The 72,089-nt window shown below is 39.7% G+C and overlaps 1 protein-coding gene and 1 pseudogene across 1 annotated transcript; one reads left to right on the top strand and one right to left on the bottom strand.

The window, feature by feature from the left end:
- The first annotated feature begins 26,122 nt into the window (after window positions 1-26,122).
- On the top strand, window positions 26,123-64,047 carry LOC138845443 (uncharacterized). Its single transcript, XM_089324981.1, has 5 exons — window positions 26,123-26,566; window positions 59,035-59,161; window positions 59,396-59,488; window positions 61,971-62,031; window positions 62,203-64,047. The coding sequence occupies exons 1-5, from the start codon at window positions 26,546-26,548 to the stop codon at window positions 63,101-63,103; spliced, it is 1,203 nt and encodes a 400-aa protein (XP_089181107.1). The 5' UTR covers window positions 26,123-26,545; the 3' UTR covers window positions 63,104-64,047.
- On the bottom strand, window positions 39,782-55,056 carry LOC149119393 (helicase POLQ-like pseudogene; annotated as a pseudogene).
- Window positions 64,048-72,089: the final 8,042 nt, after the last annotated feature.

Below are 72,089 nucleotides of genomic sequence, written 5' to 3'. Positions count from 1 at the left end.
TTTCATTTATTCATTCTAAAATGTTTATAATAGACTTACTAAGAACAATATATGGGTGCCAGCACTGTGGTCTACTAGGCTAAGCCTCCGCTTGCAGTGCCAGCATCTCATAGGATGCTGGTTTTTGTCCTAATTGCTCCTCTTTTGATCCAACCTATGACCAGAGAAAGCAGTAGAAGATGGCAAGGTCTTGGGCCCCTGCACTCCCATGGGATACTTAGAGGAAGTCCCCGGCTTTGGATCAGCCATGGTGACTATTTGGGGATTGAACCAGAAAATGGAAGACCTTTCTCTCTGTCTCTTCCTCTGTCTGTGGCTCTACCTCTCAAATAAATAAAATCTTTAAAAAAAAACCAGCAAAATGTGTTTTTATGAAATGCAGCAGATTCAATGATCACATAAGTATTCAATTTTATATTATAGAAGAAGTTCACAAAGAATTGTTCTGCATTCTATGAAATGTAAAACAAACTGAAATTATACAAAACCCAAACTAGTTTTTATGTGGAAATAAATTTAATGTATTTACCTACTCACCTTTTCCAACTCAAAATTTATTTAGGTTTTAAATCAAGCATGCTTTCTCAAAGAAATGCTAGTGTCAGAAAAATTATAATAGTTTATTGCTCACATTTAGAAAATAAAGGAAAAATGAAAATTTAAATTATATTCCCAAGAATAGGCAATATAAGATAATGTTTGAACCTAAATAGCTTAATCTCCAAGTAAGGTATATGATAAATGCTGTCAAGTTAATTACATTACTATGTCATAAATATCAATGTGATGTTTTTACATTTTCCTTATAAAGGAATTATTATCTCTGTCCTTTTAGATCAGGGATCTTCAGGATTTAGTTCATTTACTTGTTTCACATTTATAATTGATAAACATGGGGTGAATTAACACAAACTGAATTCATTCTGATGCTAAAAGTCAATTATCCACTTTTATTTCAATTCACATTGCCCAAATAAAATTTAAAAAACATCTAGCTGTTTGAATATACACAAGTAGTACACACTGAATTCCTATTCTAAATTGCTGAGATATAGTAATTTCTTATATTTTTTCTATGCCTTGCTTAAAGTTTATTGAAGACATTTGAAAGTTAAGTTATTGAAAAGCTTACATATATATTTAACTTACATAATATTTACCTGCCTATATTAATTATTTTACATAAAAAATTTGCAAGCTGAAAACAATTTGGAGAACATTGTTTGTGTGTAGAGACAATTTGTTTCAAAGTCATTAATATTATTAATTTATTTTATATAGAATTATATGTACTTTAAAAATATCTTTGATTAGTAATAATTTATTTGAAACCTCACACTTATATAAATAAAATTATTATAAGATTGTGCAGGGAGGGCTGCTTTACAATTTTATTATCTTTGTTTGATTTTTGCATTAAAATATTAGGTGTGATAATTGGTCTGAACTCATCAAATCCAAGTATGTTTATATCATCAGATTCCCAAGGGTCACAAATTTCTGTCAAATCATCCATAGATATAATTATAGATGTGGATATTAATTAGAAATATAGATGTTGGTAAATCCACCACCTCTGTAATTTACTATAGAAGCAGCCATTGGAGGGTGAACCAATGGAAAAGGAAGACCTTTCTCTCTGTCTCTCTCACTGTCCACTCTGCCTGTCAAAAAAAAAAAAAAAGAAACACAATCAAATATTTTTCTTTGAAGTGAAGAAAAAAATCATACATGGTTGGGGAGCCATTAATTCTGGTAGGTAGTAAATTGCAGTTAACCAGTGAGAATGAATGAAAATACTTAAAAATCAATAATGCTATAAATTTAAAAGGCAAACCAAGAAGTGAAAATTTCTTCTTTGTTTTTTTTCTCAAAAATGTAGATTATAAATACATTCTTAAGATGTATTTTTCTTTATACACTCTCTCACTTCTTATTCTCAAGATAATAAACTATCACATTTTTATTGGGAAGTAGAGAAAAATATTTCACTCAGAATATTAACATGCACAATTTTTTGAATTAATAGTTTTGCTGAAAAAAAATTGTAATAGCTGAGCTTACATTTTTAAGCATAACTATGTTTTCTGTATAATGACTTATGGCAAAGATACTATTTTATAGATAGTGGGATGTTTGTGGCAAATGGTCCTAGGGATTGTATTCATTTTGTTTCCACTAGAGCAAAAAACTTTCCCATGGGGTATCTAAACTTAGAATGAGTTTGGTATCACAACATAATTGATAATGTCTGTAGGAAAAATAAAGGATTGTTTTCCTAGACTTCAAATCACAAAACAACAGTCCAGTTGACTTGTGTTTGTCAGCGGTATATCTCTGTGTTTTATAAAACATGCAATCTAAGAAAAATAGATATTTGTACAAAAGCTCACATTTGTATCATCTTTTGCTTTTTTTGTTTTCTTTAGCACTGTGAGTCTGAAATTCTTCTAAAGCAAAAGCTTACTAAATATAAGTTCATATATGTTGCCCACAGGAGTAAATATCTTTTTCTTTTAATAAAGACTGTTGTTTTATTTTTCCCAGAAGCATTTTATTAAGGTATACAAGCTTCATGCACTTCATAAATACAACTTTGGGAACATAGAAATCAATTTCTAATAGAGCAAAATTGTTTCACTACACATGCACAGAACCTTTTGAGGATAGGCAGGTCCCAATGTTTACTAGGGAGTATTGCCTTATTCTGTTGCAGAGAGGAGCTGTCTTCCTCAACCCACAATGCTGCTTGGTTTAATTAAGGCTACTGCATTTTCAACAAGCAAATCAGGAAGGATTTCATCTATATGCCACCTCACTTTCTAGGTGTACTTGAGCCACATGCTGGGTGGGGAGGTTGCAATTTCTTTTGATAGATTTAAGTGCTAGGCAGATAAGTCAATTCTAATTTGTCCGATTCTTTCCTAGTGTGATTTAATTCAATGGAGTTATGAAAATGTTTATCAAAAGAATTTTGGAACTAAAATATTGACTGAGTTAAAAATATTGACAACCAACCATGGTAGTCAAAGAGCATACCCTATGAGTGTTCTTCATATAGAACATGAAATATTATTCTTATTTATAAGCTAAAATTATATTAAAGTACATAAAAAAGGGTTCCTGATTGTGACCAAATTTAGTTCTAATTTTTCAGCTTCCTCTGTCTCACTATGCTGGAGCAGAGATTGGAGGCATATAATGTCATTTAACTTGCTTGATTTTATTTTGCCAGTATGGCAGCTTTTTGTTTGATAAATTGAGGTAGGCCTGCTTGTTCAAACAGTCACTTCTTATGAACTGCTGGTCACACATGGGAAGGCAAATTTCTTCTCCCCTGTGTGGGTTTACCGTGTCTGGACAGTTCATCAGAATACACAAAATATCTTTCACAATCTTTCCACCTACATCAAAAAGGCTTTTCTCCTTTATGTGTTCTCATGGGGGCCATCATATGAGATATATAGTAGAAATATATAGTAGAGATATAAAGTAGATCTTGCTACATCCTGGGAGGCTACATATGGGGCTTCTTATTCTGGATCAGTGAATTTGAGTAGTGACTTTGACTACTTAAGGGGAGACACAGGAGCAGGGAAAGTGGAGGAGATCTTGGTATCATTTGCTCTCATCATTGGCAGCTTTGGGCTCTACATAATGCCCTGGGCTACACCAACCATGACAACCTCTTTGAGCACCTGAGAGCTGCATGTAGAGATAGAAATATGGACTTGTTGTGGGGACATGGACTGACTGAGACCTACAGACACCTGTCTCTGAGGCGGGCATAGAAACCTTATGAAGGGCAGCACCCACTTTCTCATCAACATCTGCCACTGTTTTGCTCACATCTCAGTCTGTGTGATGACTCAGCTGCACAGGTATTTTTTCTTGCAGTCTCAGTATTCAGGTGGACTCTTTGAAAGAGGTTAGCTTGGTGTTGGAGATGATAGCTGCTTTTTCTGGGGAGGATCTGTGGTTCAAAAGTAGACATCAGCTGTACAATGCAGCACACATGGCTTGAATGTTTTGGAATTTGGAGTGAGACACTGGGCTCTTTTCTTCCTCTGAATGGTGCAGAAGTGAGAAGCTTGAATATCTCTTGGAATGATTTTTAGTATTTGGTAGATGGCTTGGGCATGATTAACTTTACATTTGAGAGGGTACAAAGTCAGAGGGGCTGTAATGTGGAGGCAGCAAAACGTGGGGATGAAAATCAGCTGGGAAACAGGCTCTCTTCTGATGTATAAAATACTTATATAGGGAACTGTTTTCAAGGTATTTCTTAAAATAGGACTCCCAGTTGCAAGTCATTAAGTGCTCTAACAGCACTATCTCTGCAGTTTCATTCCAGCAATACAAACTCTCTTCTGACTTTTCAGAAATTCTTTCCTCCATTGCTTGTTGGAGAGAAGCACCAAAGTTGAGCATGGTTGGCTGCCTGGTAACTTCTGGTGAGCTGACTTCCTGTTGGGCTGTGGGCTGCCTGGTTTCATAGGTGCTTCCTGAGTTATTGTTTGCCATTCCACCTACAGCTACACTGAGTGACATCTGCTCTCTCATTCTGGTAGCTGCTTCACTGTCCTGTGCTGTGGGTGAAGGCAGAGCCTGTGGCCAGCCAACCAGTGTCAAAGGTATGTGAAGTACTGGCCAATGAGTTGGTGCAGCTATGCATGGTCTTCAGCTACTAGGCAATGGGAATCTGTTATCAGTGGAGCATGTACATAGACTCAAGAGTCACATATCTGGGCTGGCCCTGTGGCTTAGCAGTTAAAGCTGTTGCCTGTAGTGCCAGCATCCCATATGGGTGCTGGTTCAAGACCTGTTGCTCCACTTCCTACCCAGCTCTCAGCTATGGACTGGGAAAGCAGTAAAAGATGGCCCAAATCCTTGGGTCTCTGCACCCACATGAGAGATCTGGAAGAAGCTCCAGGCTCCTGGCTTCAGATTGGCCCAGCTCTGGGTGTTGTGGCCACTTGGGGAGTGAACCAATGAATAAAAGACTTCTCTCTCTCTCTTGCTCTCTCTCTCTCTCTTTCTCTCTCTGCCTCTGCTTCTCTGTAACTCTGCCTTTCAAATAAATAAATAAATCCTAAAAAATAAATAAGCCACATGTTCCATCAGCCTTGCCCAGGGGAACTTCCACAGTCACCTGATCCAGCAATACCCTGGCCCTTGCCCACTGCTCTCCACTTGTCCCCAACCCTGGGCTAGGGAACTCTGGTGTGGGCAGGCCCAGCATCAATGGTGAGCTGGGGTCTTGCAGACTCTCAGCCCCATATGTGGAAGGAACATAGCTAGATCCTATACTTCCACTCACAGTTTAGCTTTCAAGATGTGTGTACCTATGATTTGCTTTCTAATGAAGATAATGTGAAGCAGGCATTTTCGCCTAGTAGTTAAGATCAGCTGTTCAATTCCCACTCTCACCACTGCTATTCAATATAGTTCTGGAAGTTTTAGGCAGAGCTATTAGGCAAGAAAAAGAAATTAAAGGATACAAATTGGGAAGGAAGAACTCAAACTATCCCTCTTTGCAGATGTTATGATTCTTTATTTAGGGGATCAAAAGAACTCTACTAAGAGGCTATTGGAACTCATAGAAGAGTTTGGCAAAGTAGCAGGATATAAAATCAATGCACAAAAATCAAAAGCCTTTGTATACACAGACAATGCCATGGCTGAAGAAGAACTTCTAAGATCAATCCCACTCACAATAGCTATGAAAACTATCAAATACCTTGCAATAAACTTAACCAAGGACATTAAAGATCTCTACAATGAAAATTACAAAACCTTAAAGAAAGAAATAGAAATCCAAATGGCCAACAGACACATGAAAAAATGTTCAAGATCACTAGCAATCAGGGAAGTGCAAATCAAAACCACAATGAGGTTTCACCTCACCCTGGTTAGAATGGCTCTCATTCAGAAATCTACCAACAATAGATACTGGAAAGGTTTGGGGGAAAAAGGGACACTAACCCACTGTTGGTGGAATGCAAACTGGTTAAGCCACTATGGAAGTCAGTCTGGAGATTCCTCAGAAACCTGAAGATAACCCTACCATACAACCCAGCCATCCCACTCCTTGGAATTTACCCAAAGGAAATGCAATTGGCAAACAAACAAGCTGTCTGCCCATTAATGTTTATTGCAGCTCAATTCACAATAGCTAAGACCTGGAACCAACCCAAATGCCCATCAACGGTAAACTGGATAAAGAAATTATGGGACATGTACTCTATAGAATACTATACAGCAGTAAAAAAAAAATGAAATCCAGTCATTTGCAACAAGATGGAGGAATTTGGAAAACATTATGCTGAGTGAATTAAACCAGTCCCAGATGGACAAATATCATATGTTCTCCCTGATCAGTGACAACTAACTGAGCACCAAAGGGGAAACCTGTTGAAGTGAAATGGACACTATGAGAAACAGTGACTTGATCAGCTCTTGTCCCGACTGTTGATGTACAATGTAATACTGTATCCATTTTAGTATTTTTCTTTATTCTACCACTATTGGTTGAACTCTGTAATTAACACACAATTATTCTTAGGTGTTTAAATTTTAACTGAAAAGTGATCCCTGTTAAATATAAGAGTGGGAATAGGAGAGGGAGGAGATGTACAATTTGGAACATGCTAAATCGGACTTGCCCCAAATGGTGGAGTTAGAAACATGCCAGGGGATTCCAATTCAATCCCATCAAGGTGGCATGTACCAATGCCATCTCACTAGTCCAAGTGATCAATTTCAGTTCACAATTGATCACACTGATAGATCTAAGAGTCAAAGGGATCACACAAACAAGACTAGTGTCTGCTAATACTAACTGATAGAATCAAAAAGGGAGAGAATGATCCATCATGGGAAGCGGGATACACAGCAGACTCATAGAATGGCAGATGTCCTAAACAGCACTCTGGCCTCAGAATCAGCCCTTAAGGCACGCGGATCTGGCTGAAGAGCTCATGAGAGTATTTTAGGCATGGAAAGCCAAGACACTCTGGCAAAAAAAAAAAAAAAAGAAAGAAAGAAAGATCTCTGCGAGTGAGATCCCAGTAGCAAGATCAGGTCATCAAAGAAGGAGGTACTTTCTCTGCAGGGAGGAGAGAACTTCCACTTTGACTATGACCCTGTTGAAAAAAGATCAAAGTCAGTGAACTCAAAAGGCTTCCATAGCCTTGGCAACTCATGACTAGAGCCTGGAGAGATTACTGACGCCATAAACAAGAGTGTCAAATTGTTAAGTCAACAACAGGAGTCACTGTGTACTTACTTCTCAGTGGGATCTTTCCTTAATGTGTTGTCTATTGTGAAGTAATGCTATAACTAGTACTCAAACAGATTTTACACTTAGTGTTTCTGTGTGGGTGCAAACTGATGAAATCTTTACTTAATATATACTAAATCAATCTTCTGTATATAAATATAATTGAAAATGAATCTTGATGTGAATGGAATGGGAGAGGGAGCAGGAGATGGGAGTGGTGCGAGTGGGAGGGTAGTTATGGGGAGGAGAAAGCCATTGTAATCCATAAATTGTATTTTGGAAATTTATATTAACTAAATAAAAAAAGAGACAATATAGGATGTGAGAAGATGGTTAGTGAACAAGCAGGGCTGGTTGGATGTTTGTTGAGTGAAGACCAAATGACCTTCTGCATAACTGTCCAGCCCTAATAAATAAGCAAGGAAGACTGCCCTGAATACATAAGGTCTCCAGAGCATTCACAGAAAATACATATTATGAAAAAAATGCATGCATTTCAAACATTTTTGCACCAAAATAAGCTTACCTTTTTTTAAATTTTTCTAGGAAATTTTTGAAGTTCTCTCATATGAATTTTTCATCAGACTGGATTTTTCTCTAAGCTGAATCTCTTAAGGTACAGAATATATCAAATAGGTTTCATAAATGATGAAGCAGCTCAACTACTCACCACCATTTATAAGACTGTTTTAGAACCAAATCCACTTGTAAAATAGTGAGTGCCTTGGTTTCAGAAGCAAAAGTTGAAAAACACTATAATAATAGAAAAAAAAATCAGCTGTTCTTTCCAGAGGGGCCTGCTGTTGGGACCAAGTTCATGCTTTTGACTATCTCTGCCCAGCATATATGGTGGCAAGAGTTGTGAGCTTATCTTACCTTAACAAATCCCCCTACCTCTGTAGATACACACCTAAGGCTCACTTCAGCTCTGGTGGAAAACTATCATGAGGTCAGTCCCCCACCATGCAGGTGCTGTTCTACCACAGATATGTCAAGAAGGTAGTTTGAAGGCAAGAAGCCAGCCTAGGGGAGGCTAATCTGGTGGCCTTGATGGTGTTTGGGGCCCTCACTGCTACCCTGGTCTCAGCCACCATGTTGTTCAGGATGAGTTGACCGTATGGAAGCAGATGATCATTTGGATGATCAGGGGTTAACATCCTACAGGAAATGCTGATCCCCTTTACCCTCAGTCCTGCAGACAGCACAGATCTGTCCTCATAGGTCCTCCACGGTTCTGTGCTGGAGGAGGCATTGCAAAGTTGCCTCCCACAGTGGATGAGGTGTATAATTCCTGATGTGTTCAAAACACTTCAAGGATTTAGGGAGAATCATTAGGAATTTGATAATTTGCTATTGATATAGTTACTGAACTATCATGGTAATCAGTTAAGTATAAAATTTCTGATTTCATCCAGTGCCAGCATCATTTTTCATTACATTTTATTTTTATTTCCAAAAAGATGCAAACATGACATTTTGATATAATGTTTTTTTTCAGCATTAATCCATTCATTCATAAAACTTTTAATTCAAACGCAACAAATTGAGGCATTTAAGAATAAATATTCAGGGCCGGTGCTGTGGCACAGTAGGTTAATCCTCCACCTGTGACACCAGCATCCCATATGGGCTCCAGTTCTAGTCCTGGATGCTCCTCTTCCAATACAGCTCTCTGCTGTGGCCTGGGAAAGCAGTAGAAGATGGCCCAAGTGCTTGGGCCCCTGCACCCGTGTGAGAGACCAGGAAGAAGCTCCTAACTCCTGGCTTCAGATCGGCGCTGTTTCGGCCATTGTGGCCATTTGGGGAGTGAACCAATGGAAGGAAGACCTTTCTCTCTCTCTTTCACTGTCTGTAACTCTACCTGTCAAATAAATAATATAAAATTTTTTAAAAAAAGAATAAATATTCAAAGCTATATGATTCCAGAAGAAAAAAATCAGCATCTGAAATCATTTCAGCCTATCTGTGAATTTTCGTACATAATATCTCAATAAATTAGATGTTAACATCAAGGAAGCTGGCACTGTAGCATAGCAGGAAAAGCCACCACCTGCAGGGCTGGCATCCCATATTGGCACTGGTTGGAGACCCAGCTAGCTGCTCTACTTCTGATCCAGCTCTCTGCTATGGCCTAGGAAAGCAGTACAAGACAGCCCAAGTCCTTAGGCCACTGCACCTGAGTGAGAGACCTGGAAGAATCTCTTGGCCCCTGGCTTTGGACCAGTGCAGCTCTGACCATTGTGGCCATCTGTAGAGTAAATCAACAGATAGAAGACCTCTTTCTCTGTCTCTGTCCCTCTGTAATTCCGCCTTTCAAATAATAAATAAATAAACATTTTTATAAAATCAAGAAACCTCTTGCAAAGCTGTCACTTTGCCAGGATGTGTAATTAATTCATTTTATAATTTTAAAAATAAAACATAAATTACATTGCTTAATAGAAAATGCCTCAAGAAATCCATCTTGTAAATAAAGAACTTAATGTGAAAGTCAATGTTATTGGATGAATGCAGGGCATCCGTCACCTGACTCTCTCTATATCTCAAGTGAGAGACACCAGTTATTGCAAAAGGAAAGAATTACTTATGTGGCCAAAATAATCCACTGCACTGTACAATGCCAGCCCTTCACCCAGACTATTTAAATTACAATATTGGCCAGAGGAGTCAGGTCAGAATATTTCCAAGGCTTCCAAGTTGAAATATAACATGTAGCCAGGGTTGAGAACTCAGGTCCTGGTCCTCTGTCTCATGCTGTTTTTTACCTCCACATTCAGTTAGCATAGTATTGCAGTAACAAGAACAATTAAAGAAACCACAATCTTGAAAGAACTAGAACTAGCACTCAGCAGTATCAGTCAAAGGCCCAAAATGTTGGGTTTGTTGTTGTTGTTGTTGAGTCTTTCTTTGCTAGTGTTCTGCAATGTTCATCCTGCCTCCTGTCCTTTCCCCTCTAGCCTCTTTAGAGCTCCTCAAAGTCTGAGTATTTGCAAAACCACTCAAATCACATTAATGTAAGTTAACATATGATTGCACTACTTGAAAATTATACAAATATACGGGCATAAATTAAATTTCCATCAGTAAGTTTATGGAAAACATGCATTTTTCCAATAAGTTCCTGAAGACTCATATCCTAAAAAAATATTACCTATACTATTAATATTACCAAAGTGTAATTCCTTGTTTCATTCAATACAATAAATATTTTTTGTTTTATATATGAAATGAAGAATTTGCACAATAACAAAATTGAGCTTTCGGTACCACATTTCTTATTAAGTTATTTTAAATAAATATCTGTACTTCATTTAAAAATTATTTCCTTTGAGGCTGGCCACATGGCATAGTTGTTAAAGCTGTTGTCTGCAGCTCTGGCATCCCATATGGGTGCTGATTTGAGATCCAGCTGCTCCACATCTGATCCAGCTTCTTGTTAATATGCCTAGGAAAGCAAGGAAGGATGGTCCAAGTACTTGGGAGACCTGGAAGGAGCTCCTGGCTCCTGGCTTTGGTCTGGTCCAGCCCTGGATATTGGAGCCATTTGGGGAGTGATCCAGGGAAGATCGATCTCTCTCTCTCTCCCTCAATCTGCCCTTCAAATAAATAAAAAGAATCTTTAAAAAATAAAAAAAATCCTCTAATTGAGAGGCAGAATAACAGAGAGAGAGTTATGTTTTGAAACTCTAAGGACTGGGATAGGTAAAAAGTAGGAGCCTGGAATTCCATCTGGGTTTTGGACACAGATGGCAAGGGCCTAGGCATATCTGCTGCCTCTTAAGCTGCATCATGAGAAAGCTGGATCAGAAAAAGAGCAGCTGAAACTCAAGACAGCACTACAACATGGGATTCAGTGTTCCCAAGTGGTGGCTTTACCTGCTGTGACATGTTTTACCCTTTTATATTCTTTTAGAATCAAAAATATACATCCCTTCCTTTTAGATTCCATTAAATTTACTGCTAGTGATAAGTCATGCATGGATATACAGGTAAATAAATTGATATTGTTCAGAAAGTTAGAAATCAGGCCGGTGCCGCGGCTCACTAGGCTAATCCTCCACCTAGCGGTGCCGGCACACCGGGTTCTAGTCCCAGTTGCCCCTCTTCCAGGCCAGCTCTCTGCTGTTGCCAGGGAGTGCAGTGGAGGATGGCCCAGGTGTTTGGGCCCTGCACCCCATGGGAGACCAGGAAAAGCACCTGGCTCCTGGCTCCTGCCATCGGATCAGCGCGGTGCGCCAGCCACAGCACGCCGGCTGCAGTGGCCATTGGAGGGTGAACCAATGGCAAAGGAAGACCTTTCTCTCTGTCTCTCTCACTGTCCACTCTGCCTGTCAAAAAAAAAGAAAGAAAGTTAGAAATCAAACTGCTTGCTACATAGATTTCATTTGAAAGATATAAATAATATAGTGTGAACTTATTTTGCCTGACAATTTTATTTATGGTAGAAAGTAAGCCCTACAAATGTATCAAAGATGATATTAATGCTAACCAAAATATGTTATTTCTATCTTAGAATCTAATTATTCCATTCTCCATTTTTTTTTTTTGGACAGGCAGAGTTAGACAGTGAGAGAGAGACAGAGAGAAAAGTCTTCCTTCCATTGGTTCATGCCCCAAATGGCTGCTACAGCTAGTGCACTGCACCGATCCGAAGCCAGGAGCCAGGTGCTTCCTCCTGGTCTCCCATGCAGGTGCAGGGCCCAAGCACTTAGTCCATCCTCCACTGCCCTCCCGGGCCACAGCGGAGAGCTGGACTGGAAGAGGAGCAACCAGGACTAGAACCCGGGTTGCCAGCACCACAGGCAGAGGATTAGCTTAGTGAGCCGGCCCCGTTCTCCATTTTTCTGACAAGTCACTATTCATGAATGTAGTGAGTCTCAGCAGGGGCGAGTGTTGCAATACCTCAGGGATACTGAAAACCTGGCAGTGACTGAGGAAACTGGCAGCACTAGATTCTCATTATCAGGCAGTGTTTCAGGACATTGCTGCTGTCACCAGTTATGCAAACTGAGTACCTTGAAGCAACACATTGATTTTCTTACAGTTCTGTAGGAGTCCAATAGAGAGCTCATGTGTTTAACATCGATGTGAGCATGACTGTTGCTGTTGATTTCTGAACAATGTTGCAGTGGATTCGTTTCTGAGCGGAGCAGCGTGGTGGGGGCAAGAGGCATGGAGTCACCACACAGACCCCGGGAGTCAGGTGAAAGCAGGCTTGAGGCGAGCAGCCCGCAGTCTCGTTTATTTCAGTTGGAACTACATCTTATATAGCCCAGACCAGCCAATCTGGTCAAGGGGTGGTCTATGTCCCAACCAATCACTGCCTGTTGCCAGGCAGTTTAAAAAGCCATCCAATTGCAGCCTGCTGCCAGGCAGTTTCAAATTCATCCAATCACAGCCTGTTATCAGGCAGTTTCCAAAGCCATCCAATCACAGCCTGTTGCCAGGCAGGCTCCATTGCCAGGTGGGTTTCAAAGCCATTCCTGAGTAACTGACACTCACTTGCCAGTGGCCACCTTGGCATGGCCTTCTCATTCCACCACACATGACTACCTTTCTTCTCAGAGTTTCTGAGAGTGTCTAGGGGGAGTATCTATTCCCTTGCTTTTCCCAGCTCCCAGAAGATTCCTATATTATCTTGTTAGAGAGCATTTAATCTATTTTTTAAATATATTATTTGTTTACTTAAAAATCAGATTTATAGAGAGGCAGGGGCAGAGAGAGAGAGGGGCCTTCCATCTGCTGGTTCACTCCCCAATTGGCTACAATGGCCGAATTACACTGATCCAAAGCCAGGAGCCAGGAGCTTCTTCTAGGCTTACCACACAAATGTAGGGGCCCAAGCACTTGGGCCATTTTCTACTGCTTTCCCAGGCCATAACAGAGAGCTGGATTGGAAGTGGAGCAGCCAGGACTCGAACTGGTGCCCATATGGGATGCCGGTACTGCAGGTAGCAGCTTTACCTGCTACAGCTCCACCATTTTTGAAGGTAGAAAAATGATAACTTTCATTGTCCTTCTGTAGTCACAGAAGGGAAAGCCGTTAATGACACCCATAATTGGATTTGGTCCACCTACTTTATCCAGGCTAACCTCCTTTCTCCAAGGACTTCATGCAATCACATTTGCACTCTTTTTTTATGATTTATTTATTTACTTGAAAGAGTTACACAGAGAGAAGAGAGGCAGAGAGAGAGAGAGCGTGCAAGAGAGTTCTTCTATCCAATGGTTCACTCCCCAATTGGCTGCAACGGCCGGAACTGAGCCAGGAGCTTCTTCAAGGTCTCCCACATGGGTGCAGGGGCCCAAGGACTTGGGGGCCATCTTGTACTGCTTTCCAAGGCTATAGCAGAGAGCTGGATCTTCTGGGTCTTGAACCGACACCCATATGGGATGCCAGTGCTTCAGGCCAGAGTGTTAACTCACTGTGCCACAGCAATGGGCCCTGCACTCTGTTTTGCCATGTACATTAACAGGTTTGGGGGATTTGGACATCTTTGGGGGGGACTGTCTGTTACATGTGCGAGGAAGAATTCTCCCACTTATTCAATAGCTCCTCCATTGAGGAACACTGCATTGCAGGCAGAATGTAGTGCCTCCAAGCCAAACTGATAATCATCAAGTTTTTTTTTTTTTAAATCTGCACTCAATTCACTTACATAGCACTCGGGATTTCTTCACTATCTTTATTCACTTATTTTGTAGTTTCTGCCTGGAAGAAGCTAAAATGGCAACATTACAAGATGAATCATCATGACATTGGAGATGCTAGGACATAGATCTAGTGCTCTGAGCAGGCACATGATGTCTTCCATTTTCAATCCCTGAAGAGGTCTGCTGCTGCTGTAGTCTATCATCCATGATGCCCACTTGAGGTCATATTTATGGGTGCCTCCTAACTAACCATCTTTTTCTTTCCTTTCTCCTACCTATTTTTTAAATGTATATACAAGGCAGAGGCTGGTGCTGTGACACAGAAGGTTAATCCTCCACTTATGGTGCTGGCATCCCATGTGGGCACAGGTTCTAGTCCCGGTTGCTCCACTTCTGATCCAGCTCTCTGCTATGACCTTGGAAAGCAGTAGAAGTTGGCCCAAGTACTTGGGCCCCTGCACCTGTGTGAGAGACCCAGAAGAATCTCCTGGCTCCTGGCTTTGGATTGGCTCAGCACCTGCCATTGTGCCCATTTGAGGAGTGAACCAGCAGATGGAAGACCTTTCTCTTTGTCTGTCCCTCTCACTATCTGTAACTCTACCTCTCAAATAAATACAATCTTTAAAAAGAAGTATATATACAAACTAATAATAAGATTAGAAAAATAAATACAATCTTTAAAAAGAAGTATATATACAAACTAATAATAAGATTAGAAAAAAAGAGCACAACATATGAGACAGCTTGAAGATATAAAAAAGGTATCTTTTTCATTACTTACTTTGGTGATGAATTTGCACTTAATTCAGGAAACCTAACATGATTGCAATGTTCTCATCAGAAATTTCCTTAGTATCAGTGGCTTTCAGGATATTATCTACATACTGAAATGTAGTTCTTTGTATTTTTAAAGATTTATTCATTTATTTGAAAGAGTTACACAGAGAGAAAAGGAGAGGGAGAGAGAGAGAGAGAGAAATCTTCCATCTGCTGGTTCACTCCCCAATTGGCTGCAATGTTCAGAAATGTGCTGATTTGAGGCTGGGAGCTCAGAGCTTCTTCTGGGTCTCCCACATGGGTGCAGGGGCCCAAGGACCTGGGCCATCTTCTATTCTTTTCCAGGCCATAGCAGAGAGCTGGTTCAGAAAAGGAGCAGCCGGGACTCGAACCGGTGCCCATATGAGATGCCGGCACTGCAGGCAGTGGCTTTACCCATTATTCCACAGCATCAGCCCCAGTTCTGTGTATTTTACTTCTCTTAATGAAAAACCTAGGATTTCTTTGAAGATAGTAATTGTCAAACACTTTGGGTAAGACAGTCCAGCAGTACTATTGCTTCTGGTGGGAGTCTAGGTCCTCCCACTCTATAGCAAATTTCCTTTGGGATTCAGAATGTAAAAGGATGAACAAAAGTTTTCTTGTTAAATACAACATTGTATAGAACTCACTATCCTTGGGTAGATTTGCCAAAAAAGTGTAGGAATTAGGTACAAAAAGATGTATGTCAAGACCATATTGCTGAAATTCCAAAGATCTTGGATAGATCTTTCTTCTTGAATTTATGGATTATTTTAAAAGATTTTTTTATTTATCTGAGACAGAAAGTGACAGAGAAAGGAAGAGATCTTCCATCCTTTGTTTCACCCCTCCCCCCATTGGCCATGATCATTTGGGGTTGTCCCAGGCCAAACCCAAGAGTAAGGAATTCAATCTTGGTCTTCTCACATGGGTGCAAGGATACAAGTACTTGCGCCATCTACCACTGCTTTCCCAAGCACACTAGCAGGAAGCTGGATCAGAGGTAGAACAGCTGGGACTTGAACTAGCACTCCTAAATGAGGTCTAGTATTGCAGGTGGCAGTTTAACCCACTGTACTGCAATGCCAGCCAAGTTCTTGGATTTAAAAAAGCCTTTGAAATTAATTTTTATTTGTGATAGATCTTCCATCTGCTGATTTACTCTCCAAATCCATACAATAGTGCAGTCTAGGCTAGTGCAAAGCTAGGAGCTGGGAACTCATCTTAGTCTCCTATATGAGTGGAAAGCACCTGACTACTTGAGCTATTACCTGCTGCCTCTCAGGAATCTGGAATTAGAAACAAAGCTGGAACTTGAACCCAGACACTCCCATATAGCTTGTAGGTACCCCAAGCAGCCTATTAACCACTATGCTAAAAGCCTCCCCTGTATTTTTATTTTATTTTTAATGATTTATTTTATTATTTATTTGAAAGGTGGAATTACAGAAAGGCAGAGAGAGAAGTCTTCCATCTGCTGGTTCACTCCCCAAGTGGCCATAACAGCTGGGGCTGGGCCAATCTGGAGCCAGGAGCTTCTTTCAGGTCTCCCACATGGGTACATTTACTGCTTTCTCAGGACATAGCAGAGAGCTGGATTGGAAGTGGAAGACATGTGACTCAACCAGCACCCATATGGGATTCCAGCACTGCAAGAGGCGGTTTTAATGGCTACACCACAGCGCCGTTCCCAATCCATCTTTTTTAATTCTACTCTTACTGGAATGGAGCTGGCTACTCGTCACACAGCTTGTGCTCATACTTCCAAGTTAATTCTGCTCAGGATGCTTGGAGGAATCTCTTCCTGTTCAGAGACCAGTATATTCACAAAATAGACATGAACTGAAACCCTTAAGTTTTAGGGACTTGAATCTCAGTGCTATCCTAGTCCCAGTTTATTGAGTCCCCTAACTTAGATGATGTCTCTTTCTTAAAGAGAGCAGGAGCTTCCGGTGTATGCAGAAGGATGGCATTCATGTTTTTACCCTTATTTCCCTGGTAAAGACCTCCAGAAACCTGTTAGTCTCTCATTTTCCTGATAGTCTTTTTATATTATTTGTTTTATCACAGAGATATTCCTTTAGGGTATTTAACACTGCTAACATGGCACCAGTACTGAGCATAACTTTACCTTTGCTACCCACTAAATTTACATCGGATCCTCAGAGAAGGTGAGAATCTAGTGGTCTGGAGCCAACTGGAGAGTCCCAAAGCCCTGTCACATCTCTTTTCATTCAAAAGAAGTTGGCATGACTCAGTCCTACCTGATTCCTCACCTATTTGGGTGAGCATTTCAGTTCCCACTGTCTTTGTTTGCAATAAGCACCTGATTATCTCTCAACTTTTTAGTAGCCTTCCTTGTGATCCTTTGGTGGAGGCCATGGTCACTCACCCCGGCATCTCTTCTGTCTCTGTTATCTTCAATAGAATGGGGGCCACAGATAACAGGGCAGCATTCTTCTGTATTATCTTTTTGCCTTCTTTTTCTTCAGTCACACCTCAGTTGCTAAACACTAAAGAGCACCTCAACTGAGTGGGGTTATCATCAATCATTGAGGCTTTCTCCAGATGTGTGGGATACTCTGAGATACAAAATACATATAAACATTGTGGCCAGTGCTGTGGTGCAATGGATAAAGCCATCACTTACTACACCAGCATCCCATATTGAAGTACTTGGTAGTCTTGGCTGTTCCACTTCTCTTCCAGATCCCTACTAATGTGTCTGAATCAACGGAATCTGCCCCAAGCACCCATGTAGGAGACCTAGATCAGTTCCAGATTCCTGGCTTCAGGCTGCTGTAGCCTTGATTATTGCAGCTGTCTGGAGAGTGATCAGAATATGGAAGATCTCTAACTCTGTTACTCTGCCTTTAAGATAAATAAATAAGTCTCTTTAAAAAGCCACTGCACTTTCCTGGACCTCAGATGCCTTCTCTGCATATGGTCTGAGGTGGTCCTTCAGGCTCTGTAAAAAGGTGAGGAGATTCTCTAGGGTGCAGCTGGACCTCTCTCAGCTGAGGCCAGTTGATGGGTGGGTGGGTGAGCAGCGACATTGCCTTCTGGTAGAGGACCCTAAAGTGTCCCAATTTTTCTTATTCCTTGGGTTTTATTTGGATCCCATTTAGAGTATGTCCCTGGCATGGCCTCCTTATTGAGTCTCTTAACTCCTAATTCCAGCTGGTATTTACCATCCACTTCATCTTTGGCTTTCAACAAAGCAGCCAATTTCTCTAAGCAAGGAAGAGAGGAGTCACCAGACTAGGAATATGTGTCCAGGTTGGATTGTGTGGGGAGAAAATTCCTTTGTTAGGTTTATAAATTTCTCTGGCTCTGTGCTTCACCCTAGATTGTGTATCTTTAAATTACATACTCAGTTATGGAGAGCATGACATCACCATTAATAAGTCTCCCTTCCACACCAGGCATCTGCCTCAGAGAGGGCAGTCCAGGATTATAGCTGGTTTCTAGTCAATTGACTTTTCCTCATACATTCATATTTTGATTTAAAATAATCACCAGTGACTTTTCCCTGGGTCTCTTTATTAGCAAATCTTAAAATATAAGTTATTTCTAAATAAATAATTCTGTCAAATATTCTTATGGGTTTCTTACTTTAACCAAAAGAAAACCCATGATTATCTTTGGGATCATCATTTTTTCAAGTGTCTTTGACATCTCAAAGTTCCTGGCTCTTTAAAGTAATCCAACATTTTTTCATAGTGTCTTTGGCAACAACAATGTTGGCACAGCCAAACACTCCACCTATCCATGATCCTCTCCTTTGATTATATGTTATCTTGACATTCTCATGCATTTATTCAGTTGCTTCAACTTCTTTTATTATCTCTATGAAGTAAATGTCAAAAAACTCATTTTAGATTTGCATTTTAAGATTAGTATTAAGATGTGTATTAGAGGCCATAAAAGGAAGTATGATGGCACATAAAAATCCCCATGAAAAACAGAAATGAGATACAAGTTTAAGGGAAATAATTTAACCTAGTATTTTGGAAATTTGCATCCCATAACAAAATGCCTCCATTCAAATCTCGTCTCGGATACCAATGTCAGATTCCTGACCATGTGCACCCTTGGAAGCAACAGGTGATGATTCAAGTTCTTTTTTAGCCAGGCTTAATCCAGCTGTTGTGGTGTTTGGGAAGTGAACAAGCAACTGGGATATTTGTCCCTCTTTCTCTTTTAAAAATATTATATATATGTATATATATATATATAATTTTATGTCATAAATAGTCCTTTCTCAATACGCACTTCATGGACTTTTTGAAGAATCCTCATATTAATTGATTTCAAAATTATGTTACACCACAATAAAATGTTCTTTTTGTTATTTAAAAGGCAGAGAGGTACAGATGTAGGACCAGGTAGAAATCTCCCACTCACTAGCTCAATGTGTAAATAACCAAAAATAACCAGGATTGGGCCAGACCAAAGAAGGAGCCTAAAATTCCACCCAGGTCTTCTATAGGGGTAGTAGGAGCTCAAACAATTCATCAACTGTGGCCTTTCAGAGTGCATTACCAAGGACTGGATCAGAAGCAGAATAGCTGAATATGATCTGGCATTCTGATAAGGGTTGCAGGCATCCCACATGATGGCTTAACCTGCTGTGTTCTAACATCTGCCCTTTTCTTTCAAGAATTTGGACATTTTGTCAAAATATATATAATATTTCACATCATTAGATCAAATATGAAAGTGCTTTACTGTATATTTTCATGAAGACTTTTTTTTTGGCAGGCAGAGTGGACAGTGAGAGAGAAAGACAGAGAGAAAGGTCTTCCTTTGCCATTGGTTCACCCTCCAATGGCCACCATGGCTGGTGCACTGCGGCTGGCGCACTGTGCTGATCTGAAGGCAGGAGCCAGGTGCTTCTCCTGGTCTCCCATGCAGGTGCAGGGCCCAAGGACTTGGGCCATCCTCCACTGCACTCCTGGGCCACAGCAGAGAACTGGCCTGGAAGAGGGGCAACTGGGACAGAATCTGGTGCCCCGACCGGGACTAGAATCCGGTGTGCCGGCACCGCTAGGTGGAGGATTTGCCTATTGAGCTGTGGCACCGGCCATGAAGACTCCTAAATCAAATGTTAAACCTCAATATTACACTCAAACACATACACATTGTCAAAATTCACATAATACAGTGTTCTGCTAACAGCTCGTCTTCTAAACACACACCACTGCTTCCTCAGATCCAACAATAAACAACTCTATCCCAATAATCCTTCTACATTTCAATGCCCAGCACACATGTATGACAGTTTTGCAAAATTGTGCCACACAGTAATGAGGTTTATGTTTCCTTATTTCAGACCATGCTTTCCTCATAGTCATGTCATTTGTGTACAATATTAGGTTTTGTTTTTTAAAATCTGAAGAGACTGAATATGCATTTACACTGAAATTTTGTGTGACTTTAACATGTTCATTTCCATATCCATGAACCAAAGCAATCACTATATTTTTTAAGATTTATTTGTTTATTTGAAAGTCAGAGTTACACAGAGAGAGGAGAGGCAGGGAGAGAAAGACAGAGAGGTCTCCCATCCAATGGTTTACTCCCCAATTGGCCACAAAGACTGGAGCTGTGCCTATCTGAAGCCAGGAGCCAGGAGTTTCTTTCAGGTCTCCCACATAGGTGCAAGAGCTGAAAGACTTGGACCATTTCTTACTACTTTCCCAAGCCATAGCAGAGAGCTGGATTGGAAGTGGAGCAGCTGGGTCTTGAACCGGCGCCCATGTGGGATGCCAGCACTTCAGGCCAGGGCATTAACCTGCTGTGCCACAGTGACGGCCTCCCAAAGCAATTACTCTTGACAAGTTTACATGAAGCACATAGTTATTTCAAACCTGATGTAATCTTTATTCTACTTCAGAGCAGTTCAGGAGTGACTAAGGATGAGGTGAATGTTTCAAGCCAGGTAACTGTAGGCAACACATGGCAGGCAAGAAAGGCATATTATTATACCCTCTATTAGCTCTAAGGCACAGTGCAGGACAATAAGAGGATTTATTTAATTGGTAGCCATGGGCTCTCACTCTATGTCCTTTCACTAAATCATTTTAATTTAAATAATAATATCATTTTAGATACTCAAGCAGAAATAGAGTCCATAATCCAAATCATGATGAGAACTGATGGAGGAAATTAAGCAAGATGTTCACACACAATGTAAACTACTATTATAAATACCAGGAAGGAAAACTTAGAGTGTAAAAGAAAAATAATAGCATTAACAATAACAAAAATGAGAAAAAGGGGACATGTCATCTCTATCTATAGAAAGAGAAAGAGAAAGAAAACAAGGATGACAATGAAGTAAAGAATAAGAAGTGAACTATAAATTCAGGGCCATGTATGCAACTATGTGTGGCAAAATTATGAAAACCTATAAAAGAAAATAAAGAAAATCTAAATAAATGGAATAGATGCTTTCTTAATGACTGACAGACAGAATATTATGAAGATATTCCTTCTTCCCATTTGGACCAACAGATTCAGTACAATCTAATAAAAATCATAGCAGGCTATTCTGGAGAAAATGACAAACATTTGTCCAAACTTCAGAAGTCTAGACAATACTGAGAAGTGTAGAGAAACCTTGAGGAATCTACATTTCTTCATTTCATGGCTTTTTGTGAGCCTACATGATACTAGACAAAGATTAGACATATGGATAAGTGGAAAGGCATAAATACTTATGTTTAACTGATCTTCGCCAAAGGAACAGAGTCAGTCCCTAGAGAATATTAGAATATGTAGTCTTTCCAATAAATGGAGATGGTGCAAATGGGTGACCATGTGAATAAAAAAAAGATGAATGCTTTGTGCATAACATATAAACTCATTCAGCACGATGTAGAGACTCCCATGTAGAGTGGAAAAAATACTAAATCCAGTAGAAAACACATGAGAAAATTTCTGTTATGTAACGCACTGAATGTATTATCCATAAAAATGTCATGTGATGTCTGTTAAATTAAAAATGCCCTCTCAAAAATACCATTGAAAAAATGGAAGCTAGATCTCACACTAGGACATATTTCAAAATACTTGCTTACAGGAATTGAATGCAAAGTTTATTAAGGGCTTGTAAAACTCAGCAATAAGGCAATAAATTCTCCAATTTAAAACACCAAATTAATAAAGAATAATCTTCATATTGAATACACACAGATGCAAAATAGGCACACAGAATATACTGAACATTAGAAAATATGAGATAAAAGACTGAATTGTGAATTAAAATGCAAATTAAAAAGCAATTAGACAAATACATTAAAATGGTTATAAAGAGCAAAAAACGTGGTAGTGCCAAAATTTGTGAATATGGAATATTAAAAAAATTCATTCATTATCAGTCAGAACACATAATGGCAATTTACAAGACATCTGGTGATGATATTGTAAAACATCCAACAGTATCACCTTGCAACACAGCAAATATGTCCTTCTGGGTTTGGCTTTGTGGTGCGGTGGGTTAAGCCACCACAAGTGATGCCGGCATCCAATATTGGGCTGAGCCTTTTGTTGTGGCTGCTCCACTTTTGATCTAGCTCCCTGCTAATTGCCTGGGGAAAGCAATGGAAAATGACCCAAGTACTTGGGCTCCTGTTACTCATATGGGAAACCCAGAAGAAGCTTCTGGCTCCTGGCTTCAGCCTGGCCTAAACCTATCAGTTGCAGTCATTTGGTGAGTGAACCAGTGATGGGAGATCTCTGTCTTTCACTGTAATTCTCCTTTCAAATAAATAAATCTTTAAAAGAATGTTGTCCCTGGGGCCAGCACTGTTACACAGCAGGTTAATTCATTGCATACAGCACTGGCATCTCATATAGGTGCTGGTTAGGAGTCCTGGAAGTTCCATTTCCAATCCACCTCTTTGCTAATGTGCCTGAGAAAGCAGCAGAGGATGTTACACATTCTTGGGCCCCTGCATCCATGTGGGAGACCTGGGAGAACCTCCTGGCTCCTGGCTTTGGCCTGTCCAAGTTCCAGCCATTTGGAGAGTGAACCAGCAGAGGGAAGATCTCTCTCTTTCTCTTTCCTTATATGTAACTCTGTCTTTAAAATACATAAATAAAATCTTTAAAAAAGATGTCCCTATAAAGTTCCTCAGTTGGTGTGAAAACATACCCACGTACAATTGAGCAAAAAATGCATGCAACAATTTTATTTATAATAGCTCTCACTCATATGAAATCATGATGTACTTCAGCAAATGAACAGATGACCAAACTGTCAAAGAAAGTGGGAGCACTTGATGTACAACAGTGGATAAGGACACAGAAGGCCCTTGTGGTGTTGTCTGAGATACATAAGAAAAGGCATGGATTGGTGTCAACAAGATAGTAAGAGCGTTTTCTGAAATATTTAAAGGCAAAATTTATGAAAAAGAGTCCAGTTTCATACCCAGACTTACAGAGCATTCTAAATAATTGAGGAAGAAAAAGTTCTCAACTTCCCAGGTTTACCCACAGTGGCAATAAGTAGGAACTAAGTTTGAAATTCTTTTCTGAATCCAACATTCCATAGATGATATGGTCATATCAACATGAAATAAAAAGGTAGAAATGGAAGGGGAGAGGGAGTGGGAAAGGGGAGGGTAGTGGGTGGGAGGGACGGTATATGGGGGAAGCCATTGTAATCCATAAATCATACTTTGGAAATTTATATTCATTAAATAAAAGTTAAAAAAATAAAATTAAATTAAGAGGTACGAATAAGGCATGAAGTTTAGCAACATCACTAATGTAATTATTATATGAATGAGTTCATTAATTATAACAAATTGACTATACTAAAGAAGCTAAGAATAGGAAAAACAGCACAAGGGGTGTATGACCATGCTCTGTAACACCAGAAAATATTCATAAAATGCAAAAACAATCCTAAATAAAAAAATAAATAAAAAGGTAGAATAAAATATTACTTTTTATAAAGGCAGATACACTATTTTGAGAAAAACATTTTATTTAACCAAATATGAAAACATAATAGATATGTAACAAGTAAAATATACCACAAAATGCAAAAGTAATTAGCATTCAAAAATAAATCATGTGGATGAAAAACACAAGAAAATAACATGATCATCTGGATTAAATGTTAAAATGTATTTAATAAAATTAAGCATCCAGCAAAAAAAAAAAAAAAACTGTTAGCAGAAGAGAAAAAAAGAACAATTCTTAGGGCCACCAACATGGCACAGCAGATTAAGCAGTTGTCTGCAGTGCTAGCATCCCATATGGATGCGGCTGCTCTGCTTCTGATCCAGCTCCCTGCTAATGCACCTGGGAAAGCAGCAGAGAATGACCAAAGTATTTGGGCTCCTGCACCCACTTGGGAGACCTAGAAGCTCTTGGCTACTGGCTTCAGCCTGTCCCAGTCCATGTTGCTACAGCCATTTGGGGCAGTGAACTAGAAGATGGAAAATCAATATTTCTCTCTTTCTATACCTCTTTCAAATAAATAAATAAATAAATGTTAAATAACAAAAGTAGCTATTCTCTTATTATGGTTAAAATGGTCTACAATAGATCTATAACAAACAGTATAATAAACACAGAACATTTAAAGATGCTTTCTTGGGATCCCACACACCTGGCAAGGCTGTGTCCTCTCACTATCTCTCCTTAATATTGTTTTGAAGTTGTAATAAATGAAACTAAACAAGAAACAGATAAGTGACCTTTTTTTTGAGAGTTATTTTATTTGAAAGGCAGAGTTACAGAGAAGCAGAGGCAGAAAGGGAGACAGAGAAATCAATCTTATATCTGCTGACTCACTCCCCAAATAGCCACAATGGCTGGAGCTGCGCAGATCTGAAGCCAGGAGCCAGGAGCTTCTTCCAGGTCTCCCACATGTTGCAGGGGCTCAGGACTTGGACCATCTTCTACTGCTTTCCTAGGTTATAGCAGAGAGCTATATTGGGAGTGGAGCAACTGGGACTCAAACTGGCACCCCTAAGGGGTGCCAGCACTGCAGGTAGAGTCTTTACCCATTATGCCACAGCGCTGTCTCCCAAGCAACTAAATTTCTCTTTCTTTTTTTGACAGGCAGAGTGGACAGTGAGAGAGAGAGAGAAAAGTCTTCCTTTTACCGTTGGTTCACCCTCAATGGCCACTGTGGCCAGCACACCGTGTTGATCCAAAGCCAGGAGCCAGGTGCTTCTCCTGGTCTCCCATGCAAGTGCAAGGCCCAAGGATTTGGGCCACCCTCCACTGCCCTCCTGGGCCACAGCAGAGAGCTGGACTGGAAGAGGAGCAACTGGGACAGAACCCAGTGCCCCAACTGGGACTAGAACCCCAGATGCCGGCACTGCAGGTGGAGGATTAACCTAGTGAGCCGTGGCACAACTTTCTATACAAGAATGACACTATTGGGGCTGGTGCTGAGGCATAGCAGGTAAAACCACTGCCTGCAGTGCAGACACCCCATATGGGCACTGGTTTGAGTCCTGGCTGCTCCACTTTCAATCCAGCTCTCTGCTATGGCCTGGGAAAGCAGCAGAAGATGGCCCAAGTCCGTGGGCCCCTGCACCCATGTGGGAGCCCTGGAAGAAGCTCCTGGATCCTGGATTTGGATCAGTGCAGCTCTGGCTGTTGCAGCCAATTGGGGAGTAAACCAGTGGATGGAATACCTCTCTCTTTCTCTCTCTCTCTCTCTCTCTCTCTCTCCCTCTCCTTCTCTCTCTGTGCAACTCAGCTTTTCAAATAAGTAAATCTTTAAAATATGACACTATTATACATAGAGATAATCAGATACAATCAAATTAAAAACAAGCTGATAAGAGAATCAAGCATTGGGGCTGACGCTTGTGGTGTAATGGGTAAAGCCACCACCTGCAGTGCAGACATCCCATATGGGCACTGCTTCACTTCCAGTACAGCTCTCTGCCATGGCCTGGGAAAGCAGAAGATGGCTCCTGTGTGGGAGACCTGGAAGAAACTCTTGATTCCTGGCTTTTGATTGGTGCAACTCCAGCCATTGTGGCCATCTGGGGAGTGCAACAGGGGATGGAAGACCCCTCTCTGTCTCAGCCTGTCTATAGCTCTATCTTTCAAATAATTAAATAAATAAAAGTTTTATTAAAAAAGAATTAAGCACTATTACTGGATACAACAGCAATACCTATCTTCAGGGGTGTTACTACACACCACCAAGAAACAAATAGAAAACAATTTTAAGGAACAAAATATAGAGTAGGAAATGAATGTAAGAGAAATGAGGCAAAGAATGATGAATCGAGTAGTCTTCAAGTCGGTATTAAAAAATCTTAAATAAACTCCCTGAAAAAATATATAAAGGAAAGACCCAGAATCCAGTAAATATTTGTCAAGTATAACTCACCTTAAGAAGTCACAAGAGCCTAGCAGGATCAGAGAAAACGGAGGAAGGAGCTATCTCAAGAGGGGAGCTCGTCAGGAGGTGACAGCACCACCTACTGTTGGGAGTATCCATCCAAAGAATCCGAGTCAGCCGCAGCTGTGCGCTCAAGCCACAACCCTTAGTTTCCGAAGACACCACAATCCCCATAGAGCGCCCTCCTACCACAGGCGACACTGATTGGCTGCGTCTTCTCTTTCATCGCGCATGCTCACTGGCTGTGTGAATGATCCGTTCCTTCAGCCTCACCTGGGGAGCACTGCACATGCGTCTTCCTTCTGAGAACCGCCATTCTCCGCTTCCCGGTGCTGTTTCTGGTGGTGGCTCCAGGCGGCTTCGCTTTGCCTCTCTGTGAGCTTCGATCGTTAGGGTCGTTACCGAGTTCTTAGGACAACCAGATGCCTCACAGCTGGAAAATGGTGAGTGTGGGCTCAGTTCCCTCTGAGCTGGGCCAGCAGCTGGGCCCTGGGCATCTCCTCCCATCACTGCAGTCCGTGGCTTTGGCTCAGTTCTCAAGTCTTGCATCTTCCCCAAATGTGTGCGAAGGACAGGAGGGTCCTTAGACTCCAGACTTTCCATATGGTCTTTGTGTGTGGGGGGGCTGTGATCTGGGGGTCCTCTGTGCTAGGAGGGTCCTTAGACTCCAGACTTTCCATCTAGCCTTTGTGTGTGTGTGGGGGGGGGGGCTGTGACCTGGGGTCCTCTGTGCCACCTTTCTGCCCCGGGGTGACCTGATTTTTCTGAGTTGGAAACAGGGTTTCATGTTGGTAACCAGTCCGGTCAGTGCAGTTCTTCCTGGGAACCTGAGTCTCCTTTCTGTTGATAATAACCCAGTATCATAGACTGGGTAAGTTATTAGAAATAGTATTTGCCTTGTGGTTTTTCTCTGAAGTTCCAAGGCAGCCTCTGGTGATGGTCTTGTGGCAGAGGCCTGGGGTAGCACAGAGACCACGTGGCCAAATAAAGGGAGAGCAGGGAGGCCAATACAAGGTATCTAACAGAACAGAGAGGTGACCCCATTACCCCATTCATCACGTGAATGGATTTGTCTTAGTCATCACCTATGAGGTCCCACCTCTTAATTTCTAAAATTGGGATTAAATTTTTCCATTAGATTGAGGGGGATAAACTGTGTTCATGGGAAGCATTAAGCCTGGCCAAAAAAAAAAAAAAAAGTCTCTAAATATCTAGATCTTCCACGTTGCCAAATGCCAACTGTCCTCTGAAGTTCATGGTACTACCAAGTATTTAACCTATGTTACATTTCATTCAGCTTCAGGTAAAATATTATTATTAATATTTTTTCTACAAGAAAATTCTGTCACTCTTTAAAAGACTTATTTTATATCTGAGAACATATATATTATTTATGTTACATATGACAGGGAAACAAAGAATGCCTACCTGACACCACAGTGTAAAAAATAAAAAAAAAAAGCAGTGGTTAAGATGGGCCATCTTATACTGATTTCCCAGGCACATTAGCAGGGAGCTGGATCAGAAGTGTAACATCCAGGACTTGAACCAAAGGTTACAGGTGATGCTAGCAGTGCAAACAGCGCTTAGCCCTCTATGCCACAGCCCCTCCCCCCTCCTTTTTTTCTTTTGCCTCAGTTTCATCCACGCATACCACAGTCTGAGGGTGTGATTCTGCCAATTCATTTAGTGCTTTCACTACATGTGACTTGAATAATATGAAATTAATTTTTTTACATTGCTGACAATACATTTTTTTAAGATTTATTTATTTATTTGAAAGTTAGAGTTACACAGAGGCAGAGAAAGAGAAAGAGGTCTTCCATCTGATGGTTACACCCCAGATGGCTGCAACCCCTGGAGCTGTGCCGATCCGAAGCCAGGAGCTAGGACCTTCTTCTGAGTCTCCCACATGGGTACAGGGGTTCAAGTACTTGAGCCATCTTCTACTGCTTTCCCCGGCCATAGCAGAGAGCTGGACAGGAAGCATAGCAGCTGGGTCTTGAACTGACACCCATTAGGGATGCCGGCGCTTTAGGCCAGGCCATTAACCCACTGTACCACCCTGCCAGCCCCACCTTTCTTTTTCTTTTTTCAAGATTTACTTATTTGAAAGACAGAGTTATAGACAGAAAGGGAGAGACAAAGGGAGAGAAATAGATGTTCCATCTGCTGATTGACTCCTCAAATGCCTGCAATGGCTGGGGTTGAGTCAGGTCAGAGGCAGGAGTCAGGAGCTTCTTCTCAGTCTCCCATGTGAGTGCAGGGACACAGGCAGTGGGGCCATCTTCTGCTTCTTTCTCAGGCACATTAGCAGGGCGCTAATCAGAAGTGGAGCAGCCAGGTCTCGAACTGGTGCCCATATGGGATGCTAGTGCTGGTGTTGCAGACAAAATTTTTACCTGCTTTGCCACAATGCTGGCCCTGACAGTATCTCCTGGTTCATGTTTCTCAAGTGCTAGTTTATGGTAAATTATTTAAAATAATGGGAAAATATTGTTAAATTCTGATTCTGTAGGAAGTGCTGATACAGTAGATGGATTAACTGTCTAACTTGTCATGTGTTTACTTATTTGTGACTTGCCAACACTTGGGGTGACCTTATTTATTTTCTCCATCCACTGTTAATTGATATTTCTGTATGATTGCATATTGCTAACTGCTAAAAGCCACTGATTAAGCATGTATACTATTGTATTTATTTATACTGATCACCAGTGGTGGATGTATTTCTCCTTGGAGTTCTGTACATTTTTTCTTATGTAGTTTGATGCTCTATTTTTTCTTATGTAGTTTGATGTTAGGTACTTTGGTAGACTCATTGTAATATCTTCTTGGAGGACTGGCTGCTGCTTCACTTGTAATTTTTCTGATTTAAACACTAATTAGTCTGAAATGAATATTCAATTTCCAGATATCATTGTAAAGGTGTTATAATAGACTGAATGTTTATGTTTAATCATCTATGCCTTCATGTTGACCTTTTAAATACATACTTACTCACTTTATGTTGACAGAATTGAACATACAGCACATAAAATGATGTTTAAAGATATTCATGCACTGGTAACGAATAAATCTAATCAATTGTCACATTCATTACGTCACATACCTCTTTTTAATGATGAGGACACTTAAAATCTAATCTCTTTGTTATTTGCCATAGTACAGTATATTGTGATTAAATATTGCCACCATGTTGTACAACAGACTTCTTTATTTCTCCTATGCCAAAGAAATTTGTTGTTCTTTGACCAAAATGGCCTCAGATTTCCTCTGTATGTCTTTATATTTCAATGGTTTTCCAGGATACAACAAAAAGCTGGATCTCGATTTTAATTTTCATGTGTCAGTCTCTACCTTTTAAATGATTTATTTAGACAATGGATATTTTAAATACTTTTGATATAGTATAATTAATATGTAATTGAATGATGGAGAGTCAGAGACAGAGGGAGAGAAAGGCTATCTCCTTGGTACATTCTCCAAATAGTCACCATGGCCAGGGCTGCTAAGAACTCCATCTATGTTTCCTACATAGGTGATGGGGGCCCAAGGACTTAGACCATGTTCCCAGGGAGCTGGATCAGAAGCTGAGCACCAGGGCTCAAACTGGTGTTCAGATATCAGATACTGGAATCAAAGTTAGTTATCCACAATTCCAGCCTTTTGTTTTTAAATTGTTTTATTCATTTATCTTATTTATAAAGCGCAGACACACAGTAAGCGAGAGACAGTGATCTACCCTCTTGTTTTACTCTTCAGATGCCTGCAAGATCTGGAGATGGCCCTGGCCAGAATGGAGGAACTTATATATTCCAGATCATGTTAGCAAAGACCTGAGTACTTGAGTATTCTGCTTTCTTCCAGTGTATGCAGTAGTGGAAACCTGGAATTTGGGGTAGAGCCAGGACTCAAGTACAAGCACACCAAGGTGAGAGGAGGGCATTCAAAATGACCTCCTTACCACTATGTGAAAGCGCACACCTCTCCTATTTTAATTGAGGATTCTGGAGGAGTCCATTTTCTGTCTTCAGTTAAGATACCAAGGAGGGGCTGGTTCTGTGGTGTAGCAGGTAAAGCCCCTGCCTGCAGTGCTGGCATCTCATATGGGCGTGGGTTTGAGTCCCTGCTCCTCCACTCCTGATCCAGCTCTCTCCAGTGTTGACAAGTCACAAATAGAGTCACTTACAGTGGCTTGGGAAAGCAGTAGAAGATGGCCCAAGTCATTAGGCCCCTTCACCCATAGGGGAGACCCAGAAGAAGCTCCTGGTTCCTGGCTTTTGATGGTCCCAGGCTGTTTGGGGAGTGAACCAGTGGATAGAAGACTTCTCTTTCTCTCTCTCCCTGCCTCTACCTCTCTGTTACTGCCTTTAAAATAAATAAATTAAAAAAAAAATAAAAAGGAGGAATCAAATCCCCAATTGGCTGCAACAGCCAGAGGTGTGCCAATCTGAAGCCAGGAGCCAGGAGTTTATTCCAGATCTCCCATGGGTACAGGGGCCCCAGGACTTGGGCCACCTTCTACTGCTTTCCCAGGCCATAGCAGAGAGCTGGATTAGAAGTGGAGCATCTGGGACTTGAACTGGTGCCCATATGGGATGCTGGCACTGCCGGTGGTGGGTTTACTCACTGCATCACAGTACTGAGCCAACATGGATTCCTTATATAATATTAGATTTGAACACATACACGCAACAGGATTTGAACAAACCAGAGAACTATCTTTTAAATACCTTTTTCTTTGTGTTTAGGTCTTACCAGCTGCTCTCTTCCAGTGCTTTTTCTCCCCTTTCTTCCAGCTCTTTTTACAGAACATCATATTGTGAACTACAGGCACCATACTGTGTTATGAAACTCTGGAACTTGTTACTTCTGTCTCACTTTGTTTTGGTGATTGCTATTCAAACTCCTTCTTCCCAGAGCCCTCACTCTTCCCAGTCTCTAGTAATCATAATTCTGTTTTTTTATTTATTTGAAAGGCAGAATTGTAGAGAGAGAGAGAGAGATAAAGAGAGAGGGAAAGAGAGATCTTCCATCTGCTGGTTCACTCCCCAAAAGGCTATAAAGGCCAAGACTGGGCCATATTGAAGTCAGGAGCCAGGAGCTTCATCTGGTCTCCTACATAGGTGCAGGGTCCCAAATATGTTGGCCTTTCCCCACTACCTTCCCAAACCATTAGCAGGGAGCTGGATCAAAAGTGGAATAGCCAGAGGGCTGGTGCTGTGGCATACTGGGTAAAGCTTTTGCCTGCAGTGCCAGCATCCCATATGGGCAGCTGTTTGAGTCATAGCTGCTTCTCTTCTGATCCAGCTCTCTGCTGATGGCCTGGGAAAGCAGTGGAAGATTGCCCAAGTCCTTGGGCCTCGGCATCCACAGGGGAGACCCAAAAGAAGATCCTAGCTTCAGATTGACCCAGCTCCTACCATTGTGGACATTCTGGAAGTAAACCAGTAGATGGAAGACACCTCTCTCTCTTTCTGTGTGTGTGTGTGTGTGCGTGTGTCTTCCTCTGCCTTTCAAGTAAATAAATAGATCTTTTTTAAAATAAAGTAAAGTGGAATATCCAGGATTTGAATTAGTGTCCATGTGGGATGCTGGTGCTACAGGAACAGCTTAACTCAAGGTGCATATAGTACCAACTACATTATCCTGTATTTTGATCCATTATTGTTTAATGTAGAGAACATTTTTTTTTTCTGTATCTGGCTTATTTCCATTGACTTAATGATCTCCAGTTCCATTCATTTTGCAGTAAACAATATTTCATTCTTTTATGGCTGTATTATCTTAGCTGTTGTCAGCAGTGTTTAGTCAACATGGTAGTGTGGGTAGTTCTTTGCTATGCTGATTTCGTTTCCTTTTTACCCTGGAGTAGAATAGTTATATGTTATAGTAGATTGATTTTTAGTTTTTTTCTTTTACGAAGGACCATACTGTTTTCCATAATTCCTGTACTAATTTCCATTCCCATTAACAATATATAATGACTTTTAAAAATCTGCATTATTACTAGGCCCCTCCCCCACCCTTTTTTTTTCTTTTTGGAGTAAGATGATATTCTTGTGTGTGTGTGTGTGTATGTTTTAAGATTTTATTTATTTATTTGAAAGATAGAGTTTTAGACAGAGAGAGGGAGAAACAGAGACAAAGGTATTCTATCCACTGGTTCACTCCCCAAATGGCCACAATGGCTGAGGCTGGGCTGATCTGAGGCCAGGAGCCAGGAGTTTCTTCCAGGTCTCCCACATGGGTACAGGGGCCCAAGGACTTAGTCCATCTTCCACTGCTTTCCCAAGCCATAGTAGAGAGCTGGATTGAAAGAGCAGCAGCCGGGACTAGAACCCATGCCCATCTGAGATGCTGGCACTGCAGATGGAGGCTTGGCCCACTACACCATGGCATCAACCCTCCCCACTCAGTATATTTTGGTAGGCATTTCCTTTATGACAAGTGATATTGGCATCTCTCAACATACTTATTGACCATTTATTTGTATTTCTTCTGAGAAATATCTATTCAAGCTCTTTCCTAACTCTTAACTGTATTTGGATGTTCTTAACTCTCCATATATTTCTCCCAGCAGGTTGTGGTGCAGACTATCCTGAAGTATATACTCAGGCAAATAATTTCATTCTACATGTGTACTTTAAGCTACTCAAAGTAGTCCTTATTTGAATATTTTTTTAAAGATTTATTTGTTTATTTGGAAGGCAGAGTTACAGAGAGGCAGAGAGAGAGATATCTTCATCCTAGTCCCTTACCCAAATGGCTGCAATGGCCAGAGCTGAGCTGATCCAAATGCAGGAGCCAGGAGCTTCCTCTGGGGCCCCCACATGGGTGTAGGGGCCCAAGGACTTTGACCACCTTCCTCTGCTTTCCCAGGCACATTATCAGTGAGCTTGATTGGAAATGGAGCATCGAGGACTTGAACTGGTGCCCATATGGGATGCCGGCAGTACAGGTAGTTGCTTTAATCCCTGAGCCACAGAGCTGACCCCTTAATTCAGTTATTAAATGTATTAATACTGAGGAAGGGGAGTGCATGTCACACAGACAACAGCGGGGAGAGTTGGGATGTCCAGAGTTCCGAGTCCACACATCGGCTCTGGAAGGGGAGCTTGCTATTGGTGAGTACCCTAGGAGGCAGTGGTGATGAATCAAGTGTTTGGGTCCCTTATAAGGACATCAAAGACCTGAATGAAATTCTGGACTCCTACATTGGATCTGACTCACTGCTAGCTTGGATCTGTAAGCACCTGGTGAGTGAACAAGCAAATGGAAGATCTGTCTGCCTCTCTCTGCCTCTCTGAATTTCAAAAAAATAAATATTAGTTAATATCTAACAAAACACTTCTATATTATAATTTTACACTTTAAAAATAGTTGATAAATCTGTGGAATATTGCATTACATAGCACATATATTAACACAAGAAACTAAGTATATCTACCCAGTTCATTAAGTATAGATATCACACAAGTTTCTTAGCTTCACTTTCAGATTTTCCAAATGATAAAATTTATTATGAAAAATGCTATAAATATTGTTCTGGAGCAATCTGTTCCTGAAACGTTTTTGAGAGAAATATTGAAGTTTGTTGTTGCTGTTGCTCTGTGGACATATGTCTTGATATTGATTTTTGATTTACTCCCAAGGGTGAGCCAAAGGTCTAGTTTTCTGAAGTATCATGAGTATATTCTTCCATCCATGAGGTACTTGTGCTTTTACAATTGCAACACACTTCCTTTTCACTGACTTTAGAGAGTGAATCCTCATATTGCCTTCCCTCAAACTCTAATTCTTTTGAGCACTGTATTCAACTTTAATTTACATTTTCCTGAACATTTTTGATTTTGCAAAGAACAAATACAGTCAGAAATGACTGGAATATATCCGTTAAAAAATTATGTGCAGTTCTCTCTCCATTTGCAAAAAGAATTTAATTATGCTTTCATTTAACTTCTTCACATGCTTCTAGAAAGTCAATATTTCACTATACATACTGTAATAAGTTATTCAGTGAAAGATTGTTTAATTGAAATTAGAAGAATTATATGAAAGCTTCTCTGTATCTAGTTTGTTTCTTTGTTATCTGAAGCCCAAAGGTCAGGGGATTTTAATTAATTTTCCATCACTGTCATCAACTAAGAGCTATACAGTAAGAGGTAAGATTAGGTAAAGACCATTGGCTGACAAATCTATGGCTAATAAATTCCTTTTCCATGAAAGTCAAAACACTTTTTAAAAATTTTCTCTTAGAAAATAATTGAAAAATGAGCATCTCCTTCCCTTATTTTCTTTCTTTCCCTGGTTTCTCTTACAGTCACCATTGTTTTCATATTTAAGGTCACTTTTCTAATTTTATGACACCCTTCTTCAGTGCAACTCAGACATTATCCACAACCTATCTTCTAGCAATGAACAATTCTTTTATTTCTGTTCCTGGTTTTCAATGCTTGTTCTATACATAGAAATAGGAAATGCCCTGAATGTAATGTGTAACTTAAAGAACATGGAAAAAGACTGTGCTGAATACTTTTGGTTCTATGCCATTAGATAGATAGATTTCAAATTCATTCTGTATTAACTTGTCCTACTTCAAACTGCAACAATTTTTATGAGAAATGTTTTTGATTTATCTGACTGCTGACATTAATGCAAATGGTCTAAAAACTTCCATACACATAGCTTAGATCATGTTATCACATTAGTGGGATCATCATTTGTTTTAACTTATAGCTGATTTTATATAGTCTTGAGAAATAAATTATTGTGCAAATAAAGAACCCATGAGAATTTGAAATGAGTAACAAGGAATAAAGATGTTTTACCCCCCCAAAAAATGTATTAATACTGTCAAGTATTGTCTAAGCTGAAGACTATTCTCTAGACTTTGCCTTACTGATTCTTTGCCATATTTTGAACTGTGATATTTGAGAAGTAGAAAGATTCCAGCATTAGTAGAAACCTGTAATCAAGAGCTATACCTGGAAATCAAATCAAGGCACTCTGTAATATGATTAGGTTATCTTGACTGACATCATAAGCAAAAGGCTAAATTCCTGTTTCTAATTTAAACTGCTTTTCTCAACTGCTGTACATGATCTTCTACTGAAAATTGTTTTCTCTTTGTCATGATACCATTGATGGTTTCTTTTTTGCTTTGAATTCTTCTATTTCTCATCACTCATGCAAGTATCCCATGTGATCTCTCATTAATAAATTTCTGTAATTGTCCTTAATGAATCTGACCCTTTGTACTCTGAAAATCCTGTTTCCCTCCATCATGGGCCTCTTTCACAGCCTTCAGACTATAGTCTCTACTTCTTGTTGGACATTTCTTTGTAGCTTTGCAATTTGCAACTCAAGATCAACAAATCTAAAACTAAAACTACATCAGGCCAGTGCCACGGCTCACTAGCCCAATTCTTTGCCTGCAGTGCTGGTACTCTGGGTTCTAGTCCTGGTTGCTCCTCTTCCAGTCCAGCTCTCTGCTGTGGCCTGGGAGTGCAGTGGATGATGGCCCAAGTGCTTGGGCCCTGCACCTGCATGGGAAACCAAGAGGAAGCACCTGGCTCCTGACTTTGGATCAGCACAGCACACCAGCTATAGTGGCCATTTGGGGAGTGAACCAACAGAAGGAAGACCTTTCTCTCTGTCTCTCTCTCACTGTCTAACTCTGCCTGTCAAAAACAAACACACAAAAACCCAAAAAACTATATCATTCATTTCTCCATTTACTTGTTTAAGGATTTACTATGAGCAAGCCTTTGCCAAATCACAAAATAGAATATTTTTCCTGGTCTCCTGCAACTTTCTCATGTTTAATTTCATCTGGTGTCAAATGTTGCTACTTTTATTTCTGTTTCTGTTTTTCAATCTTTATTTCAATGTTTGTATGCAGTGTGGAAAAGAAGAGGTGCTATTCACTGAATCTTTTTTTTTTGACAGGCAGAGTTAGTGAGAGAGAGAGAGAGAGAAAGAGAAAGGTCTTCCTTTTCCATTGGTTCACCCCCCAAGTGGCCCCTAAGGCCAGTGCATTGTGGCCGGGTGTGGCTGGCGTGCTGTGTTGATCTGAAGCCAGGAGCTAGGTGCTTCCTCCTGGTCTCCCATGTGGGTGAAGGGCCCAAGACTTGGGCCATCTTCCACTGCCTTCCTGGGCCACAGCAGAGAGCTGGACTGGAAAAGGAGCAATGGGGACAGAACTGGTGCCCCAACTGGGACTAGAACCTGGGGTGGTGGCACCACAGGCGGAGGATTAGCCTAGTGAGCCACAGCTGCAGCCCCAGCCACCCAGTGTTTACTTGTAACAATTTAAATTCATAATCATAGCTTTATATCATGACATAAACTCTGAGGTGATTGTTATTTGAAGTTAAAAATCAAAATAAATTAAACTGTTCAGTTAGAGTACTATTCTTTACCCATAATAACTTTCTCATTGTTCCAAATAGGCTAACTTCTGTTAGCTAAGCAAATTGCTAAGGCCAGCCCACATTGAATGTGCATTAGGTTCTACTTCAAAGATAGGAATAGGGAAGACATTTTGGACACTACAAATGTACAACTAATGTCATTGCTTGGTTCAATATGCTAAATGTATTTTTGAATTTCCTTTGTGATTTCTCCTTTCATTCATAGATTATTTAGAAGTCTGTTATTTCTTTTTTTCAAATTTATTTAATAAAATTTTTTCAAATTTATTTAATAAATGTAAATTTCCAAAGTACAACTTTTGGATGCAACAGCATCTCATATGGGCACCATCCATGTTTTGGCTGCTCCTCCTTCAATCTAGCCTCTGATATGGCCAGGGAAAGCAGTAGAAGATGGCTCAGGTTCAAGGGCCCCTGTCCCATGTGGGAGACCTGGAGGAAGCTCCTGGCTCCTGCCTTCAAATCAGCATAGTTCTGGCCATTGGGGCCAGTTGAAGGGTGAACTAGTGGATGGAAGACCTTTCTCTCTTTCTCTTCTTCTATGCCTGTAACTTTACCTCTCAAATAAATAAATAAATCTTTAAAAAAAATAAAGAAGAAAAACAGATAGCCAGATCCCACAAGGGAGTTCCGAGTGACAGGATTGCACAGGGCCTAACAATGCATTGCAGCAAATTTGCATGAGAGGTCAGTGCTGCTGTCCAGGAGCCACAACTTGAGAATTACTGCTTTAGCTTTCTGAAAAGTAGCACAAATATTTCTGCTTTAAATTGTTCATATTATTAAGCCATCTCACAAGTAAAAAAGGAACCGGAAAGCTATTATTTACTAAAGTCTTTACTTAGAAATACCAATGTGATTACTGGCAGTTATTACCAACATCTAATTTGGCATGTCCTTGTCAAAGAATGTAACTTGCAAGACAATTACCCTATTTCATGATGAATAACTAAGGCTGAGCATGCCAAAGCTAAGTGACAGGACTATAATTCACTAGGCTTACAGTCTAGCAGTTGAGAACATACCAGAATGTGCCTGGCACAGTGTCAGCTACATAAGAAAAAGATGAATTAGACAGAGGCCTGTACTCAGATGTTCATTCTGGCAGGAAATGCAGCTTAAAAAAAATAAGGCACAAAAGAAAAGCAGATGGAAGAAAGTTCACATCTACTTCAAGGTCAGTAAACACCATTAGTGATTAAACTATGAACTTCACTATTCATAATTTATTAGATTCTTTTTTGACTTTTGATTCCAGTAGTCTTACTTCTTAAACCTGATGGTCTTTTCTGAGATAAGAACCCATATTTGCAAAGTTCATAAGATTCTGAAAGGAGTTCTAGAAATACTTATAAAATGACAAGTTGATGGGCTGATCTTCCAGTCCATCTTGTTTATCTGACACATACTTGGGTGTGGGCATTTGTGGTTAAGAAGCCTGTGTCCCCCTGAGGTTGACACCTGTCTCTGGCTCCCAACTCCAGCTTCCTGGAAGCATTAGGGACAGCCCAAGCAATCCAGTCTGTTATCTACATAAGAGATTTGCAATTAGGTTCTTGGCACCCAGCTGCAGCTAGTTCACTTTTTTGTGGACCTCTGGGAAGTGACTCAGTGGATACAAGACTTCTCTTTCTGAAATAAATCAAAAAGAAATGTATTTGAAATGGGAGGGTACTTCAGAAAATTCATAAAAGATGGAATTAAAAGGCAAATTTAGTTTGATGCACAGACTTTGAAGTCCATGCCTTTTTTTAGTAATATGCATTGTCCAAACTTTATGAAGTGCCCTCTTATAAATAAGGACCAATTTTTTTGAAAAACATAATATTCTTATTACTACTACCTCTCCTCACTTAAATATTTCCAATTTTAGTATATGTGTTGCCACAGTAAGTACTGCAACTACAGTTGTCTTTAAGGGTGGTTAGTTAGGGTGTCAGTATTATGTGGCATAGCAGGTAAAACCTCTGCCTACAGTGCTAATTGCCCATATGAGCATCAGTTTGAGTCTTGGCTGTTCCATTTCTATTGCAGCTCTCTGATAATGTGCCTGGGAAAGCAATGGAATATTGCTAAAGTCCTTGGGCCCCTGAACCCATGTTGCAGACCCAGATGAAGCTCCTGGCTTCTGAATTCAGCCTGGCCTGGCTCTGACTGTCACAGCCATTTGGGGAGTTAACCATGAGATGGAAGATTCATTCTCTCTCTCTCTTTCCCTACCCCTCCTTGTAACTCTGCCTTTCAAATAAAAATAAAATTAAATCTTAGAAAAGGATATTTAGTTAGTTTGTTTTTAACTTGAAAGGTAGAGACCGAAACATCTTGTATCCAGTGGCTCATTCCCCAAATGTCCACAATAGTCTAGGCTAGGCCAGATTGAAATCAGAAATAAGGAACCCAATTCAGATCCACCACATAGGTGTTAAGTACCCAAGTACTTGGGCCACCACGTGCTCCTTCCCAGGTTGTACAGTAGCAGGAAATGAAACTGGAAGTGGAGCTGGTACTTAGACCCAGGCACTGAAATATAGAATGTGGGTGTCTCAAGTGGCATCTTTTTTTTTATTTTAAAGATTTTATTTATTTGAAAGAGTTACAGAAAGAGGTAGAGACAGAGAGAGTGAGGACCCCATCCACTGGTTTATTCTCCAAGTGGCCATAACCACCAGGGCTAGGCCAGGTCAAAGCCAGGTGCCAGAAGCCTCTTCTAGGTCTCCCATGTGGGTACAGGGGTGTAAGCACTTGTGCAAACCTCCACTGCTTTCCCAGGCACATCAGCAGGGAACTGGATTGGAAGTGGAGAGCCCAGACTTGAATCACACCCATATGGAATTCTGGCACTGCAAGCTGGAGATTTAACCCACTATACTACAGCACTGGCCCCATCAAGTGGAATCTTAAGTGTTGTGTCACTCACCCCAAATATGTTTATTTTAATATACAGTATTCCTGACTTCACTCAAGACATGAGTGTTCAAAGGAATTTCAACAACTTTTTGATAGAGAAGACAGAGACAGTCACAGAAGCACCAGTTTTCAAAAGTGTGGAAGAGTTAAATAATCAGAAAACAACAGGAGTGGAGGGTCAAGAAGTTGAGAAAGGAGTTTCAAGAATGATGCAGTCAATAGCATCAGGTATCTAATTGAGAAATCTGACAAAAAATGCAATAAAAAAAAAAACTCATTTAGGTGCCCTGGTCATTATATCCTAAGAGTACAGAACCCATAACTGGATTAAGCTGGAGAATTATTTGAGATGAGGAATGAGAGACAGCAAGGATAACTGGTTTGAGAAGTGTGACTGTTGAGGGGAGTCACAGGGAGGGTTTTAGTACTAGCAGGATATTTATGGAAGGCTGAGAGACAATTGCTCTTTTGATTTGTTTTCAAGAAATATGACCTTGAAAGCCTTTGTTTCTATTGATGTGTACTAATACTATGATAGCAATCAGAAATCTTGCTTTCATTCCAGCAAAAAGTACTACCATATACCTTTTTAATTCCTTTGAACTGAACATAAAGGTCTCACTTTGCTGAGCAATGAATAGAAAGGACCAAGGTTATCTGATGATGATTCAGTTGTTTTCTTAGCAACATTAATTTCTTCAGATAGGAGAATCTCTTTCAGCTGTTATTCCTAGAAAATACTGGTATTTGGGCCTTGACATTTCCAGTCATGGTACATTTTAGATGATCTTTAATACTTTTTCTCCTATTCTTATCTGAATTTGTTCTGACTTTAGGAGAGAATTAATCATTTTTCTGGGTTTGCTTCTATGTGATTAAGGGACAATTCTTCATTTCTAGACTTGAGACAGGTTACATTCCTATCCCTTTCTTTAGGTCACCGACCACCGCAATCATTTGAAGAGTTCTGCAAATTATCAAAGTATAAAACCTGTGAGGAAGGCATATGTGACAAAAAACCAGTTCCATTTTTAACAGGGGTATCTTTAGGTCTATTCTGGTTCTTTGTGTGCTCCTCAGTTTTTAGTTCAGTAAAGTTGCCCACAGTGGGGATGCTGAGTTTGTTTTCATTACTTTCTTAACAAAGATCACCAGTGGCAAAGTCTGTAATGTGTTTCCTATGTTCAGGAATTTCCATATATTTTTGTTCCAGGTCATCAACATGACCTAAAAAGTTTTCAGTAAAGCTGTCATAATCACCAAACATGTCTTCACTGTCATTATGCTCAATCAGTTGCATAACCCACAGTTTTCCACCTCTGGCGCTGGGCCACCATCTCCTCCTCCCCCTTATTATCACCTGCCTTGAGCTCCACAGCTGGGTGGCAAAAATGATTGGACCATTTCTATTTCAGACAGACACCTCCCTGTGGATGTGGGAACCACCTTTATCCATGACATGAGTTGAGAGATATGCCACTTTGTCATCCCTAATGACCCAGCCACCATGCTCAAGGGGACAGTGGAAGGTGGGGTGGAGGTAGTTACAGGGGCACACTGTGCCAGAATCTCCAACCAACATTGCTAAAACACCTCAAGTTAATGCCCAGGTACATCAGACAGGGCACAAGCATAGGTGCCCAGCCTTTCCTCATCCAATCAGGTCTGGATTTATTTTTTCTTATCAATTTGTAACCAATTCCATGTGATTAGGTAGAATAATTTGTGATTTTAGTCTTATTTATGGGTCAGCATATGTGCTGTCTTTGTGTGTGTTCCACAGGGTGGTCTAAAAATATTAATTAGGTCAACATTTTGTCACTCACATTTATGATTGATTCATCTTTTTATCAATTATTTCATATATTACTATAAACTGAGTATCAATTATCAGATAATATTTGATTTAAAAATTTTTTTTTTCTTCTGTGAATTCTGTCTCGTGTCCTTTGAGGTTGTTTTTAGGCATACTGACATAATTATGTTATCATGAAATATTATTTATTATGACAAAAAGTCTCTTAATACCTCTGGTCTTCTATTTCTTCTTGATAATTTGCTGCTAAATAAGGCATCCAATTGAGTTTTTTATGATTAGTGTTTTTATTGTGTATCCTTTTAAATTTAATTTATTGATTTGGGAGGGAGAGAAGACATACACACTTCCAGATATACATAGGTAGGTAGGTAGATAGATAGAGATAGGGAGATAGGGAGGAAGAGAGAAGTCTTGCTTATGGGTTTACTTCCCAGATAACTGCAATGTATGGGACTATGGCTGGGGCTGGGTTTGCCTCAATCCATGAGCTGGGAGTTCAGTCAGCATCTTTCCTGTGTGTGGCAAGAACCTAATTCCTTGAGCCATCCTCACTAGGTTATTCGCATGCAGGAAGTGGGAATCAGGAACTAGAGTGGGCATCAAACCTCCAGTGTGATTCATAGACATCTTAACTGATACTCTAAATTCTATGTTAAATGTGTACATCCATAAAACATTTTAAATATTTAATTGTAGTGCTCCTATTGATTGTTTCACTCAGTGTCATAGACTAAGGAGTGTACCTCCACAAATCTGTATTTGGATATGTTGAACTCCATGTGTCTGCATTTGGAAATAGAACCTTCAAATGGATAATTAAGGTTGATTGAGATTCTATAGGTGTGCCTTAATCCCATTCAACTTGGTCTTTGTCGGGGAGAAACCAGTGATGAGAGCATACAAAGAAGAGGCCATATGAGGACATTGTGAGAAGTTGGCTATTCTTAAATTGTAAAGACCTCAGAAAAAACTAAATCTGCAAGCACCTTTTTTTTTAATTTAAAGATCTATTTATTTATTTCAAAGTCAGAGTTCAACATAGAGAGAAGGAGAGGCAGAGATAGGTCTTCCGTCTGCTGGTTCACTACCCAGTTTGTCACAATGGCTGGCGCTGCACTGATCTGAAGCCAGGAACCAGAATCTTCTTCTGGGTCGCTCAAGCAGGTACAGGGTCTCAAGGACTTGGACTATCTTCATCTTCTAACTGCTTTCCCAGGCCATAGCAGATGGATGGGAAGTGGAGCAACCAGAACTCTAACTGGTGCCCTTATGGAATGCCCACACTGCAGATGGCAGCTTTACCCACTAAACCACAGTGCCAACCCCAGCATCTCATTCTTAAACCATCATTCTACAGAATCATGAGAAAATAAATTTCTGTTAAGTTGACTTCTCTATAGCATAGTATTATAGCATCTCTGTTAAATGAATACACTACTTTGTTGCATTAATTTATTTTGATGCATAATACTGATATGATTTATTTGTTACTCATAGCTTTAAAAATTACATTGAAAATAATTTATCCCAATATCTTTGGAGAAATACTGTACTGCTTCATATGGAATATAGATTTTTCTATTGAATAATTCAATTTTTTCCAACTTTTATTTAATACATATAAATTATCAAAATGCAACTTTTGGATTATAGTGGCTTTTCCCCCCCATTACCTCACTCCCACCTGCAACCATCTCATCTCCCACTCCTGTACCCACCCCATTCTTCATCACAATTCACTTTTTTTTCACTTTATACACAGAAGATCAACTTAGTATATCCTAAGTAAAGATTTCAACATACTGCACCCACACAGACACACAAAGTATAGAGTAATGTTTGTGTAGTAGTTTTACCATTACTTGGCATAGTACAACACATTAACAACAGAGGTCCTACATGGGGAGCAGGTGCACAGTGACTCCTGTTGTTGATTTAACAGTTGACACTCTTACTTATGATGTCTGTAATCACCCAAGGCTCTTGTCATGAGCTGCCAAGGCTATGGAAGCCTCTTGAGTTCAGAAACTGATCTTATTTAGACAAGGCCATATTCAAAGTGGAAGTTCTCTCCTCCCTTCAGAGAAAGGTAATTCCTTCTTTGACGTGTTCTTTCTGCTGCGATCTTACAGGGATCTTTCATTTATTTATTTATTTATTTATTTATTTATTTATTTATTTATTTATTTATTTTTGCCACAGTGTCTTGGCTTTCCATGCCTGTGAAACTCTCATGGGCTTTTTAGCCAGATCTGAATCCCTTAATGGCTGATTCTGAGGCCAGAGTTCTGTTTAAGGCATTGCTATTCTATGAGTCTAATGTGTATCCTGCTTTCCATTTAGGATTATTCTCCTTTTTAATTCTATCAATTATTATTTGCAGACACTGGTCTTATTTATGTAATCCCTTTGACAATTGATCCTATCTTTTTGATCAATTATGAACTTAAACTGATTGCTTTAACAAGATGGCATTGGTACATGCCACCTTGATGGGATTGAATTGAAATCTCCTGGCACGTTTCTACCTCTACCATTAGGGGTAGTCTGAGCGAACATGTGCCAAACTGTACATCACTTCCCTCTCTTATTCCTACTCTTATATTTAACAGGGCTTATTTTACAGTTAAATTTAAACACCTAAGAATAATTGTGTGTTAATTACAGAGTTCAACCAATAGTATTAAGTTAAAGAAAAAAATACTAAAAGGAATAAAATAGTTAAGTTGTTCCTCAACAGTCAGGACAAGGGCTGGTCAAGACATTGTTTCTCATAGTGTCCATTTTGCTTCAACAGGTTTCCTTTTAGGTGCTCAGTTAGTTGTCACCGATCAGGGAGAACATATGATATTTGTCCCTCTGGGACTGGCTTATTTCACTCAGCATGTTTTCCAGATTCCTCCATTTTGTTGCAAATGACCGGATTTTATTTTTTTTTACTGCTGTATAGTATTCTATAGAGTACATGCCCCATAATTTCTTTATCCAGTCTACTGTTGATGGGCATTTAGGTTGATTCCATGTTTTAGCTATTATGATTGAGCTGCAATAAACATTGAGGTGCAGACAGCTCTTTTATTTTCCAATTTAATTTCCTTTGGGTAAAATTCAAGGAGTTGGATGGCTGGGTTGTGTGGTAGGGCTATATTCAAGTTTCAGAGGAATCTCCAGACTGTCTTCCATAGTGGCTTTACCAGTTTGCATTCCCACCAACAGTGGAATAGTGTCCCCTTTTCCCTACATCTTGCCATCATCTATTGTTAGTTGATTTCTGAATGTGAGCCATTCTAACTGGCAGGAGGTGAAACCTCATTGTGGTTTTGATTTGCATTTCCCTGATGACTAGTGATCCTGAATATTTCTTCATGTGTCTGTTGGCCATTTGGACTTCTGCTTTTGAAAAATGTCTATTTAGGTCCTTGGGCCAACTCTTATGTGGGTTTTTTGTTTTGTTGTGGTGGAGTTGTTTGATCTCTTTGTAAATTCTGGTTATTAATCCTTTATCGGTTGTATAGTTTGCAAATATTTTTTTCCCATTCTGTTGGCTGCCTGTTCTCTTGCCTGACTGTTTCTTTTGCAGTACAGAAACTTCTCAATTTGATGTAATCCCAATTGTTAATTTTGGCTTTCCCTGCCCCTCTGAGGTCTTTTCCAAGAAGTCTTCCTATGCCTATATCTTGCAGCATTTCTCCGATGTTCTCTAATAATTTGATGGTGTTGGGTTGTAGACAGGAGACTTTGAATAGCTAAAGCAATTTTGTATAACAAAAGCAAAGCCAGAGGCATCACAATACCAGAATTCAAGACATACTACAGGGCAGTTATAATCAAAACAGCATGGTACTGGTACATAAATAGATGTATAGACCAATGGAACAGAATTGAAACACCAGAAATCAATCCAAACATCTACAGCCAACTTATATTTGAATAATTCTATTTATGTCTCCTATACACTGTACTATTTTTGTCTCTTTATATATTTTTTTTTTTTTGACAGGCAGAGTGGACAGTGAGAGAGAGAGACAGAGAGAGAAAGGTCTTCTTTTGCCGTTGGTTCACCCTCCAATGGCCGCCGCTGCAGCCGGCGCACCGCGCTGATCCGATGGCAGGAGCCAGGATCCAGGTGCTTTTTCCTGGTCTCCCATGGGGTGCAGGGCCCAAGCACCTGGGCCATCCTCACTGCACTCCCTGGCCATAGCAGAGAGCTGGCCTGGAAGAGGGGCAACCGGGACAGAATCCGGCGCCCCGACCGGGACTAGAACCCGGTGTGCCGGCGCCGCAAGGTGGAGGATTAGCCTATTGAGCCACGGCGCCGGCCTCTCTTTATATATTGAATCAATATGTGAATGTTTGACATTCTGTAATAATCACTTCAAATAATCATGTCTTTAATCAGTCAAGAGAATAAAAATGCTTGAAGATCTTTATACTTACAGATATTATTACCATTTTTAGTGGTCCTAATTCTTTCCTGTAAATCAGGGGTGGTAGATATCTGACCTGTTACCCATATACAGCCCATGAAATCATTTGATCTGGTTCAGCCAAGACAATCCCAGGTGGTAATCTTAATTCAGTAAATCTATAGCTGGCTACTTTTTACATTGATAATTCTGTATGGCCTTAAAATAATGTTATAAATATCCAAATGACGGTTGGCAGAAAAATGGTTCCCAATCTCTGGTTATCCAAATAATCATCTTGAATCATTTTCTTTCAGCCTGGAGAACTTAACATCATATAGCATAGTAGGTTTTTGTTACATGTTAGTTGTTGTTAGTGTTTTGTTCAGAAAATTGTCTTTGTCCACCTTTATATATTAATTTTTTTTGAAAGACAAAATGAGAGATCTTCTGTTTGATCATACACTTCCCACATCCTTGCAACAGTTGCAGAAGGGCCAGGCCAAAACTAGGAGGCTGAAACTCAATTCAGAAATCCCATGTGTCTATCCAGCCAGGAGCCAAGTAATTGCTATCACCTGCTGCCACCATGGGTGTGAATTAGCTTGAAACTAAGCCAGAAGCAGCAGCGGGTACTCTGATATGGGATGTGAGTATCCCAAGAAACAGCTTATCACAATGAGACAAAATATCTGCCCTTGCTTATCTCATACTTTAGAATTTTACTAGATAACCAGGGATGAATATTTTCCTTCAAGACACTCAAAATTTATTTTCATTTTTCCTGAAAAGCATGCCATCATTCATGGGCAATGGCAGCCAGTATGTAATAGGCTGTTGTTTCATTAACTACTTCCTAGGTTTTTTTTTTTTTTTTGCATTTGACTTCCTTCAGTTTCTGATTTAAAGATTAATTTGTTTGAAAGAGAGGAGAGACAGAGAGACCTTTCATCCAGTGGTTTACTACCCAGTTGTCTGCAGTGGTCATGCTGGGCCAGGTTGAAGCCAAGAGCCTGTAATTTCATGGGTGGAAGGGGCCCAAATGCTTGGGCTATGCTGCTTTCCCAGAAACATTAACAGAGCACTTGATCAGGAGTAGCTGGGGCACAAACTGGTGCCCAGATGGGAATCTGACATCATAGGTGGCAGCATAACCCACTACACCACAATGCTGACCCCATGAACTTTTTCAATTTCAATTTCTTCAAGCTTTCTAATTTAAAATGCTTTGCTTTCTAAATTGTTTTGTGGGCTTCTAAATAGCTTAATATTCATATTTTCTTTTTCATAAGTTAAAAAACAAACTGTTGGTCTATTTTCTGTCTCAGTCTGTTTTGTGATAAATATGTAATACAATAGGTCATTTAGAAAAAATTGTTTCAAAATTTATTTTCTTGAAAGGCAGAGCAGTAGAAAAAGGAGAGAGAGAGAGAGATTCTAATATTCTTTTTTTTTTTTGACAGGCAGAGTGGACAGTGAGAGAGAGACAGAAGGAAAGGTCTTCCTTTGCCATTGGTTCACCCTACAATGGCCGACATGGCTGGCGTGCTGTGGCCGGCGCACTGCGCTGATCCAATGGCAGGAGCCAGGTGCTTATCCTGGTCTCCCATGGGGTGCAGGACCCAAGGACTTGGGCCATCCTTCACTGCACTCCCAGGCCACAGCAGAGCTGGCCTGGAAGAGGGGCAACCAGGACAGAATCTGGCACCCCGACCGGGACTAGAACCTGGTGTGCCAGTGCTGCAAGGTGGAGGATTAGCCTAGTGAGCCATGGCGCTGGCTCGAGATTCTAACATTCTTTCACTCACCGAATGGCTACAATAGCTACTATTGGGCAAGGCCACTGCCAGGAGCCAGGAGCTCCGTCTGGACCTCTGACATGGGTGGCAGGAATCTAAGTCCTGGGACAATTATACATTGCATTCCTAGGTGCATTAGCAGAAAGCTGAATTGAAAGTTGAGCAACCAGGAATCCAACCAGCATTGTGGTATGAAATTTCAGCTTCACAAATGGTGACATAAGCTATTGTGCCAACAACCAACCCCAAGAAAACAAATCTTATTTTTTACAGTCTGGAAGCTGGGCAGTCCAAAGTTAAGGGGACTGATCCAGAAAGGGCCTTCTTCCTGGATCATAATGTGGCCAGTGACATCACATGGTGAGAGAAACTAAGAAGTAAAACTCATAGCTTTAGATCTTAGACAGAAACTTGAATGAGGATTAAGTTTCCAAAGCTTGCTTTATGCAGCTATATTAAGGTTCTAACATATTTCATGTTCCATTAGATTATTTTTATTCCACTTCTAGTATGTTGATTTAGCCTACAAGTAGGTTTTATTTCTTTTTTTTAATGTTATTGATTTGAAAGGCAGAGTTACACACACACACACACACACACACAGAGAATATCTCCCATTCACTGACTGATTCATTTACCAAATGGTCACAACAGCCAGAGACTGACCAGTCTTAAGACAGGAGCCAGGATCTTCTTCCAGGTCTCTGACATGAGTGCATTCTTTAACTTGCATATAATTTTTAACTATAGGAAGAAATTTGTAGACTGTTTAACCATATTGTCTTCCTGAAACACATGACTTAAATTTCTTTCTAGGTATTTTTTTCCCTTGAGTGTGAATCAAATTTTCCTTTTTTTTTGATTTTTTTTTTAATTTTTATTTAATGAATATAAATTTCCAAAGTACGGCTTATGGATTACAATGGCTTCCCCCCCATAACGTCTCTCCCACCCGCATCCCTCCCCTTTCCCACTCCCTCTCCCCTTCCATTCACATGAGGATTCATTTTCGATTCTCTTTATATACAGAAGATCAGTTTAGCATACATTAAGTAAAGATTTCAACAGTTTGCTCCCACACAAACATAAAGTGAAAAATAATAGATGATTTTTTAAATGATGATGAAATCAGATCAGACCTATTGTCAGGTTTAATCCCAGTGAGAGTCAAGTTGGGAGTTGATAATTTCTTTTTTTTTTTTTTTTTACAGAAGATCAGTTTAGTATACATTAAATAAAGATTTCAACAGTTTGCACCCCCATAGAAACACAAAGCGAAATATACTGTTTGAGTACTCATTATAGCATTAAGTCTCAATGCACAGCACATTAAGGACAGAGATCCTACATGAGGAGTAAGTGCACAGTGACTCCTGTTGTTGACTTTACCAATTGACACTCCTGTCTATGGCATCAGTAATCTCCCTATGCTCCAGTCATGAGTTTCCAAGGCTATGGAAGCCCTCTGAGTTCTCCGACTCTTATCTTGTTTAGACAAGGTCATAGTCAAAGTGGAGGTTCTCTCCTCCCTTCAGAGAAAGGTACCTCCTTTTTGAAGACCTGTTCTTTCCACTGGGATCTCACTCACAGAGATCTTTCATTTAGGTTTTTTTTTTTTTTTTTCCAGAGAGTCTTGGCTTTCCATGCCTGAAATACTCTCATGGGCTTTTCAGCCAGATCGGAATGCCTTTAGGGCTGATTCTGAGCCCAGAGTGCTGTTTAGGACATCCACCATTCTATGAGTCTGCTGAGTATCTCGCTTCCCATGTTGGATCACTCTCCCCTTTATTTATTCTATCAGTTAGTATTAGCAGGTACTAGACTTGTTTATGTGCTTCCTTTGACTCTTAGTCCTTTCATTATGATCAATTGTGAACTGAAATTGATCACTTGGACTGGTGAGATGGCATTGGTACATGCCACCTTGATGGGGTTGAACTGGAATCTCCTGGTATGTTTCTAACTCTACCATTTGGGGCAAGTCAGCTTGAGCATGTTCCAAATTGTACATCTCTTCCCTCTCTTATACCCACTCTTATGTTTAACAGAGATCACATTTCAGTTAAATTACAACACTTAAGAATAACTGTGTATTAATTACAGAATTAAACCAGTCATATTAAATAGAACAGACAAAAAAACTACTAAGAGGGATAATGTATTAAGTTGTTCATTAAAAGTCAGGGCTATGCTGATCAAGTCACTGTTTCCCATAGTGTCCATTTCCTTCTTGGTGTTCAGTCAGTTGTCACCGATCAGGGAGAACATATGGTATTTGTCCCTTTGGGACTGGCTTATTTCACTCAGCATGATGTGTTCCAGATTCCTCCATTTTGTTGCAAATGTCTGGATTTCGTTGTTTCTTACTGCGGTGTGGTATTCTAAAGAGTACATATCCCATAATTTCTTTATCCAGTCTACCGTTGATGGGCATTTAGGTTGGTTCCAGGTCTTAGCTATTGTGAATTGAGCTGCAATAAACATTAGGGTGCAGACCGCTTTTTTGTTTGCCAATTTAAATTCCTTTGGGTAAATTCCAAGGAGTGGGATGGCTGGGTCAAACGGTAGGGTTATCTTCAGGTTTCTGAGGAATCTCCAGACTGACTTCCATAGTGGCTTGACCAGTTTGCATTCCCACCAACAGTGGGTTAGTGTCCCTTTTTCCCCACATCCTCGCCAGCATCTGTTGTTGGTAGATTTCTGAATGTGAGCCATTCTAACCGGGGTGAGGTGAAACCTCATTGTGGTTTTGATTTGCATTTCCCTGATGGCGAGTGACCTTGAATATTTTTTCATTTGTCTGTTGGGCATTTGGATTTCCTCTTTGGAAAAATGTCTATTGAGGTCCTTGGCCCATCTCTTAAGTGGATTGTTGGTTTTGTTTTTGTGGAGTTTCTTGATCTCTTTGTAGATTCTGGTTATTAACCCTTTATCTGTTGCATAGTTTGCAAATATTTTTTCCCATTCTGTCGGTTGTCTCTTCACTCTCCTGACTGTTTCTTTTGCAGTACAGAAACTTCTCAATTTGAAGCAATCCCAATAGTTGATTTTGGCTTTGACTGCCTGTGCCTCCCGGGTCTTTTCCAGAAATTCTTTGCCTGTGCCAATATCTTGAAGGGTTTCTCCAATGTTCTCTAGTAACTTGATGGTGTCAGGTCATAGATTTAGGTCTTTAATCCATGTTGAGTGGGTTTTTGTGTAAGGTGAAAGGTAGGGGTCTTGCTTCATGCTTCTGCACGTGGAAATCCAGTTTTCCCAGCACCATTTATTGAATAGACTGTCCTTGCTACAGGAATTGGTTTTATATCCTTGATCAAATATGAGTTGGCTGAAGATGTTTGGGTTGATTTCTGGTGTTTCAATTCTGTTCCATTGGTCTATCCATCTGTTTCTGAACCAGTACCATGCTGTTTTGATTACAACTGCCCTGTAGTATGTCCTGAAATCTGGTATTTGTGATGCCTCCGGCTTTGTTTTTGTTGTACAAGATTGCTTTAGCTATTCGAGGTCTCTTGTGCCTCCATATAAATTTCAGCACCATTTTTTCCAGATCTGAGAAGAAGGTCTTCGGTATCTTGATTGGTATTGCATTGAATCTATGAATTGCTTTTAGGAGAATGGGCATTTTGATGATATTGATTCTTCCAATCCATGAGCATGGAAGATTTTTCCATTTCTTGGTATCCTCTTCTATTTCTTTCTTTAAGGTTTTGTAATTTTCATCGTAGAGATCTTGAACGTCCTTGGTTAAGTTTATTCCAAGGTATTTGATTGTTTTTTAGCTATTGTGAATGGGATTGATCTTAGAAGTTCTTCCTCAGCCATGGCATTGTCTGTGTATACAAAGGCTGTTGATTTTTGTGCATTGATTTTATACCCTTCTACTTTGCCAAACTCTTCTATGAGTTCCAATAGTCTCTTAGTAGAGTTCTTTGGGTCCCCTACATAAAGAATCATGTCATCTGCAAAGAGGGATAGTTTGAATTCTTCCTTCCCAATTTGTATCCCTTTAATTTCTTTTTCTTGCCTAATAGCTCTGGCTAGATCCTCCAGAACTATATTGAATAGCAGTGGTGAGAGTGGGCATCCCTCTCTGGTACCAGATCTCAGTGGAAATGCTTCCAACTTTTCCCCATTCAATAGGATGTTGGCTGTGGGTTTTTCATAGATTGCTTTGATTGTATTGAGGAATGTTCCTTCCAAACCAAGTTTGCTTAGAGCTTTCATCATGAACGGGTGTTGTATTTTATCAAATGCTTTCTCGGCATCTATTGAGATAATCATATGGTTTTTCTTCTGCAGTCTGTTAATGTGGTGTATCGCATTCATTGTCTTGCACACATTAAACCATCCCTGCATACCAGGGATAAATCCCACTTGGTCTGGGTGGATGATCTTTCTGAAGCGTTGTTGCATTCTATTCGCGAGAATTTTATTGAGGATTTTTGCCTCTATGTTCATCAGGGATATTGGTCTGTAATTCTCTTTCAGTGCTGCATCTTTTTCCAGCTTAGGAATTAAGGTGATGCTGGCTTCATAGAAACAATTTGGGAGGATTCCCTCTTCTTCGATTGTTCTGAATAGTTTGAGAAAAATTGGAGTTAGTTCTTCTTTAAATGTCTGGTAGAATTCAGCGGTGAATCCATCTGGTCCTGGGCTTTTCTTTGTTGGGAGGGCCTTTATTACTGTTTCAATTTCTGTCTCAGTTATGGGTCTGTTTAGGTTTTTGATGTCTTCCTGGTTCAATTTAGGTAGGTTACATGTGTCCAGGAATCTATCCATTTCTGATAGGTTTCCCTGTTTGTTGGCATACAAGTCCTTGTAGTAATTTCTGATGATTCTTTTTATTTCTGTGGTGTCTGTTGTTACGTTTGCTTTTTCATCTCTGATTTTATTGATTTGGGTCTTTTCTCTTCTTTTTTTAGCTAGTTGGGCCAATGGGGTGTCAATTTTGTTTATTTTTTCAAAAAACCAGCTCCTCGTTTGGCTGATTTTTTGTAATGTTTTTTTGGATTCAATCCTTTTGATTTCTTCTCTGATTTTAATGATTTCTCTTCTCCTACTAGATTTGGGTCTGGTTTGCTGTAGGTTTTCTAGATCCTTGAGGTGAATTGAAAGCTCATCTATTTGGTGCCTTTCCAATTTCTTGATGTAGGCACCTATTGATATAAACTTTCCTCTTAACACTGCTTTTGCTGTGTCCCATAAGTTTTGGTATGTTGTGCTGTTATCCTCATTTACTTCCAGAAAGTTTTTGATTTCTCTTTTGATTTCTTCTATGACCCATTGTTCATTCAGGAGCATGTTGTTCAATCTCCATGTGTTTGCGTATGCTCTAGGGGTTCCTGAGTTGCTAATTTCCAACTTCATTCCTTTATGGTCTGAGAAGCTGCATGGTATGATTCTAATTCTTTTGAATTTGCTGAGACTTGCTTTATGGCCTAGTAACTTCATAGTGTCTTATTTTCAGTTATCTTTTTTTCCATTTCTGTATTATGCTTATAGTATATCTTTCTCATACATATGACAAACGACCCTACACATTTTACTCTTTGTTCAAATGGTCATTGGCATAGAGTGTTTGAAAATGCAAGGGCAAAGTATTTGTACCCTCATTTACTATTTCTACTATATGTATTTACTCAGATTACTATCTTATTTTGATTATTTGTAGGTTTTTTAAACATCACAGTAATACTTGCTAGATGTATTTATTTGTTGTTTTATTAATTTTTATTATTTATGTGTTATTTACTGATGCATTATAAAGAAGTATATATACATTTGGCTTTTAAATTTTGCTCACTTTTTAAAGCATGCATATTTTGTATGTATAGATTTAGGAGTTTAGTGATGTTTCTCATTATACCCTCCCTTTCATGTCTCTGCACTTCCTTCTCCTTCCCTTTTTTAAAATTTATTATTTAAGGAATTCACACTTCATGAGTATCCTTTAGAAATATAGTGATTCTTCCCACCACACCCACACTCCCAACCACACTCCCTCTCTCCTTCTCCTCTTCCTTTCCCCTGGCCAGTCCCATTCTGCATTAAGGTCCATTTTCAACTACGTTTGTACAATGATTTTACCATGATCTATTTTCAGTTTATTTTATACTCAGAAGATTAACCCTACACTAAGAATCCAATAAGTAGTAAGAACAAAAGCTCTGTTTTTCAACAATAGATACAAAGGCTGTAAACAATCATTGAATCTCAAAATGTGAATTTCACTACTTTTTTACTCTATTAGTTACCACAGATCAGGAAAAACATATGGCATTTGCCTTTCTGGGACTGGATTATTTCAGTGGTTATAGTGGCTTCTAGTTTCATCCAGTTTGTTTCAAAAGACAAGGTTTTATTCTTTTTTAAATCTAAGTCAGATTACATACTGTATATGTACCCCAATTTCTTAATACAGTCATTAATTGAGGACATCTTGGTTGATTCCATATCTTGGTTGTTGTGAATTGAGTTTCAGTAAACATGGACTATTCATATGCTAATTTCATTTCATTTGGGTAAATTCTCAGGGCTAGGATTGCTAGGTCATGTGGTAGATCTATTTTCAATTTTGTATCATTGTTTTTTGAATCTCAGTTCTGCTTTCTTGTTTTCTTTTTTATTTTTAAGATTTATTTATGAATTTGAAAGGCAGAGAGAGAGGTCTTCCATCTGCTAGTTCACTCCCACAGATGCCTACAATGGCTGGAGATGTGCTGATCTGAAACCAGAAGCCAGGAGCATCTTCTGGGTCCCCAATGTGGGTGCAGTGGACCAAGGATTTGGATCATCTTCCACTGTTTGCCCAGGCCACAGCAGAGAGCTGGATCAGAAAACAAGCAGCCAGGACTCTTACTGGTGCCCATATGGGGTGCTGGCATTGCAGGCGACAGCTTTTACCCACTACAGCCCAGTGCTGGCCCCATTTCATAAGTTTGCATGTTGTAGTGTCATCTTCATTCATTTCCAGGAATTCTTTGGTTTCCCATTTGATTGCTTCTGTGAATCACTGTTCATCATTCAATATTGTGTTATTCAGTCTCCATATATTTGCATATTTTCTAGAGATTCTTACATTCTAAATCTCTAGCTTTATCTCATTGTGGTCAGAAAGGACACATGGTATGATTTCAATAATTTGGGTTTGCTGAGACTTGCTTTATGGCCTAGCATATGGTCTATCCTAGAGAAGGTTCCACATAGTGATGAAAATAATGTGTATTCTGCAACTGTGAGATATTCAGTAGATATCTGTTCAGTCCATTTGATCCACAGTGTTTTTTTTTTAAGATTTATTTATTTGAAAGTCAGGATTACACACAGAGAGAGGAGAGGCAGAGGGAGAGAAGTCTTCCATCTGATGGTTCACTCCCCAATTGGCTGCAATGGTCAGAGCTGTGCCAATCTGAAGCCAGGAGCCAGGAGCTTCTGCTGGGTGCAGGGGCCCAAGGACTTGGGCCATCTTCTACTGCTATCCCAGGCCACAGAAGAGAGCTGGATTGGAAGAGGAGCAGCTGGGACTAGAACTGGCACCCATATGGGATGCTTACACTTCATGCCGAGGTGTTAACCTGCTGCACCGCAGCACTGGCCCTGGCCCATAGTGTTGATTAGCTCTGATATTTCTTTGTTGGTTTTCTGTCAAGTTGATCAGTCGATTGATGAAACTAGATGTTGAAGTCCTCCATTATTGGACTCCATGTTTCCCTTTATGTCAATTAAAAATTATTTTAAATAGCCTGGTGCTCTGGCATTGGTGTATATATTGGATGTTTATTATATCCATGTCTTCCTGTTAAATTGATCCCTTAATTATTGCATAGTACCCTTCTTTGTGTCTTTAAAAGAGAGTTACACACAAAGAGAAGGAAAGGTACAGAGAGAGAAGTTGTCCATCTGCTGGTTCACTCCCCAGTTAGCCTCAACAGCTACAGCTGAGCCATTCTGAAGCCAGGAGCTTCTTCCAGGTCTCCCACACAGGTGCAGGGGTCCAAGGACTTGAACCATCTTCTGCTGCTTTTTCAGGCCCATAGCAGAGAGCTGGATTAGAAATGGAACAGCCAAGACTTGAACTGACACCCATATGGGATGCTAGAACTGCAGATGGTGGTTTTACCCACTATGCCACAGCACCAGCCCCTGATGACATATTCTTTCAATTTCTGTTTGTTATGGAGAGTTTTTTTTTTCACCTTAATTCATAAATGAGAGCTTTGCAGGACATAGTATTCAGGGGTGACAATCTCTGCATTCTCTCCTAGCCTGTAGAGTTTCTGATGAGAAATCATCTGTGTCTAATTGGATATGTTTCTGAAGGTAATCATGTTTCTCTTGTGTACATTTTATAATTTTTATTAATGCTTTACTGTTGAAAGTTTGACTGCAAAGTATCATGGTGAAAATCTTTTTAGGTCATGTGTATTAGGAGTTCTGTGTGCTTCCTGTACATGAGTGTCCCTTTCTTTCTCCAGGTTAGGGGACTTTTCCATAATTACTTCACTGAATACACCTTCCAATGTAATCTCTCTTTCCACACTTTCAGAAAATCCAAAGATCTATTTATGTTGGGTCATTTGATAGTATCCCATCAAAAAGTTTTTAACTTACAATTTCATCCTTTTCTCTCATCCATGACATTTCCTAAGATTTACCTTCCCACTCAGATACTTTTTATTCTGCTTTACATGTATGTTGTTAAGAATTCCACTGTATTTTTTATTTGACATTAACTTCTCTAGTTATAATATTTTCTTTGGTTTCTCTTCTAAATCTCTATTTCACAGATATGTTTTTCTTCCAAGTTATATATGGATTTCTTTAATTCATTGGATTTCACATTTCATCCACTGCATAAAAAAATCAGAAGTGAATTCTATTCCTTTTTAAACATATCCCCAATGTTTTCCCTTGGATATCTAGTTTCATGCTTTGGAAATCTAGGAATATATAATATTACTGTTGACTAAAATTCCTGTACAACTTTTTCTGATACAATGATTCCTCTCCCTTTCAAGAATTGTTTTAAAACTTTACAATATTGTTTAGTCTTGATCTTTAAATCCTACCCCATTACTCTGGGTAAAGATAAACTCCATTCACAAAAGTTATGGTCATGACTGCATGTTTGGGCAGCCTTCTTCTCCATTAAACTTTTCATTTTCATTTGTTTGAGGTGATCCTTCCTCGTCAGGTCCCTGTTCAGGTGCCCCTTGCTGTGAACCATGCAGCAAATATGCAGGTTGAAGAGGTGATGGTGTGCAATGAAAGGAAAATAAAAGATTATAGAAAAGTAGGGGCCAGCAGGACTCTCTCCAAGCAAGGAGCAGGAACTTCTCTCTGTCTTGCCCTGTGGCTTTTATTTTTGCCCTTTTTGTTTTAAATTATTTGACAGGTAGAGTTACAGACAGTGAGAGAGAGAGAGACAGAGAGAAAGGTATTCCTTCCATTGGTTCACCCCCCAAATGGCTGCTATGGCTGGTGCTGTGCTGATCCAAAGCCAGGAGCCAGGTGCTTCTTCCTGGTCTCCCATGCAGGTGCAGGTGCCCAAGCACTTGGGCCATCCACCACTGCCTTCCTGGGCCACAAAAGAGAGCTGGACTGGAAGAGGAACAACTGGGACTAGAACCCAGTGCCCATATGGGATGCCAGCACTGCAGGCAGAGGATTAACCAAGTGAACCATGGTGCTGGCCCTATTTCTGCCAGATACCCTTGGTGACACCAGGACAAGCCTCTGCTTAACTAAAAACAGCATTCTCTACATGCAGATCTTGACCAGATATCATGTGATCACCACCTGACCCAGAAAGAGGAAGAGAATAGAACATTTGAGTAAAAAATTTCCTTGAACTTGCTACATCCCTGGAGGTGAGTGGGCTGTGCCCCACTACTGGCTTTCCAAGCTGCAATGTCCCAGATTAGACTGTTCACATAACTCCCAGCTTCATTCTGCTGCATTCCTCAAATGGCTGCAGTGATATTTTCCACCTGGCCTCTGGCAATGTCTCTCTTTGGTCTCTTCCCCTCTAAATAGCCATTTAGTCCTTCCCCATTTGCCTCCAGTGGAGTCTTCTTTGCACTTCAGAGTGCAAATATCTTTAAGTAACTACCACATTCTATTGAAGCACCCTGTGCCTGAGGGAGTGAGTACTCATTTTCATGTAAAAATAATAATTATTCTAATTGTTGCAGGATACGTTATGATGCTTATGAACATAGTTTATAAACAAGTTTACAAAAGTAGCACATAAAATTTTATTGGGTCAAGTATATAAATATTAATTATCAGTTCCTTGGACAATTTTTTAAAAAGATTTATTTATTTATTTGAGAGGTAGAGTTACAGAGAGAGGGAGAGATGAGGAGACAGGTTTTCTATCCACTGGTTCACTCCCTAAATGGTTACAATGGCTGGAGCTGGGTCAATATAGAAATGAGGAACTAGAAGCTTCTTCCGGGTCTTCCACATGGGTGCAGGGGCCCAAGCACTTGGACCATCCTCTACTGCTTTCCCAGGCCAACACCAGAGAGCTGGAAAAGAAATGGAGCATCCAGGACTCCACCCGGCACCCATACAGAGTTCCAGTGCTAACAGCAGAGGCTTGACCTACTACATCATAGTGCCAGGCCCTCCTTGAACACTTTCACTGTCTTCATCTCATCATAGCCCAGGACCACTCACCTAGATGTAGTGGAGTTTTTTTTTTTTCCCCAGTACCTGGCCTGTGTTCTTTGCTATTTACCACTATTCTTGTTGCATCTTAACATAAACACATTCTTGCATAAGATGTCACCATCTTTGGTGTTTCAATGAACAGTAATCAGATAATAGAGACAAATATATTGCTTTAAATTTTTGAAAAAGGATTTATATTACTTGAACCATAATTAAGGAGAGATCTTCAATCCATTGGTTAACTACTCCAATGACTACAATTGCCAGCTCTGGGCCAGACCAAAGCCAGGAACCTAAAGCTCCAACTGTGTCTCTCACATGGGTGGTAGGGTCCGAAATACTTGCAACAGCTCCTGCTCCTTTCCCAGGCACATTAGCAGGAAGCCAGATTGGAAGTATAACAGCCATAACTCTAAACATTGACCTTAAGGGATGCCAGCATCACAGGAAGCAACTTAACCCATTGAGACAAAACATTGCTCCCTCCCCAAATCTATTTTAAAGGAATTTTCTTTTCACCTTGGTCAATCTTGAGCATGTGTCTTTTTTAGTTCATCTGGCATGCTAGTTTTGTTTTGCATTTATACTTATGTTTACTGATTACCATGTGAACAGCTTTCAGAATCATTAGAAGAAACCCCAGTTCTAGAATATTAAGGGAAACTCTATTGTGATTTTGGAATTTTAAAATTATTTTAAGGGTAGGGTAGTTTCATTGTGATTTTGCTCTCTGTTGCCATATAGATTACAGAGGAAACTGTTATATATAAGTAGCAAATAAGACACTCAGAAAAATCCACTTCCAGTCTTTGTGATTAGTGATCCAGGACTGATATGTTGAAGATGAATGTGCTGTTACAGGTGTTGGTGTCATTTGAAGACCTGGCTGTGGACTTCACCAAGGAGGAATGGCAGAACATGAATCATTCTCAGAGGACCCTATACAGGGATGTGATGCTAGAAATCTATAGCATCCTACTGTCCTTGGGTAAGTAAAAACCAGCTTGTACCCAGGTAGAATTATTTTTTCTCAGTTGAGAATTCAACAATTTATAAGGTTTCATATCTGGTTGGTATAGGATTTCAGGCCGTGAAAAATTTTTCCCTCTAGAAAGCAATTCAACTTGGCCTTTTTCTGGCACTGCTTCTGGGCCCAAGCTGTTGTCCCTCAAAACCCAAAGTTAGTGGTTTCACAAAGTCAAACATGATTTCCTATTAAAAGGGCACTGCATAAACAAGCCTGAGGTGATCTTCAAGTTGGAACAAGGAGCAGAACCATGGATGGTGGAAAAACCCCTGAACCAGAGCCTTTCAAGTAAGTGAGCACATGTTGGTCAGGGTGACTGGGACAGAAAGCTCAGCAGATGCTGACTGCAGCATTACTCACTAACTTTTCCTAAATCCCAGAATTTCTGCCAGCTGGTATCATACATGCAACAAAGGCATTCTACAGCCTCCAAGTAAGGCTGCCTTGCAAATATCCATCTAGCTGCTTTCCTGCTCTTGCTGAATATTTTCTTAGATTAACCAAAATGCAAGTGTTTTCTGGCTTTTATAAAGCTGTTTTCTCAGTTTGATACATCCCCTGAATTCTAACTTTTCTTTCTTCCTACCTTCAAAGCCTGTTCTGTGACATTTATTCAATTATTTATTCATTCTTTCAGTGCTTATTAATTGGCCAGCTCATAGACAATGTTTTACTACTTGCTGAAATTGAATTTCCACTTCTGGCTTTGAACAGACACAGGCCTTGTTATTGCTCAAATTTGTGGATGAAACGAGTGAATGGGAGCTCTCTCATTGTCTCTGTCAAATAAATAAGAAAATAATAGGTTTTGCAAATATTTAAAAGGTGAAATGGCTCTGTCCTTATTCTTTCTGGCTCTCATTCTCTCATTCTCTGATCCATAAGTAAATAAAAAAAGAGCCTTTGTATTGTGACATCAGAAATCACGATATTAAGCATGACCTTACATAGGAACATGAAAATTGGTGGTCCTATGCTCACCAGGAGATTGACATCTAAGGACAAGTGTACCTGTGAATTTTGTTGAGCAGCTCATGTTTGTTTGGGAGGAGAGTTTGAACTTAGAATTCCTCTTTCTTTTTCTTTCTAAAAAGATATACTTTATTTTTTGAAGGCAGAATGAAAGAGAGACAGAGGAAGATCTTCATTCTGCTGGTTCACTCCTCAAATGGCCATATTGGCCAGGGCTGTACTAGGCTGAAGCCAGGAGCCTTAAACTCCATCTGGGTCTGATACATGCATGGCAGGGGACCAAGTGTTTGAGTCATTTTCCATTCCTTTCCCAGGTCCATTAGCATGGAGCTGGATCAGAAGCAAAGTAGCTAGTTCTCAAACTAGCATTGCAAATATGGGATGCTGGTATTGCAGAAAGTAGCTTGTGCTGTGCCATAATAACCCTCTCTTTTTTTAAAATATAATTCTAAAATGGAAAAGAGATAAATGTATAAGGGACTCAGCTTTTCTTTGAAAGGAGTTGACAAGAAATCCTCCAACACAGAAATCAAAAACATTCAAAACTTCAAATTATCAAACAGCAGTGTATAGAAGAAAAATAATAGGGAAAAGTAATGTCCACTGGAAAGTATTCAACATACTATTCCATTTAGAAAGTGAGTGGACATTTTTATGAAATGCTTTTCCACCTTCAAAAATGGTTATTTATCAGAATATTCTTGCAGCGTAGTGGGTAAAGATACCACCTGCAATGTTGGCATCCCCTTTGGAGGCTAGTTTGTGTCCTGGATGCTCTACTTCCTATCCATCTACATGTTAATGTGCCTAGGTAAGTAGTGGAAGATGGCCCATGTGTTTGTAACCCTGCCACAAATGTGGGAGACCCAAAGTTCCTGACTCTTGGCTTCTTTCTGGTGTGGCCCATGTGCATTATGGCCATCTGGAAGTGAACCAGCAGATGGAAGATCGATCTCTCTCTCTCTCCTATTCTCTCTCTTTAACTGCTTTTCAAAGTTTGAATTTTCAAAGTCAGAGTTACACAGAGGAAGAGATAGAATCATGTTCTCTACTGGTGCACTCCTCAAATAGTTGCAATAGCCAGGGTGAAGCTAAGAGTTCAGGGACCCAAGCACTTGTACTATATTCCACTGATTTCCCAGGCACAGTAACAGAGAGCTGGATTGTAACTGGGGTAGCATGGCCTTGAACTGACATAGCAGGTGGTGTTTTTACCTGTTGCGCCACAATGCTAGCCCCAATAAATCTGAAAATATACAAATTAAATTATTTTAGTTATTTTCATCCACTTGAAAGAATGTCAGTGAGAGCAGGAGAGAGTAATATCTTCCATTCTTTGATCTGCTGCCAAATTTCCTGAACCATTAGTAGTAGACCAGTCTGAAGCAAAATGTCTGCAATGATATCTAGACTTTTCAAGTGTATATTCAGGTATTTCAAGTGAGTGGCAGAGTTGCAAGCACTTGAAGCATTATTCACTGCCTACAAGGATATATGATCGGCAAACTATATTGGAAACAGAGTAGCCGAGGCTCAAACTAGCACAGTTATGGGAAGCAGCCATCTCAAGCAGTGGCTTGACCCACTTGCCCAACTTAAAAAATATTTAAGGTAGTTAAGAATATTTTTGAATATTGGGAAAACTATTGTAAAAACCACCAAATGATCATAAATGAATAACGTCTACTGATGTTAAATCCATGCAACTAAGATAACAATAAACTTGCTTTTCAACAAGCATTCCAAAAGAAACAGTTTGATATGGTTCATGAATTTGGTTACTTTTTTCTCATTGCAGTTGCTAACAGAAAGGATGACCTTATCAAAACCAACCAGAAAAGTGAAGAAGTAAATTTGAGGCAAGTTGTAATTACAAAAGTATCTCAACTCCCAACAGAGTTGAATTCAGAAAAAAAAAGGAAAAGATTTAATTTAACCTCAGGACATATTTGTAACCTGATTATATAAAAGGAAAATAGTTTAGGAAAGAAACCTGAAGTATATGACTTATTGAATGTTCTACTCTCTAGGGGACCTGATGAAATACCAGCTGGAGAGAAACCTCATGGACCTAATGTCACTGGGAACTCACTCCAATACTTGGAACATCTTAGTCAACATCACCAGATTCAGAATATACAGCAGGCTTTTGAACACAGTGGCCAAGGGAAATGCTATAACAGGAAGAGACTATCCTTTGAATGTGAGAGGATTTGTGTGGAACACACCTCTAATAAATCAACTGTCATTTCAGGAAACAAAACTCTGGTTGAAAGTAAAAATTTCCATAAAAATGTCTATCTCAGTAAATATCAAAAAGCAGGAGAGAATCTCCATGGATCTTTTGAGTATGATGAATCTCTGAATTACAAATCAGATCTTACAATGTATCAGAGAACACATATGGGGAAAACTGTCCATATATGTAAGCACTGTGGGAAGTCTTTCAGCTGTAAATCCTGCCTTACTATCCACCACAGAACTCACATAGGGGAAAATCTCATTGAGTGCATTGAATGTGGGAAAAGCATCTACCAGAAGTCAGACATCACTGAAGACCAGAGCATTGCCACAATGGAAAATCTTCATGAATGTAGTGAGTGTGGAAAAGCCTTTTATCAGAAGTCATATCTCGTTAAACACCAGAGAATCCACACAGGAGAGAAACCTTATGAATGTAAGATATGTGGGAGAGCATTTTGCCAGAATTCACAACTTAGTACACATCAGAAAATTCACACAGGGGAGAAACCTTATGAGTGCAATGAATGTGGAAAAGCCTTTTATCGGAAGTCACATCTCGTTATGCATCAGAGAACTCACACAGGGGAGAAACCTTACAAATGTAATGAGTGTGGAAAAGCCTTTTCCCAGAGTTCAGTCCTCAATAAACATCAGATAATTCACACAGCAGAGAAACCTTATAAGTGAAATATATGTGGAAAAGCCTTTCGTTGGAAGTCAAGTATCATTATACATCAGAAAATTCACACAAGGGAGAAATCTCATGAATGCAATAATTGTGGAAAACCCTTTTGCCCCAGGACTGCCCTCATTAGCTGTAAGAGAAATCATACAAAGGAGAAACCATGATTGTAACGTGTTGAAAATCATTTTGCCACAGGTCTGCCCTCATTAACTATCAGAATTCACAGAAGAGAGAAACCTTATGAATGTAATATGTGTGGAAAAGCATTTTGCCAGAAGTCCCAACTAATTTTTCATTAGAGCATGCTCACAGGGGAAAAAAAAATCTTATAAATGCAAAGAATGTGTAGAAACATTTTTTCCAGAATTCAAGGCTCAGTAGTCATAAAATTCACACAGAAGGAAACATTTTCAATTGACTAAATATAAAAAGGACATATTTTCCAGGAATACATGTCAGCATACATGATAGAATTCACACAAAGAAGAAAACCATGATAATGGAATCTTTGTGAACAATTACTTTGACAGAAGTCTTCAGCACACATGAGAGAAATCACAGGAGAAAAGATACATGGATATAGATGAAAATTTTCTACCATAGGCCAGCTGTTATTATCAGAGAACTTACAGAGGAAAATCTCTACACATGCAATGGAAGTGGAAAATCCATTTACTCAAAGGCAATCTTCAGCAAAAATTACTGAATTTTGCAAAGAATGCACTGTATACATGTATTGGATGTGAAAAAATGTTTTTGCAAATCAAACTTCAACAGATTTTAGGGTTTTCACAGGAGGAAGTAACAAGGTATGAAGACCTGCTATATGTTCTTCAAAATCATCTTCCTTTGTGTCATACAACCTGCATTTTTAGCTTCCCTACTGTGAGTAGGACAGTGGAAATGAGCTCTGCTTTCACATGTGAGTGTTAATAAATATTGCCTATAATATTTACTTAAGGTGCCATTCTCATTTACAAAGTTACTTGATGCAGATGTTGTGTTGTCTGCCTATGATTTTCCCCCTACATTATTCTGGTACAGAACAGTGTTATGATCACAGTCACATCACCTCACTCATTTACGAGCCATATGCTCTATTTTTAGCTTTGGATAATGAGTATTTTGCCTAGGGTAGGGAGTGAGTCTCCTGTAGTCATGAGTCTCTGAAGCCAGCAGAATCCCAAACTTTACTTTGTGTATGTCTTCTAGACTGCTGCTTTTTCCAGCTTCTGTGCTTTTCCTACTTCTACTTTTTTATTTATGTTTAATTTTATTTGTTAAACAAGTTTCATGTATTTCATATTGTACATATTGAGAACTGTAGTAGGATTCCCTGCATTCTCCCTCCCCCCACAGTACAATCCTTCCTGCCCCTGCATCTGAGATACCCAGTCTTAATTTTACCATAATCTATTTCCAGTATACTTAATGATCATATAGTTAACCCTGCTCTAGGTAAAGGCATTCAACATGTAGTATGGAGAGAGAGAAACAATACAGAACAGAAGTAAAGAAATACTGTTACTCAATGGAAGAGGCAGGGCTATAAACAGTCCTCAGACCTCAAAATGTCTGTTTCACTCCAATACATTATATTTCAACTATTCTATTAGTTACATTGGATCAGAAGAAACATATGGTATCTGTCTTTTTGAGGTTGGTTTATTTCACTAATTATAATAGGTTCTAATTGCAACCATCTTGTTGTAAAAGACAGGATTTCACATTTTTTACAGTTAAGTAGTACTCCATAGTGTATATACACCATAATTTCTTTATACGCTCCACAGCTGATAAATATTTGGGTTGACTCTGTATCTCTGCTATTGTGAGTTGTGTTGCAGTGAATGTGGGGTTACCGATAACTATTTCAGATGCTGATTTCTTTGGTTTGAGTAAATTCCCAGAGAGGGATGTCTGGATCATATGGTATGTCTATATTCAGCTTTCTGATGTTTCTACATACTGTTTTCCACAGTGGTTACACCAGTTTACATTCCCACCAAGCATCAATCAGGGTACCTTTTCCCCACATCCTCTGCAGCATTTGTCATTTGTTTATTTCAGTACTCAAACCATTCTAACTGGAGTGAGGTGAGACTCTGGTTTTGATTTGTATTTTCCTGTTGCTAGTGATCCTGAGCATTTTTCAAAAATGTGTTGGCCATTGGAATTTTCTCTCTTGAGAAACTCATTTTTAAGTCTTTTGCCCATTTATTCATGGGATTGTTTGCTTTGTTGAATTTTTTTAGCTGTTCATAGATTCTGGATGTGAACCTTTTCTCAGTTGCATAATTTGCAAATATTTTCTCCCATTCTATGGGTTGTCTCTTCTGTTTGCTGAGTATTTCTTTTTTATTGCAGGAGCGTCTCAGCTTGATGTAATCCCAGTTGTCAATTGTGGCTTTGATTGCATATGTTTTGGGTGCCTTTTCCAAGCAGTCTTTGCCTGTGTCAATGTCTGTAGAGTTTTTCCCATGCTTTCTAATGATGTGGTGGTTTCCAGTCATAGATTTAGGTCTTTGATCCATTTTGAGTGGATTTTTGTTTAAGGTGTAAGATTGCATCTTTTTCAGATTTAGATATTAAGGTGATGCAGGTTTCATAAAAGGAGATTGGGAGGGTTCCTTTCAATTGTTTTGAATAGCTTGAGAAGAATTGAGATTAGTTCTCTTTAATGTCTGGTAGAATTCAGTGGTGAAACCATCTGGTCTGGGCTTTTCTTTATTGGGAGAGTCTTTATTATTGATTCAGTTTCCATCTTGGTTATTGGTCTGTTTAGGTTTTCTATATCATCATGACTCAATTTTCATAGGTTGTATGTTTCTTGAGATCTATCAATTTCTTCTAGGTTTCCTAGTTTATTGGCATGCATAATAATTTCTGATGACACTTTTTGTTTCTGTGGTATCTGTTATATTTATTTTTTGTCTGATTTTGTTGATTTGGGTCTTTTCCTTTTGTTTATGGTTAGTTGTGCCAATGGTGTGCCAATTTTTATTTATTTTTTTCAAAAAACAGCTCTTCATTTCACTGTGTTTTTTTTTTTTTGGTATTTTTTGTTTCAATTTATTGTTTTTCTAGTTTCTTGGGATGCATAGATAGCTCCTTTATATGGTACTTTTCCAGTTTCTCTATGTAGGCACCAACTGTTACACCAGTTATTACAAACTTTTCCTGTACCGCATATGTTTTGATATGTGTTGTCACCTTCATTTATGTCTAGAAATTTTATTTATTTTTTATTCTGTTACCCACTGTTCTTTCAGCAGCATGTTGTTCAGTCTCCATGTGTTCTATAGGAACACATCAACTAAATACCTTTGCAGTCCTGAGATCTTCCCAAAAAGAACATAAATGTGAGCAGCAATCAAATACCACCCAAAACTCCAACTCATTTGAATATCTGATTAGGAATTGCCTCAGAACCATCCCAACTCTAGAAAGGGAAAACACCCAATCTTGTATTGCAACAATCATTTTCTTCTTAGGTTGCTCACCCTCTTATCTGGGAGTGTTCTGTTCCTTTTATCATTAATTTACTTCTGTTCCTGGAATTTCCTCACATTTGGCAATAGGAAATTGGAGTACAATCTAGTTTTGGAATTCCTTCTTTAATGTAGACACTAGTACAGAGCTTCAGGGTTGTCTGATATGGTAGCTTCAGATTCTGTTTCTCTTTTTCATTACTTTTTCATTATCCTCTCCCTTCCAGGTGACCCTCAGTCTTTTTTTTTTTTTTTTTAATCTCTGTGAATTTCCCAACTCACAAAGTTTTTTCTGGCTGGACTCTAACTGGATTTACATTCAATTCCTATCTCATCTTGTGCCCATTCAAAGTGGACACTTCAACCATATGGAAAGGCCATTTCTATTTCTAGGTGACTGGAGTACAAATGTGATAACAGATGCTCTGTTGGCAGGTCCACCTTTTAAAATTTTTTTAAAGATTTATTTTATCTATTTGAAAGGCAGAGTTACAGAGAGGCAGAGGCAGAGAGAGAGAGAGAGAGTTCTTCCATCTGATGGTTCACTCCCCAGATTGCTGCAACAGCTACAACTGTGCCAATCTGAAGCCAGGAGCCAGGAGCTTCTTCCATGTCTCCCACATGGGTGCAGGGGCTCAAGCACTTGGGCCATCTTCTATTGCTTTCCTAGGCCATAGCAGAGAGCTGAATTGGAAGTGGGACATCTGGGACTTGAACCAGTCCCCATATGGGATTCTGGCACTATAGGTGCCAACTTTATGCATTACACCACAATACCAGCCCCATCTCTACCTTTTTATTTAGTATCCTGAGGACAGTCTTACAAGTGATTCTCTCCACTTAAAATGCAACAAGTTGAGACACTGCATTGGCCCTGGGCATAGCCCATGGGGATATTCTAATGCTATTCATGAACTGCAAACCTCAAATCCAAAAATAAACATTTTAAGGGAAACCTATGCTTGCATTGAAAATATAATCCAAATAATGGCAAAATTGTAATATTATTCCAGAAAGTGTTGACTTTAAGATCAAAGCATTTTTAGAAACAGAACATTCAGTATTGATAAAGGATTCAAACTATCAGGATGATTTAAGTATTATAAACAGTGTTTGCTGACCCAACTGAATCCTACCGTAAATAAAATTATTTTGGGTAGTGTAATGCGGTAGACAAATCATAGTGGGAGACACAGTCACCTCTCACTGTGGGATTTAGACAGATATCTAATATGTGGACATGCAACCATGTCAATTATTATCATTCAAAGTACAAGCTCCAAATATTTGCTTTTGTTGATTTTTTTTCCCACCAAGCCAGCAAAGTATAATCCATAAACACAGGAACTATCCCACATTAAAGGAGAAGTTAAATTCTAAGTACATGAGAGTTTGCCAGAGTCCATGCTCTGTACAACCCTGGGAATTATGTGTTGGGTCTATTACTGGTCCCATCCTGGAGCCTCTTTCCAGAAGAGTAGGCTTTTACTGGCTGCAGTAACCACACTTTTCTACATAGAGTCATCTTTGGGTAGTCAGGGGACTTCCAAATTCCAATGAGAATTAGCTCACAAAGGGATGGAAGTGTGTATTTGAGTGAACTTGGGAACATTCTAATAGAGTAAGAGTTAACTGTGTAGTCTCAATTCTGGGTCTCAGTTCTTGAGTCTGCAAACTTCAGGAATGAGATGAGGAAGATGGAAGAGTGAATGGAGATGCTATGATGTATTGTGCAAATTAAAGATTATTTTGATGCAAAGAAACATGAAACTACATGTAGTATTTCATAATATATTTTCACATATACTTATTAACTAGCCCCATATTTTTTTTTATTTGACAGAGTTACAGACAGTGAGAGAGACAGATAAAAAAGTCTTCCCTCTACTGGTTCACTCCCGAAATGGTCGCTACGGCCGGCGCTGCACTGATCCGAAGTCAGAAACCAGGTGCCTCTTCCTGGTCTCCCATGTGGGTACAGGGCCCAAACACTTGGGCCATCCTCCACTGCCCTCCTGGGCCACAGCAGAGAGCTGGACTGGAAGAGGAGCAACCGGGACTAAAACCGGTTCCCATATTGGATGCTGACACCACAGGCGGAGGATTAACCAAGTGAGCCATGGCACCGGCCCCTAACCCCATATATTTTTAACATTTTTGCATAGTAAACCTATATTTTTGTTCCATTTTCCACAAATGTATTTAACTATGGGAGATATAAACATTCTGTCCATAACCTTACAGGAAGATGCATTTGTTGTGATAATAGTTTGAGCCGTGGTGGGTGGATGTTCATGATGAAAAGCTACAATAGGACAGCAAGAGAAAAACAGGAAACATAAATTCCCAGGGAATGGAGTCACTCACAGACAAGAGGGAGTTGACTCCTGGTGAAAAAAATCTTCACTGGTCATTAGAAGGGCACAGATGGTAGCAACCTCTGCAAGGTTTATCTTTTAGGCATAGAAGGATTCCCATTTTGGGGGGAGTTCAAGAACTATCCCAAGACCTTAAACAATTTTGTAAAACTTAAGCAATATTGAATCTGGAAGACTGTTTTCCAACTTACTCTGAAATCCAGTGGCTTTAAGTGTACATAGCTAGTAAAGCCGATATTGATGTCTATGTTACTGTTATAGCTCAGGACTCGAGAAGCCATAATGTGGAATTTTGGTCCAAAGATGTGATGAGAGGAATTCTGTTGCAAATAGGTTTTAAAACACTTTTCCAGCCGGTGCCAGGGCTCAGTAGGCTAATCCTCCGCCTTGTGGCACCGGCACACCAGGTTCTAGTCCCGGTCGGGGCACCAGATTCTGTCCCGGTTGCCCCTCTTCCAGGCCAGCTCTCTGCTGTGGCCCGGGAGGGCAGTGGAGGATGGCCCAGGTGCTTGGGCCCTGCACCCCATGGGAGACCAGGAAAAGCACCTGGCTCCTGGCTCCTGCCATCGGATCAGCGCGGTGCGCCGGCTGCAGCGGCGGCCATTGGAGGGTGAACCAACGGCAAAGGAAGACCTTTCTCTCTCTGTCTCTCTCTCTCACTGTCCACTCTGCCTGTCAAAAAAAAAAAAAAAAACTTTGCCAAGGGGCCGGTGCTGTGGCACAGTGGGTTAGAGCCTTGTCCTGAAGCGCTGGCATCCCATATGGGTACCTGTTCTAGTCCCATCTGCTCCTCTTCTGATCCATCTCTCTGCTGTGGCCTGGGATAGCAGTAGAAGATAGCCCAAGTCCTTGGGCCCTTACACCCACATGAGACCTGGAGGAATCTCCTGGCTTCGGATTGGCCCAGCTCCGGCCATTGCAGCCATCTTGGGAGTGAACCAGAAGATGGAAGACCTCTCTCTCTCTTTGTCTCTAACTCTCTGTAACTCTGTCTTTCAAATAAATAAATCTTAAAAAAAAAAACACACTTTGCCAGGACTGGCATTGATGCATAGCAGGTAAAGCCACTGTCTGTGACACCTGCAACCCATATGGGCACCAAGTTGTGTCCCAGCTGTTCTACTTCCAATATAGCTGCTTTCTGATGGTTTGGGAAATGCAGAAGTGCTAGGGCTCCTGCCACTCACGTGGGAGACCTGTCTGAAGTTCCTGGCTCCCAGATTGAGACTGAGCTAACATGCATTGTCACAGCTATCACAGGAGTGAACAGCAGATATAGGATTCCATCTCTCCCTCTAACACTTCCAAGCAAATAAATCTTTGAAAAACAAAAACTAAATCTTTGACATTCTGATAGACAACATTAGGCTAGTTGTTCTGGCTTTTGAAGTTATTAGTCTAGTCACAAAATCTTTGAATGATGAGGTTTGTATTTGCCAAAATTAATTGCTTTTGGTTGTGATCTTTGGTTCATTTCATGGCTTTCCTTTAATGCTTGGGTCATTTTATTGCAAGTCAATGCATATTTTCAGACCAGAACATGGTGTGCAGCTGCATTTGAAGGATGTTTGCTTTTGGGTGTTGGGTGATGAAGCAGAGACATCAGACATTGGAGGCCATCATATCTGGCAGGTAGAATATTCTAGAGTTCCCAGATTTGGCTCCATCATATATTAAGGAAACCTCAGTAACCATGTTAAGGTTTCTGTTTCCTGTCTCAGTCGCCAAAGTCATAGTTGGCAACTGTGCATGGAAAGATAGGCTTGAGACATGTAGGAGACTATTCCTAAAACCAATTTTACTTTAGTTGTGTGCATCATTGTTCCAAGGAAGCAGTTTCTTGCATCACATACCTTGAGAACTGATGGCCATCATAGGTATTTCAGGGAATACAAAAATTATGAGAGGAAGTTGTTGAAATCTACAGAGAACAAGTAATTGACACCAGTAATGACAGTACCTCTTGATTTTCATTTTAACTGATTTGGGGCATTAATTTTAAGGGGGCTTTAGTATGTGCTGAGTTTTAAAGTAGCATCATCAAGATTAATCTTCATTTGCAAACATGAGCACATTGCCATCAAAACTCAAGACAAAAAGGTATTAGACATGTCTGTTCTTTTTGACTGTGCCAAATGAATACTTTGAGGAAGTATGACAATAACTTGATGCCATATCTATACTCCTGATGAAATTTAAGTTTAGTTAATGTCTTTGCAAAGATTATAAATAATGGTAAAGCTGTTGAGGTATCAAAGTATAAAATTGTAGAGGTGTAACTGTGTCCTTTCAAGAGGAAGGCAACCTGATTGAGGCCTCTACAAAATCACTGAAAAAAAAGAAAAAAACAAAGTGTTTTGCCCTGATTTGACATAGCAAGACATTTACTCATTTTTTATTGGATGGTTAAAAATTATTAGTGTTTGGTAGAAGGTGTGTGGGGACATAATTATGGCATAGTATTAGCATTAGTATTATGAACTATAAGGTTAAAATCTATATCTAGGCTGAGAACATATGTGCTTGGGAAAACAGGGGCAATAATCTTCCCTTTGTTAATTAGATTGTGCATGGTAAGTTTAAATCCTTGAAGGATTTGAATTAATTCTCCCTGGGCCATCTTAATTATTTTCACTTGGAGTCAGTGGAGTCTCATTTTATTGAACAAATATATGACTCCTAACACTTGGTTTCACAAAAAATAATGTTTTTTTTTTCTCTTCACCCTGACATAACTCATTGAATTTAATCAACAGTATTCTCCATTCTACTGGGACTTCAATATTCAGAATCACCTTAAAAAAACAATCTAACCACAAGGAGTTTATTCAAGACAAAATCTATAAAGAATTCAAGAGCACTAGCTAGAGAAGAGCTTAGAGAAATTAGTATTATTGGAATAAATACGTGGCACCTATAGTGAACACATAGGGAGAACTATCACTCATTAAACACAATCCAATATGTTTGAGAAATCATTCCACTGGAGAGACATGTTTTCTCTTTTTGCCCTTCACAAATCTAAGCAATGTTTTGTGATGAGTGGCCTTTCAATTAATACTTCCTGAAACAAGTAACCACTCAAACACTCAGCAGACTCATAGAATGGCAGATGTCCT

The sequence above is a fragment of the Oryctolagus cuniculus genome, chromosome Y, assembly GCF_051225735.1.
Source record: "Oryctolagus cuniculus isolate XC-2025 breed Fujian yellow rabbit chromosome Y, ASM5122573v1, whole genome shotgun sequence".
Lineage (NCBI taxonomy): Eukaryota > Metazoa > Chordata > Mammalia > Lagomorpha > Leporidae > Oryctolagus > Oryctolagus cuniculus.
This window is presented reverse-complemented; position numbering and strand designations above follow the sequence as displayed.

Excerpts from the sequence above, each read along its gene's own strand:
- LOC138845443 (XM_089324981.1), top strand. The coding sequence starts at position 26,546 with ATGCCTCACAGCTGGAAAATG. Across the intron at positions 59,162-59,395 it reads TAGCATCCTACTGTCCTTGG|GGCACTGCATAAACAAGCCT; the intron begins GTAAGTAAAAAC and ends TCCTATTAAAAG. Across the intron at positions 62,032-62,202 it reads AGTGAAGAAGTAAATTTGAG|GGGACCTGATGAAATACCAG; the intron begins GCAAGTTGTAAT and ends TCTACTCTCTAG.